Below are 70,548 nucleotides of genomic sequence, written 5' to 3'. Positions count from 1 at the left end.
TTGAGGGCTAGGGTTAGAGAGACGGTTAGGGTTACGATTGGACCTAGGGTTAGGGTTATGTTGAGGGCTAGGGTTAGAGAGACGGTTAGGGTCACGATTGGACCTAGGGTTAGGGTTATGTTGACGGGAGGGGTAGAGATCCGGTTAGGGTCACGATTGGACCTAGGGTTAGGGTTATGTTGAGGGCTAGGGTTAGAGATCCGGTTAGGGTTACGATTGGACCTAGGGTTAGGGTTATGTTGAGGGCTAGGGTTAGAGATCCGGGTAGGGTTACGATTGAACCTAGGGTTAGGGTTATGTTGAGGGCTAGGGTTAGAGATCCGGGTAGGGTTACGATTGAACCTAGGGTTAGGGTTATGTTGAGGGCTAGGGTTAGAGATCCGGTTACGGTTACAATTGGACCTAGGGTTAGGGTTATGTTGAGGGCTACGGTTAGAGATCCAGTTAGAGTCACGATTGGACCTAGGGTTAGGGTTATGTTGAGGGCTAGGGTTAGAGATCCGGTTAGGGTCACGATTGGACCTAGGGTTAGGGTTATGTTGAGGGGAGGGTTAGAGATCCGGTTAGGGTCACGATTGGACCTAGGGTTAGGGTTATGTTGAGGGCTAGGGTTAGAGATCCGGTAAGGGTCACGATTGGACCTAGGGTTAGGGTTATGTTGAGGGCTAGGGTTAGAGAGATGGTTAGGGTTCCGATTGGACCTAGGGTTAGGGTTATGTTGAGGGCTAGGCTTAGAGATCCGGGTAGGGTTACGATTGAACCTAGGGTTAGGGTTATGTTGAGGGCTAGGGTTAGAGATCCGGTTAGGGTTACGATTGGATCTAGGGTTAGGGTTATCTTGAGGGCTAGGGTTAGAGAGACGGTTAGGGTTCCGATTGGACCTAGGGTTAGGGTTATGTTGAGGGCTAGGGTTAGAGATCCGGGTAGGGTTACGATTGAACCTAGGGTTAGGGTTATGTTGAGGGCTAGGGTTAGAGATCCGGTTAGGGTCACGATTGGACCTAGGGTTAGGGTTATGTTGAGGGCTAGGGTTAGAGAGACGGTTAGGGTCACGATTGGACCTACGGTTAGGGTTATGTTGAGGGCTAGGGTTAGAGATCCGGTTAGGGTCACGATTGGACCTAGGGTTAGGGTTATGTTGAGGGCAGGGTTAGAGATCCGGTTAGGGTTAGGATTGGACCTAGGGTTAGGGTTATGTTGAGGGCTAGGGTTAGAGATCCGGTTAGGGTTACGATTGGACCTAGGGTTAGGGTTATGTTGAGGGCAGGGCAGGAGATCCGGTTGGGGTCACGATTGGACCTAGGGTTAGTGTTATGTTGAGGGCTAGGGTTAGAGATCCGGTTAGGGTTACGATTGGACCTAGGGTTAGGGTTATGTTGAGGGCTAGGGTTAGAGAGACGGTTAGCGTACCGATTGGACCTAGGGTTAGGGTTATGTTGAGGGCTAGGGTTAGAGATCCGGTTAGGGTTACGATTGGACCTAGGGTTAGGGTTATGTTGAGGGCTAGGGTTAGAGATCCGTTTAGCGTTCCGATTGGACCTAGGGTTAGTGTTATGTTGAGGGCTAGGGTTAGAGATCCGGTTACGATTACGATTGCACCTAGGGTTAGGGTTATGTTGAGGGCTAGGGTTAGAGATCCTGTTAGAGTTACGATTGGACCTAGGGTTAGGGTTATGTTGAGGGTAGGGTTAGAGATCCTGGTAGGGTTACGATTGGACCTAGGGTTAGGGTTATGTTGAGGGCTAGGGTTAGAGATCCGGTTACAGTTACGCCTGGACCTAGGGTTAGGGTTATGTTGAGGGCTAGGGTTAGACATCCAGTTAGGGTCACGATTGGACCTAGGGTTAGGGTTATGTTGAGGGCTAGGGTTAGAGATACGGTTAGGGTCACGATTGGACCTAGGGTTAGGGTTATGTTGAGGGCTAGGGTTAGAGATCCGGTTAAGGTCACGTTTGGACCTAGGGTTAGGGTTATGTTGACGGCTAGGGTTAGAGTTCCGGTTAGGGTTACGATTGGACCTAGGGTTAGGGTGTTGTTGAGGGCTAGGGTTAGAGATCCGGTTAGGGTTACGATTGCACCTAGGGTTAGGGTTATGTTGAGAACTAGGTTTAGAGATTCGGTTAGGGTTACGATTGGACCTAGGGTTAGCGTTATGTTTAGCGCTAGGGATAGAGATCCGGTTAGGGTCACGATTGGACCTAGGGTTAAGGTTATGTTGAGGGCTAGGGTTAGAGATACGGTTAGGGTCACGATTGGACCTAGGGTTAGGGTTATGTTGAGGGCTAGGGTTAGAGATCCGGTTAGGGTCAGGATTGTACCTTGGGTTAGGGTTATGTTGAGGGCTAGGGTTAGAGATCCGGTTAGGGTTACCATTGGACCTAGGGTTAGGGTTATGTTGAGGGCTAGGGTTAGAGATCCGGTTAGGGTTACGATTGGACCTAGGGTTAGGGTTTTGTTGAGGGCTAGGGTTAGAGATCCGGTTAGGGTTACGATTGGACCTAGGTTAGGGGTATGTTGAGGGCTAGGGTTAGAGATCCGGTTAGGGTTACGATTGGACCTAGGGTTAGGGTTATGTTGAGGGCTAGTGTTGAGAGACGGTTAGGGTTCAGATTGGACCTAGGGTTAGGGTTATGTTGAGGGCTAGGGTTAGAGAGACAGTTAGGGTCACGATTGGACGTACGGTTAGGGTTATGTTGAGGGCTAGGGTTAGAGATCCGGTTAGGGTTACGATTGGACCTAGCGTTAGGGTTATGTTGAGGGCTAGGGTTAGAGAGACAGTTAGGGTTACGATTGGACCTAGGGTTAGGGTTATGTTGAGGGCTAGGGTTAGAGAGACGGTTAGGGTTACGATTGGACCTAGGGTTAGGGTTATGATGACGGGAGGGTTAGAGATCCGGTTAGGGTCACGATTGGACCTAGGGTTAGGGTTATGTTGAGGGCTAGGGTTAGAGATCCGGTTAGGGTTAAGATTGGACCTAGGGTTAGGGTTATGTTGAGGGCTAGGGTTAGAGATCCGGTTAGGGTTAAGATTGGACCTAGGGTTAGGGTTTTGTTGAGGGCTAGGGTTAGAGATCCGGTTAGGGTTACGATTGGACCTAGGTTTAGGGGTATGTTGACGGCTAGGGTTAGAGATCCGGTTAGGGTTACGATTGGACCTAGGGTTAGGGTTATGTTGAGGGCTAGTGTTGAGAGACGGTTAGGGTTCAGATTGGACGTAGGGTTAGGGTTATGTTGAGGGCTAGGGTTAGAGAGACAGTTAGGGTCACGATTGGACCTACGGTTAGGGTTATGTTGAGGGCTAGGGTTAGAGATCCGGTTAGGGTTACGATTGGACCTAGCGTTAGGGTTATGTTGAGGGCTAGGGTTAGAGAGACAGTTAGGGTTACGATTGGACCTAGGGTTAGGGTTATGTTGAGGGCTAGGGTTAGAGAGACGGTTAGGGTTACGATTGGACCTAGGGTTAGGGTTATGTTGAGGGCTAGGGTTAGAGAGACGGTTAGGGTTACGATTGGACCTAGGGTTAGGGTTATGTTGACGGGAGGGGTAGAGATCCGGTTAGGGTTACGATTGGACCTAGGGTTAGGGTTATGTTGAGGGCTAGGGTTAGAGATCCGGTTAGGGTCACGATTGGACCTAGGGTTAGGGTTATGTTGAGGGGAGGGTTAGAGATCCGGTTAGGGTCACGATTGGACCTAGGGTTAGGGTTATGTTGAGGGCTAGGGTTAGAGATCCGGTAAGGGTCACGATTGGACCTAGGGTTAGGGTTATGTTGAGGGCTAGGGTTAGAGATCCGGTTAGGGTTACGATTGGACCTAGGGTTAGGGTTATGTTGAGGGCTAGGGTTAGAGAGACGGTTAGGGTTCCGATTGGACCTAGGGTTAGGGTTATGTTGAGGGCTAGGGTTAGAGATCCGGGTAGGGTTACGATTGAACCTAGGGTTAGGGTTATGTTGAGGGCTAGGGTTAGAGATCCGGTTAGGGTTACGATTGGATCTAGGGTTAGGGTTATCTTGAGGGCTAGGGTTAGAGAGACGGTTAGGGTTCCGATTGGACCTAGGGTTAGGGTTATGTTGAGGGCTAGGGTTAGAGATCCGGGTAGGGTTACGATTTCACCTAGGGTTAGGGTTATGTTGAGGGCTAGGGTTAGAGATCCGGTTACGGTTACAATTGGACCTAGGGTTAGTGTTATATTGAGGGCTAGGGTTAGAGATCCGGTTACGGTTACGATTTCACCTAGGGTTAGGGTTATGTTGAGGGCTAGGGTTAGAGATCCGGTTAGAGTTACGATTGGTCCTAGGGTTAGGGTTATGTTGAGGGCTAGGGTTAGAGATCCCGGTAGGGTTACGATTGGACCTAGGGTTAGGGTTATGTTGAGGGCTAGGCTTAGAGATCCGGTTCCAGTTACGATTGGACCTAGGGTTAGGGTTATGTTGAGGGCTACGGTTAGAGATCCAGTTAGGGTCACGATTGCACCTAGGGTTAGGGTTATGTTGAGGGCTAGGTTTAGAGATCCGGTTAGGGTTACGATTGGACCTAGGGTTAGGGTTATGTTGAGGGCTAGGGTTAGAGATCCGGTTAGGGTTCCGATTGAACCTAGGGTTAGGATTATGTTGAGGGCTAGGGTTAGAGATCCGGTTAGGGTTACGATTGGACCTAGGGTTAGGGTTATGATGACGGGAGGGTTAGAGATCCGGTTAGGGTCACGATTGGACCTAGGGTTAGGGTTATGTTGAGGGCTAGGGTTAGAGATCCGGTTAGGGTTACGATTGGACCTAGGGTTAGGGTTATGTTGAGGGCTAGGGTTAGAGATCCGGTTAGGGTTAAGATTGGACCTAGGGTTAGGGTTTTGTTGAGGGCTAGGGTTAGAGATCCGGTTAGGGTTACGATTGGACCTAGGGTTAGGGTTATGTTGAGGGCTAGTGTTGAGAGACGGTTAGGGTTCAGATTGGACGTAGGGTTAGGGTTATGTTGAGGGCTAGGGTTAGAGAGACAGTTAGGGTCACGATTGGACCTACGGTTAGGGTTATGTTGAGGGCTAGGGTTAGAGATCCTGTTAGGGTTACGATTGGACCTAGCGTTAGGGTTATGTTGAGGGCTAGGGTTAGAGAGACAGTTAGGGTTACGATTGGACCTAGGGTTAGGGTTATGTTGAGGGCTAGGGTTAGAGAGACGGTTAGGGTTACGATTGGACCTAGGGTTAGGGTTATGTTGAGGGCTAGGGTTCGAGAGACGGTTAGGGTCACGATTGGACCTAGGGTTAGGGTTATGTTGACGGGAGGGGTAGAGATCCGGTTAGGGTCACGATTGGACCTAGGGTTAGGGTTATGTTGAGGGCTAGGGTTAGAGATCCGGTTAGGGTTACGATTGGACCTAGGGTTAGGGTTATGTTGAGGGCTAGGGTTAGAGATCCGGGTAGGGTTACGATTGAACCTAGGGTTAGGGTTATGTTGAGGGCTAGGGTTAGAGATCCGGGTAGGGTTACGATTGAACCTAGGGTTAGGGTTATGTTGAGGGCTAGGGTTAGAGATCCGGTTACGGTTACAATTGGACCTAGGGTTAGGGTTATGTTGAGGGCTACGGTTAGAGATCCAGTTAGGGTCACGATTGGACCTAGGGTTAGGGTTATGTTGAGGGCTAGGGTTAGAGATCCGGTTAGGGTCACGATTGGACCTAGGGTTAGGGTTATGTTGAGGGGAGGGTTAGAGATCCGGTTAGGGTCACGATTGGACCTAGGGTTAGGGTTATGTTGAGGGCTAGGGTTAGAGATCCGGTAAGGGTCACGATTGGACCTAGGGTTAGGGTTATGTTGAGGGCTAGGGTTAGAGAGATGGTTAGGGTTCCGATTGGACCTAGGGTTAGGGTTATGTTGAGGGCTAGGGTTAGAGATCCGGGTAGGGTTACGATTGAACCTAGGGTTAGGGTTATGTTGAGGGCTAGGGTTAGAGATCCGGTTAGGGTTACGATTGGATCTAGGGTTAGGGTTATCTTGAGGGCTAGGGTTAGAGAGACGGTTAGGGTTCCGATTGGACCTAGGGTTAGGGTTATGTTGAGGGCTAGGGTTAGAGATCCGGGTAGGGTTACGATTGAACCTAGGGTTAGGGTTATGTTGAGGGCTAGGGTTAGAGATCCGGTTACGGTTACAAATGGACCTAGGGTTAGTGTTATATTGAGGGCTAGGGTTAGAGATCCGGATACGGTTACGATTTCACCTAGGGTTAGGGTTATGTTGAGGGCTAGGGTTAGAGATCCGGTTAGAGTTACGATTGGTCCTAGGGTTAGGGTTATGTTGAGGGCTAGGGTTAGAGATCCCGGTAGGGTTACGATTGGACCTAGGGTTAGGGTTATGTTGAGGGCTAGGCTTAGAGATCCGGTTACAGTTACGATTGGACCTAGGGTTAGTGTTATGTTGAGGGCTAGGTTTAGAGATCCGGTTAGGGTTCCGATTGGACCTAGGGTTAGGGTTATGTTGAGGGCTAGGGTTAGAGAGACGGTTAGGGTTCCGATTGCACCTAGGGTTAGGGTTATGTTGAGGGCTAGGGTTAGAGATCCGGGTAGGGTTACGATTGCACCTAGGGTTAGGGTTATGTTGAGGGCTAGGGTTAGAGATCCGGTTACGGTCACGATTGCACCTTGGGTTAGGGTTATGTTGAGGGCTAGGGTTAGAGATCCGGTTAGGGTCACGATTGGACCTAGGGTTAGGGTTATGTTGAGGGCTAGGGTTAGAGATCCGGTTAGGGTCACGATTGCACCTTGGGTTAGGGTTATGTTGAGGGCTAGGGTTAGAGATCCGGTTAGGGTTACGATTGCACCTAGGGTTATGGTTATGTTGAGGGCTAGGGTTAGAGATCCGGATAGGGTTTCGATTTGACCTAGGGTTAGGGTTATGTTGAGGGCAGGGTTAGAGATCCGGTTAGGGTCACGATTGGAGCTAGGGTTAGGGTTATATTGACGGCTAGGGTTAGAGATCCGGTTAGGGTTACGATTGGACATAGGGTTATGGTGATGTTGATGGCTAGGGTTAGAGATCCGGTTAGGGTTACGATTGGACCTAGGGTTAGGGTTATGTTGAGGGCTAGGGTTAGAGATCCGGTTAGGGTTACGATTGGACCTAGGGTTAGGGTTATGTTGAGAGCTAGGGTTAGAGATCCGGTTAGGGTTACGATTGGAACTAGGGTTAGGGTTATGTTGAGGGCTAGGGTTAGAGATCCGGTTAGGGTTACGATGGGACCTAGGGTTAGGGTTATGTTGAGGGCTAGGGTTCGAGAGACGGTTAGGGTTACGATTGGACCTAGGGTTAGGGTTATGTTGAGGGCAGGGTTAGAGATCCGGTTAGGGTCACGATTGGACCAAGGGTTAGGGTTATGTTGAGGGCTAGGGTTAGAGATCCGGTTAGGGTTACCATTGGACCTAGGGTTAGGGTTATGTTGAGGGCTAGGGTTAGAGAGAGGGTTAGGGTTCCGATTAGACCTAGGGTTAGGGTTATGTTGAGGGCTAGGGTTAGAGAGACAGTTAGGGTCACGATTGGACCTAGGTTTGGGTTATGTTGAGGGCTAGGGTTAGAAATCTCGTTAGGGTTACAATTGGACCTAGGGTTAGGGTTATGTTGGGGGCTAGGGTTATAGATCCGGTTACGGTTACGATTGGACTTAGGGTTAGGCTTATGTTGAGGGCTAGGGTTAGAGATCCGGTTAGGGTTAAGATTGGACCTAGGGTTAGGGTTATGTTGAGGGCTAGGGTTAGAGATCCGGGTAGGGTTACGATTGGACCTAGGGTTAGGGTTATGTTGAGGGCTAGGGTTAGAGATCCGGTTACGATTACGATTGGACCTAGGGTTAGTGTTATGTTGAGGGCTAGGGTTAGAGATCCGGTTAGGGTTACGATTGGACCTAGGGTTAGGGTTATGTTGAGGGCTAGGGTTAGAGATCTGGGTAGGGTTACGATTGGATCTAGGGTTAGGGTTATGTTGAGGGCTAGGGTTAGAGATCCGGTTACAGTTACGATTGGACCTAGGGTTAGGGTTATGTTGAGGGCTAGGGTTAGAGATCCGGTTACAGTTACGATTGGAACTAGGGTTAGGGTTATGTTGAGGGCTAGGGTTAGAGATCCAGTTAGGGTCACGATTGGACCTAGGGTTAGGGTTATGTTGAGGGCTAGGGTTAGAGATACGGTTAGGGTCACTATTGGACCTAGGGTTAGGGTTATGTTGAGGGCTAGGGTTAGAGATCCGGTTAGGGTTACGATTGGACCTAGGGTTAGGGTTATGTTGAGGGCTAGGGTTAGAGATCCGGGTAGGGTTACCATTGGACCTAGGGTTAGGGTTATGTTGAGGGCTAGGGTTAGAGATCCGGTTAGGGTTACGATTGGACCTAGGGTTAGGGTTATGTTGAGGGCTAGGGTTAGAGATCCGGTTAGGGTTACGATTGGACCTAGGGTTAGGGTTATGTTGAGGGCTAGGGTTAGAGAGACGGTTAGGGTTCCGATTGGACCTAGGGTTAGGGTTATATTGAGGGCTAGGGTTAGAGAGACGGTTAGGGTTCCGATTGCACCTAGGGTTAGGGTTATGTTGAGGGCTAGGGTTAGAGATCCGGGTAGGGTTCCGATTGCACCTAGGGTTAGGGTTATGTTGAGGGCTAGGGTTAGAGATCCGGTTACGGTCACGATTGCACCTTGGGTTAGGGTTATGTTGAGGGCTAGGGTTAGAGATCCGGTTAGGGTCACGATTGGACCTAGGGTTAGGGTTATGTTGAGGGCTAGGGTTAGAGATCCGGTTAGGGTCACGATTGCACCTTGGGTTAGGGTTATGTTGAGGGCTAGGGTTAGAGATCCGGTTAGGGTTACGATTGCACCTAGGGTTATGGTTATGTTGAGGGCTAGGGTTAGAGATCCGGATAGGGTTACGATTTGACCTAGGGTTAGGGTTATGTTGAGGGCAGGGTTAGAGATCCGGTTAGGGTCACGATTGGAGCTAGGGTTAGGGTTATGTTGAGGGCTAGGGTTAGAGATCCGGTTAGGGTTACGATGGGACCTAGGGTTAGGGTTATGTTGAGGGCTAGGGTTCGAGAGACGGTTAGGGTTACGATTGGACCTAGGGTTAGGGTTATGTTGAGGGCAGGGTTAGAGATCCGGTTAGGGTCACGATTGGACCTAGGGTTAGGGTTATGTTGAGGGCTAGGGTTAGAGATCCGGTTAGGGTTACCATTGGACCTAGGGTTAGGGTTATGTTGAGGGCTAGGGTTAGAGAGAGGGTTAGGGTTCCGATTAGACCTAGGGTTAGGGTTATGTTGAGGGCTAGGGTTAGAGAGACAGTTAGGGTTACGATTGGACCTAGGTTTGGGTTATGTTGAGGGCTAGGGTTAGAGATCTCGTTAGGGTTACGATTGGACCTAGGGTTAGGGTTATGTTGAGGGCTAGGGTTATAGATCCGGTTACGGTTACGATTGGACTTAGGGTTAGGCTTATGTTGAGGGCTAGGGTTAGAGATCCGGTTAGGGTTAAGATTGGACCTAGGGTTAGGGTTATGTTGAGGGCTAGGGTTAGAGATCCGGGTAGGGTTACGATTGGACCTAGGGTTAGGGTTATGTTGAGGGCTAGGGTTAGAGATCCGGTTACGATTACGATTGGACCTAGGGTTAGTGTTATGTTGAGGGCTAGGTTTAGAGTTCTGGTTAGGGTTACGATTGGACCTAGGGTTAGGGTTATGTTGAGGGCTAGGGTTAGAGATCCGGTTAGGGTTACGATTGGACCTAGGGTTAGGGTTATGTTGAGGGCTAGGGTTAGAGATCCGGTTAGGGTTATGATTGCACCTAGGGTTAGGGTTATGTTGAGGGCTAGGGTTAGAGATCCGGGTAGGGTTACCTTGGCACCTAGGGTTAGGGTTATGTTGACGGCTAGGGTTAGAGATCCGGTTAGGGTCACGATTGGACCTTGGGTTAGGGTTATCTTGAGGGCTAGGGTTAGAGATCCGGTTAGGGTCACGATTGGACCTAGGGTTAGGGTTATGTTGAGGGCTAGGGTTAGAGATCCGGTTAGGGTCACGATTGCACCTTGGGTTAGGGTTATGTTGAGGGCTAGGGTTAGAGATCCGGTTAGGGTTACGATTGCACCTAGTGTTATGGTTATGTTGAGGGCTAGGGTTCGAGATCCGGGTAGGGTTACGATTGCACCTAGGGTTAGGGTTATGTTGAGGGCTAGGGTTAGAGATCCGGTTAGGGACACGATTGGACCTAGGGTTAGGGTTATGTTGAGGGCTAGGGTTAGAGATCCGGTTAGGGTTACGATTGGACCTAGGGTTAGTGTTATGTTGAGGGCTAGGATTAGAGATCCGGTTAGGGTTACGTTTGGACCTAGGGTTAGGGTTATGTTGAGGGCTAGGGTTAGAGAGACGGTTATTGTTCCGATTGGACCTAGGGTTAGGGTTATGTTGAGGGCTAGGGTTAGAGATCCGGTTAGGGTTACGATTGGACCTAGGGTTAGGGTTATGTTGAGGGCTAGGGTTAGAGATCCGGGTAGGGTTTCGATTGGACCTAGGGTTAGGGTTATGTTGAGGGCTAGGGTTAGAGATCCGGTTACGGTTACGATTGCACCTAGGGTTAGGGTTATGTTGAGGGCTAGGGTTAGAGATCCGGTTACGGTTACGATTGGACCTAGGGTTAGGGTTATGTTGAGGGCTAGGGTTATAGATCCGGTTACGGTTACGATTGGACCTAGGGTTAGGCTTATGTTGAGGGCTAGGGTTAGAGATCCGGTTAGGGTTAAGATTGGACCTAGGGTTAGGGTTATGTTGAGGGCTAGGGTTAGAGATCCGGGTAGGGTTACGATTGCACCTAGGGTTATGGTTATGTTGAGGGCTAGGGTTAGAGATCCGGGTAGGGTTACGATTGCACCTAGGGTTAGGGTTATGTTGAGGGCTAGGGTTAGAGATCCGGTTAGGGACACGATTGGACCTAGGGTTAGGGTTATGTTGAGGGCAGGGTTAGAGATCAGGTTAGGGTCACGATTGGACCTAGGGTTAGGGTTATGTTGAGGGCTAGGTTTAGAGATCCGGTTAGGGTTACCATTGGACCTAGGGTTAGGGTTATGTTGAGGGCTAGGGTTAGAGATCCGGTTAGGGTTACGATTGGACCTAGGTTAGGGTTATGTTGAGGGCTAGGGTTAGAGAGAGGGTTAGGGTTCCGATTAGACCTAGGGTTAGGGTTATGTTGAGGGCTAGGGTTAGAGAGACAGTTAGGGTCACTATTGGACCTAGGTTTGGGTTATGTTGAGGGCTAGGGTTAGAGATCTCGTTAGGGTTACGATTGGACCTAGGGTTAGGGTTATGTTGAGGGCTAGGGTTATAGATCCGGTTACGGTTACGATTGGACCTAGGGTTAGGCTTATGTTGAGGGCTAGGGTTAGAGATCCGGTTAGGGTTAAGATTGGACCTAGGGTTAGGGTTATGTTGAGGGCCAGGGTTAGAGATCCGGGTAGGGTTACGATTGGACCTAGGGTTAGGGTTATGTTGAGGGCTAGGGTTAGAGATCCGGTTACGGTTACGATTGGACCTAGGGTTAGTGTTATGTTGAGGGCTAGGTTTAGAGTTCCTGTTAGGGTTACGATTGGACCTCGGGTTAGGGTTATGTTGAGGGCTAGGGTTAGAGATCCGGTTAGGGTTACGATTGGACCTAGGGTTAGGGTTATGTTGAGGGCTAGGGTTAGAGATCCGGTTAGGGTTACGATTGCACCTAGGGTTAGGGTTATGTTGAGGGCTAGGGTTAGAGATCCGGGTAGGGTTACGATTGCACCTAGGGTTAGGGTTATGTTGACGGCTAGGGTTAGAGATCCGGTTAGGGTCACGATTGGACCTTGGGTTAGGGTTATCTTGAGGGCTAGGGTTAGAGATCCGGTTAGTGTCACGATTGGACCTAGGGTTAGGGTTATGTTGAGGGCTAGGGTTAGAGATCCGGTTAGGGTCACGATTGCACCTTGGGTTAGGGTTATGTTGAGGGCTAGGGTTAGAGATCCGGTTAGGGTTACGATTGCACCTAGGGTTATGGTTATGTTGAGGGCTAGGGTTAGAGATCCGGGTAGGGTTACGATTGCACCTAGGGTTAGGGTTATGTTGAGGGCTAGGGTTAGAGATCCGGTTAGGGACACGATTGGACCTAGGGTTAGGGTTATGTTCAGGGCTAGGGTTAGAGATCCGGTTAGGGTTACGATTGGAACTAGGGTTACGGTTATGTTGAGTGCTAGGGTTAGAGATCCGGTTAGGGTCACGATTGGACCTAGGGTTAGGGTTAGGTTGAGGGCCAGGGTTAGAGAGAGGGTTAGGGTTACGATTGGAACTAGGGTTTGGGTTATGTTGAGGGCAGGGTTAGAGATCCGGTTAGGGTCACGATTGGACCTAATGTTAGGGTTATGTTGAGGGCTAGGGTTAGAGATCCGGTTAGGGTTACCATTGGACCTAGGGTTAGGGTTATGTTGAGGGCTAGGGTTAGAGATCCGGTTACGATTACGATTGGACCTAGGGTTAGTGTTATGTTGAGGGCTAGGGTTAGAGATCCGGTTAGGGTTACGATTGGACCTAGGGTTAGGGTTATGTTGAGGGCTAGGGTTAGAGATCTGGGTAGGGTTACGATTGGATCTAGGGTTAGGGTTATGTTGAGGGCTAGGGTTAGAGATCCGGTTACAGTTACGATTGGACCTAGGGTTAGGGTTATGTTGAGGGCTAGGGTTAGAGATCCGGTTACAGTTACGATTGGAACTAGGGTTAGGGTTATGTTGAGGGCTAGGGTTAGAGATCCAGTTAGGGTCACGATTGGACCTAGGGTTAGGGTTATGTTGAGGGCTAGGGTTAGAGATACGGTTAGGGTCACGATTGGACCTAGGGTTAGGGTTATGTTGAGGGCTAGGGTTAGAGATCCGGTTAGGGTTACGATTGGACCTAGGGTTAGGGTTATGTTGAGGGCTAGGGTTAGAGATCCGGGTAGGGTTACCATTGGACCTAGGGTTAGGGTTATGTTGAGGGCTAGGGTTAGAGATCCGGTTAGGGTTACGATTGGACCTAGGGTTAGGGTTATGTTGAGGGCTAGGGTTAGAGATCCGGTTAGGGTTACGATTGGACCTAGGGTTAGGGTTATGTTGAGGGCTAGGGTTAGAGACGGTTAGGGTTACGATTGGACCTAGGGTTAGGGTTATATTGAGGGCTAGGGTTAGAGAGACGGTTAGGGTTCCGATTGCACCTAGGGTTAGGGTTATGTTGAGGGCTAGGGTTAGAGATCCGGGTAGGGTTACGATTGCACCTAGGGTTAGGGTTATGTTGAGGGCTAGGGTTAGAGATCCGGTTACGGTCACGATTGCACCTTGGGTTAGGGTTATGTTGAGGGCTAGGGTTAGAGATCCGGTTAGGGTCACGATTGGACCTAGGGTTAGGGTTATGTTGAGGGCTAGGGTTAGAGATCCGGTTAGGGTCACGATTGCACCTTGGGTTAGGGTTATGTTGAGGGCTAGGGTTAGAGATCCGGTTAGGGTTACGATTGCACCTAGGGTTATGGTTATGTTGAGGGCTAGGGTTAGAGATCCGGATAGGGTTACGATTTGACCTAGGGTTAGGGTTATGTTGAGGGCAGGGTTAGAGATCCGGTTAGGGTCACGATTGGAGCTAGGGTTAGGGTTATGTTGAGGGCTAGGGTTAGAGATCCGGTTAGGGTTACGATGGGACCTAGGGTTAGGGTTATGTTGAGGGCTAGGGTTCGAGAGACGGTTAGGGTTACGATTGGACCTAGGGTTAGGGTTATGTTGAGGGCAGGGTTAGAGATCCGGTTAGGGTCACGATTGGACCTAGGGTTAGGGTTATGTTGAGGGCTAGGGTTAGAGATCCGGTTAGGGTTACCATTGGACCTAGGGTTAGGGTTATGTTGAGGGCTAGGGTTAGAGAGAGGGTTAGGGTTCCGATTAGACCTAGGGTTAGGGTTATGTTGAGGGCTAGGGTTAGAGAGACAGTTAGGGTTACGATTGGACCTAGGTTTCGGTTATGTTGAGGGCTAGGGTTAGAGATCTCGTTAGGGTTACGATTGGACCTAGGGTTAGGGTTATGTTGAGGGCTAGGGTTATAGATCCGGTTACGGTTACGATTGGACTTAGGGTTAGGCTTATGTTGAGGGCTAGGGTTAGAGATCCGGTTAGGGTTAAGATTGGACCTAGGGTTAGGGTTATGTTGAGGGCTAGGGTTAGAGATCCGGGTAGGGTTACGATTGGACCTAGGGTTAGGGTTATGTTGAGGGCTAGGGTTAGAGATCCGGTTACGATTACGATTGGACCTAGGGTTAGTGTTATGTTGAGGGCTAGGTTTAGAGTTCTGGTTAGGGTTACGATTGGACCTAGGGTTAGGGTTATGTTGAGGGCTAGGGTTAGAGATCCGGTTAGGGTTACGATTGGACCTAGGGTTAGGGTTATGTTGAGGGCTAGGGTTAGAGATCCGGTTAGGGTTATGATTGCACCTAGGGTTAGGGTTATGTTGAGGGCTAGGGTTAGAGATCCGGGTAGGGTTACGATGGCACCTAGGGTTAGGGTTATGTTGACGGCTAGGGTTAGAGATCCGGTTAGGGTCACGATTGGACCTTGGGTTAGGGTTATCTTGAGGGCTAGGGTTAGAGATCCGGTTAGGGTCACGATTGGACCTAGGGTTAGGGTTATGTTGAGGGCTAGGGTTAGAGATCCGGTTAGGGTCACGATTGCACCTTGGGTTAGGGTTATGTTGAGGGCTAGGGTTAGAGATCCGGTTAGGGTTACGATTGCACCTAGGGTTATGGTTATGTTGAGGGCTAGGGTTCGAGATCCGGGTAGGGTTACGATTGCACCTAGGGTTAGGGTTATGTTGAGGGCTAGGGTTAGAGATCCGGTTAGGGACACGATTGGACCTAGGGTTAGGGTTATGTTGAGGGCTAGGGTTAGAGATCCGGTTAGGGTTACGATTGGACCTAGGGTTAGTGTTATGTTGAGGGCTAGGATTAGAGATCCGGTTAGGGTTACGTTTGGACCTAGGGTTAGGGTTATGTTGAGGGCTAGGGTTAGAGAGACGGTTATTGTTCCGATTGGACCTAGGGTTAGGGTTATGTTGAGGGCTAGGGTTAGAGATCCGGTTAGGGTTACGATTGGACCTAGGGTTAGGGTTATGTTGAGGGCTAGGGTTAGAGATCCGGGTAGGGTTTCGATTGGACCTAGGGTTAGGGTTATGTTGAGGGCTAGGGTTAGAGATCCGGTTACGGTTACAATTGGACCTAGGGTTAGTGTTATGTTGAGGGCTAGGGTTAGAGATCCGGTTACGGTTACGATTGCACCTAGGGTTAGGGTTATGTTGAGGGCTAGGGTTAGAGATCCGGTTACGGTTACGATTGGACCTAGGGTTAGGGTTATGTTGAGGGCTAGGGTTATAGATCCGGTTACGGTTACGATTGGACCTAGGGTTAGGCTTATGTTGAGGGCTAGGGTTAGAGATCCGGTTAGGGTTAAGATTGGACCTAGGGTTAGGGTTATGTTGAGGGCTAGGTTTAGAGATCCGGGTAGGGTTACGATTGCACCTAGGGTTATGGTTATGTTGAGGGCTAGGGTTAGAGATCCGGGTAGGGTTACGATTGCACCTAGGGTTAGGGTTATGTTGAGGGCTAGAGTTAGAGATCCGGTTAGGGACACGATTGGACCTAGGGTTAGGGTTATGTTGAGGGCAGGGTTAGAGATCAGGTTAGGGTCACGATTGGACCTAGGGTTAGGGTTATGTTGAGGGCTAGGTTTAGAGATCCGGTTAGGGTTACCATTGGACCTAGGGTTAGGGTTATGTTGAGGGCTAGGGTTAGAGATCCGGTTAGGGTTACGATTGGACCTAGGTTAGGGTTATGTTGAGGGCTAGGGTTAGAGAGAGGGTTAGGGTTCCGATTAGACCTAGGGTTAGGGTTATGTTGAGGGCTAGGGTTAGAGAGACAGTTAGGGTCACTATTGGACCTAGGTTTGGGTTATGTTGAGGGCTAGGGTTAGAGATCTCGTTAGGGTTACGATTGGACCTAGGGTTAGGGTTATGTTGAGGGCTAGGGTTATAGATCCGGTTACGGTTACGATTGGACCTAGGGTTAGGCTTATGTTGAGGGCTAGGGTTAGAGATCCGGTTAGGGTTAAGATTGGACCTAGGGTTAGGGTTATGTTGAGGGCTAGGGTTAGAGATCCGGGTAGGGTTACGATTGGACCTAGGGTTAGGGTTATGTTGAGGGCTAGGGTTAGAGATCCGGTTACGGTTACGATTGGACCTAGGGTTAGTGTTATGTTGAGGGCTAGGGTTAGAGATCCGGTTAGGGTTACGATTGGACCTAGGGTTAGGGTTATGTTGAGGGCTAGGGTTAGAGATCCGGTTAGGGTTACGATTGGACCTAGGGTTAGGGTTATGTTGAGGGCTAGGGTTAGAGATCCGGTTAGGGTTACGATTGCACCTAGGGTTAGGGTTATGTTGAGGGCTAGGGTTAGAGATCCGGGTAGGGTTACGATTGCACCTAGCGTTAGGGTTATGTTGACGGCTAGGGTTAGAGATCCGGTTAGGGTCACGATTGGACCTTGGGTTAGGGTTATCTTGAGGGCTAGGGTTAGAGATCCGGTTAGTGTCACGATTGGACCTAGGGTTAGGGTTATGTTGAGGGCTAGGGTTAGAGATCCGGTTAGGGTCACGATTGCACCTTGGGTTAGGGTTATGTTGAGGGCTAGGGTTAGAGATCCGGTTAGGGTTACGATTGCACCTAGGGTTATGGTTATGTTGAGGGCTAGGGTTAGAGATCCGGGTAGGGTTACGATTGCACCTAGGGTTAGGGTTATGTTGAGGGCTAGGGTTAGAGATCCGGTTAGGGACACGATTGGTCCTAGGGTTAGGGTTATGTTCAGGGCTAGGGTTAGAGATCCGGTTAGGGTTACGATTGGACCTAGGGTTAAGGTTATGTTGAGGGCTAGGGTAAGAGATCCGGTTAGGGTTACGATTGGACCTAGGGTTAAGGTTATGTTGAGGGCTAGGGTTAGAGAGACGGTTAGGGTCATGATTGGACCTAGGGTTAGGGTTATGTTGAGGGCTAGGATTAGAGATCCGGTTAGGGTTACGATTGGACCTAGGGTTAGGTTTCTGTTGAGGGCTAGGGTTAGAGAGATGGTTATTGTTCCGATTGGACCTAGGGTTAGGGTTATGTTGAGGGCTAGGGTTAGAGATCCGGTTAGGGTTACGATTGGACCTAGGGTTAGGGTTATGTTGAGGGCTAGGGTTAGAGATCCGGGTAGGGTTTCGATTGGACCTAGGGTTAGGGTTATGTTGAGGGCTAGGGTTAGAGATCCGGTTACGGTTACAATTGGACCTAGGGTTAATGTTATGTTGAGGGCTAGGGTTAGAGAGACGGTTAGGGTCACGATTGGACCTAGGGTTAGGGTTATGTTGAGGGCAGGGTTAGAGAGGCGGTTAGGGTTCCGATTGCACCTAGGGTTAGGGTTATGTTGAGGGCTAGGGTTAGAGTTCCGGGTAGGGTTACGATTGCACCTAGGGTTAAGGTTATGTTGACGGCTAGGGTTAGAGATCAGGTTAGGGTCACGATTGGACCTAGGGTTAGGGTTATGTTGAGGGCTAGGGTTAGAGATCTGGTTAGGGTCACGATTGCACCTTGGGTTAGGGTTATGTTGAGGGCTAGGGTTAGAGATCCGGGTAGGGTTACGATTGCACCTAGGGTTATGGTTATGTTGAGGGCTAGGGTTAGAGATCTGGGTAGGGTTACGATTGCACCTAGGGTTAGGGTTATGTTGAGGGCTAGGGTTAGAGATCCGGTTAGGGTCACGATTGGACCTAGGGTTACGGTTATGTTGAGGGCTAGGGTTAGAGATCCGGTTAGGGTTACGATTGGACCTAGGGTTAGGGTTATGTTGAGGGCTAGGGTTAGAGATCCGGTTAGGGTTACGATTGGACCTAGGGTTAATGTTATGTTGAGGGCTAGGGTAAGAGATCCGGTTAGGGTTACGATTGGACCTAGGGTTAGGGTTATGTTGAGGGCTAGGGTTAGAGATCCAGTTAGGGTTACGATTGGACTTAGGGTTAGGGTTATGTTGAGGGCTAGGGTTAGAGAGGCGGTTAGGGTCACGATTGGACCTAGGGTTAGGGTTATGTTGAGGGCAGGGTTAGAGATCCGGTTAGGGTCACGATTGGACCTAGGGTTAGGGTTATGTTGAGGGCTAGGGTTAGAGAACCGGTTAGGGTTACGATTGGACCTAGGGTTAGGGTAATGTTGAGGGCTAGGGTTAGAGATCCGGTTAGGGTTACGATTGGACCTAGGGTTAGGGTTATGTTGAGGGCTAGGGTTAGAGAGACGGTTAGGGTCCCGATTGGACCTAGGGTTAGGGTTATGTTGAGGGCTAGGGTTAGAGAGACGGTTAGGGTCACGATTGGACCAAGGGTTAGGGTTATGTTGAGGGCTAGGGTTAGAGATCCGGTTAGCGTCACGATTGGACCTAGGTTAGGGTTATGTTGAGGGCCAGGGTTAGAGATCCCGTTAGGATTACGTTTGGACCTAGGGTTATGGTTATGTTGAGGGCTAGGGTTAGAGATCCGGTTACGGTTACGATTGGACCTAGGGTTAGGGTTATGTTGAGGTCTAGGGTTAGAGATCCGGTTAGGGTTACGATTGGACCTAAGGTTAGGGTTATGTTGAGGGCTAGGGTTAGAGATCCGGTTAGGGTTACGATTGGAACTAGGGTTACGGTTATGTTGAGGGCTAGGGTTAGAGATCCGGTTAGGGTTACGATTGCACCTAGGGTTATGGTTATGTTGAGGGCTAGGGTTAGAGATCCGGGTAGGGTTACGATTGCACCTAGGGTTAGGGTTATGTTGAGGGCTAGGGTTAGAGATCCGGTTAGGGTTACGATTGCACCTAGGGTTATGGTTATGTTGAGGGCTAGGGTTAGAGATCCGGTTAGGGTTACGATTGCACCTAGGGTTATGGTTATGTTGAGGGCTAGGGTTAGAGATCCGGTTAGGGTTACCATTGGACCTAGGGTTAGGGTTATGTTGAGGGCTAGGGTTAGAGATCCGGTTAGGGTCACGATTGCACCTTGGGTTAGGGTTATGTTGAGGGCTAGGGTTAGAGATCCGGTTAGGGTTACGATTGCACCTAGGGTTATGGTTATGTTGAGGGCTAGGGTTAGAGATCCGGGTAGGGTTACGATTGCACCTAGGGTTAGGGTTATGTTGAGGGCTAGGGTTAGAGATCCGGTTAGGGACACGATTGGACCTAGGGTTAGGGTTATGTTCAGGGCTAGGGTTAGAGATCCGGTTAGGGTTACGATTGGACCTAGGGTTAAGGTTATGTTGAGGGCTAGGGTAAGAGATCCGGTTAGGGTTACGATTGGACCTAGGGTTAAGGTTATGTTGAGGGCTAGGGTTAGAGAGACGGTTAGGGTCATGATTGGACCTAGGGTTAGGGTTATGTTGAGGGCTAGGATTAGAGATCCGGTTAGGGTTACGATTGGACCTAGGGTTAGGGTTCTGTTGAGGGCTAGGGTTAGAGAGACGGTTATTGTTCCGATTGGACCTAGGGTTAGGGTTATGTTGAGGGCTAGGGTTAGAGATCCGGTTAGGGTTACGATTGGACCTAGGGTTAGGGTTATGTTGAGGGCTAGGGTTAGAGATCCGGGTAGGGTTTCGATTGGACCTAGGGTTAGGGTTATGTTGAGGGCTAGGGTTAGAGATCCGGTTACGGTTACAATTGGACCTAGGGTTAATGTTATGTTGAGGGCTAGGGTTAGAGAGACGGTTAGGGTCACGATTGGACCTAGGGTTAGGGTTATGTTGAGGGCAGGGTTAGAGAGGCGGTTAGGGTTCCGATTGCACCTACGGTTAGGGTTATGTTGAGGGCTAGGGTTAGAGTTCCGGGTAGGGTTACGATTGCACCTAGGGTTAAGGTTATGTTGACGGCTAGGGTTAGAGATCAGGTTAGGGTCACGATTGGACCTAGGGTTAGGGTTATGTTGAGGGCTAGGGTTAGAGATCTGGTTAGGGTCACGATTGCACCTTGGGTTAGGGTTATGTTGAGGGCTAGGGTTAGAGATCCGGGTAGGGTTACGATTGCACCTAGGGTTATGGTTATGTTGAGGGCTAGGGTTAGAGATCTGGGTAGGGTTACGATTGCACCTAGGGTTAGGGTTATGTTGAGGGCTAGGGTTAGAGATCCGGTTAGGGTCACGATTGGACCTAGGGTTACGGTTATGTTGAGGGCTAGGGTTAGAGATCCGGTTAGGGTTACGATTGGACCTAGGGTTAGGGTTATGTTGAGGGCTAGGGTTAGAGATCCGGTTAGGGTTACGATTGGACCTAGGGTTAAGGTTATGTTGAGGGCTAGGGTAAGAGATCCGGTTAGGGTTACGATTGGACCTAGGGTTAGGGTTATGTTGAGGGCTAGGGTTAGAGATCCAGTTAGGGTTACGATTGGACTTAGGGTTAGGGTTATGTTGAGGGCTAGGGTTAGAGAGGCGGTTAGGGTCACGATTGGACCTAGGGTTAGGGTTATGTTGAGGGCAGGGTTAGAGATCCGGTTAGGGTCACGATTGGACCTAGGGTTAGGGTTATGTTGAGGGTTAGGGTTAGAGAACCGGTTAGGGTTACGATTGGACCTAGGGTTAGGGTAATGTTGAGGGCTAGGGTTAGAGATCCGGTTAGGGTTACGATTGGATCTAGGGTTAGGGTTATGTTGAGGGCTAGGGTTAGAGAGACGGTTAGGGTCCCGATTGGACCTAGGGTTAGGGTTATGTTGAGGGCTAGGGTTAGAGAGACGGTTAGGGTCACGATTGGACCAAGGGTTAGGGTTATGTTGAGGGCTAGGGTTAGAGATCCGGTTAGCGTCACGATTGGACCTAGGTTAGGGTTATGTTGAGGGCCAGGGTTAGAGATCCCGTTAGGATTACGTTTGGACCTAGGGTTATGGTTATGTTGAGGGCTAGGGTTAGAGATCCGGTTACGGTTACGATTGGACCTAGGGTTAGGGTTATGTTGAGGTCTAGGGTTAGAGATCCGGTTAGGGTTACGATTGGACCTAAGGTTAGGGTTATGTTGAGGGCTAGGGTTAGAGATCCGGTTAGGGTTACGATTGGAACTAGGGTTACGGTTATGTTGAGGGCTAGGGTTAGAGATCCGGTTAGGGTCACGATTGGACCTAGGGTTAGGGTTAGGTTGAGGGCCAGGGTTAGAGAGACGGTTAGGGTTACGATTGGAACTAGGGTTTGGGTTATGTTGAGGGCAGGGTTAGAGATCCGGTTAGGGTCACGATTGGACCTAGGGTTAGGGTTATGTTGAGGGCTAGGGTTAGAGATCCGGTTAGGGTTACCATTGGACCTAGGGTTAGGGTTATGTTGAGGGCTAGGGTTAGAGATCCGGTTAGGGTTACGATTGGACCTAGGGTTAGGGTTATGTTGAGGGCTAGGGTTAGAGAGACGGTTAGGGTTCCGATTGAACCTAGGGTTAGGGTTATGTTGAGGGCTAGGGTTAGAGAGACAGTTAGGGTCACGATTGGACCTAGGGTTAGGGTTATGTTGAGGGCTAGGGTTAGAGATCCTGTTAGGGTCACGATTGGACCTAGGTTAGGGTTATGTTGAGGGCTAGGGTTAGAGATCCCGTTAGGGTTACCATTGCACCTAGGGTTAGGGTTATGTTGAGGTCTAGGGTTAGAGATCCGTTTACGGTTACGATTGCACCTAGGGTTAGGGTTATGTTGAGGGCTAGGGTTAGAGATCCGGTTAGGGTTAAGATTGGACCTAGGGTTAGGGTTATGTTGAGGGCTAGGGTTCGAGATCCGGGTAGGGTTACGATTGGACCTAGGGTTAGGGTTATGTTGAGGGCTAGGGTTAGAGATCCGGTTACGGTTACGATTGGACCTAGGATTAGGGTTATGTTGAGGGCTAGGTTTAGAGATCCGGTTAGGGTTACGATTGGACCTAGGGTTAGGGTTATGTTGAGGGCTAGGGTTAGGGATACCGTTAGGGTTACGATTGGACCTAGGGTTAGGGTCATGTTGAGGTCTAGGGTTAGAGATCCGGTTAGGGTTACGATTGGACCTAGGGTTAGGGTTATGTTGAGGGCTAGGGTTAGAGATCCGGTTAGGGTTACGATTGGACCTAGGGTTAGGGTTATGTTGAGGGCTAGGGTTAGAGATCTCGGTAGGGTTACGATTGGATCTAGGGTTAGGGTTATGTTGAGGGCTAGGGTTAGAGATCCGGTTACAGTTACGATTGGACCTAGGGTTAGGGTTATGTTGAGGGCTAGGGTTAGAGATCCGGTTACAGTTACGATTGGAACTAGGGTTAGGGTTATGTTGAAGGCTAGGGTTAGAGATCCAGTTAGGGTCACGATTGGACCTAGGGTTAGGGTTATGTTGAGGGCTAGGGTTAGAGATATGGTTAGGGTCACGATTGGACCTAGGGTTAGGGTTATGTTGAGGGCTAGGGTTAGAGATCCGGTTAGGGTTACGATTGGACCTAGGGTTAGGGTTATGTTGAGGGCTAGGGTTAGAGATCCGGGTAGGGTTACGATTGGACCTAGGGTTAGGGTTATGTTGAGGGCTAGGGTTAGAGATCCGGTTAGGGTCACGATTGTACCTTGGGTTAGGGTTATGTTGAGGGCTAGGGTTAGAGATCCGGTTAGGGTCACGATTGGACCTAGGGTTAGGGTTATGTTGAGGGCTAGTGTTAGAGATCCGGTTAAGGTCACGTTTGGACCTAGGGTTAGGGTTATGTTGACGGCTAGGGTTAGAGATCCGGTTAGGGTTACGATTGGACCTAGGGTTAGGGTGATGTTGAGGGCTAGGGTTAGAGATCCGGTTAGGGTCACGATTGCACCTAGGGTTAGCGTTATGTTGAGGACTAGGTTTAGAGATTCGGTTAGGGTTACGATTGGACCTAGGGTTAGCGTTATGTTGAGCGCTAGGGATAGAGATCCGGTTAGGGTCACGATTGGACCTAGGGTTAGGGTTATGTTGAGGGCTAGGGTTAGAGAGACGGTTAGGGTCAAGATTGGACCTAGGGTTAGGGTTATGTTGAGGGCTAGGGTTAGAGATCCGGTTAGGGTTACGATTGCACCTAGGGTTAGCGTTATGTTGAGGACTAGGTTTAGAGATTCGGTTAGGGTTACGATTGGACCTAGGGTTAGCGTTATGTTGAGCGCTAGGGATAGAGATCCGGTTAGGGTCACGATTGGACCTAGGGTTAGGGTTATGTTGAGGGCTAGGGTTAGAGAGACGGTTAGGGTCACGATTGTACCTTGGGTTAGGGTTATGTTGAGGGCTAGGGTTAGAGATCCGGTTAGGGTTAACATTGGACCTAGGGTTAGGGTTATGTTGAGGGCTAGGGTTAGAGATCCGGTTAGGGTTACGATTGGACCTAGGGTTAGGGTTATGTTGAGGGCTAGGGTTAGAGAGACGGTTAGGGTTCCGATTGGACCTAGGGTTAGGGTTATGTTGGGGGCTAGGGTTAGAGAGACGGTTAGGGTCACGATTGGACCTAGGGTTAGGGTTATGTTGAGGGCTAGGGTTAGAGATCCGGTTAGGGTCACGATTGGACCTAGGTTAGGGTTATGTTGAGGGCTAGGGTTAGAGATCCCGTTAGGGTTACCATTGGACCTAGGGTTAGGGTTATGTTGAGGGCTAGGGTTAGAGATCCGGTTACGGTTACGATTGCACCTAGGGTTAGGGTTATGTTGAGGGCCAGGGTTAGAGATCCGGTTAGGGTTAAGATTGGACCTAGTGTTAGGGTTATGTTGAGGGTAAGGGTTCGAGATCCGGGTAGGGTTACGATTGGACCTAGGGTTAGGGTTATGTTGAGGGCTAGGGTTAGTGATCCGGTTACGGTTACGATTGGACCAAGGTTAGGGTTATGTTGAGGGCTAGGTTTTGAGATCCGGTTAGGGTTACGATTGGACCTAGGGTTAGGGTTATGTTGAGGGCTAGGGTTAGAGAGACGGTTAGGGTTCCGATTGCACCTAGGGTTAGGGTTATGTTGAGGGCTAGGGTTAGAGATCCGGGTAGGGTTACGATTGCACCTAGGGTTAGGGTTATGTTGAGGGCTAGGGTTAGAGATCCGGTTACGGTCACGATTGCACCTTGGGTTAGGGTTATGTTGAGGGCTAGGGTTAGAGATCCGGTTAGGGTCACGATTGGACCTAGGGTTAGGGTTATGTTGAGGGCTAGGGTTAGAGATACGGTTAGGGTCACGATTGCACCTTGGGTTAGGGTTATGTTGAGGGCTAGGGTTAGAGATCCGGTTAGGGTTACGATTGCACCTAGGGTTATGGTTATGTTGAGGGCTAGGGTTAGAGATCCGGATAGGGTTACGATTTGACCTAGGGTTAGGGTTATGTTGAGGGCAGGGTTAGAGATCCGGTTAGGGTCACGATTGGAGCTAGGGTTAGGGTTATATTGACGGCTAGGGTTAGAGATCAGGTTAGGGTTACGATTGGACATAGGGTTATGGTGATGTTGATGGCTAGGGTTAGAGATCCGGTTAGGGTTACGATTGGACCTAGGGTTAGGGTTATTTGAGGGCTAGGGTTAGAGATCCGGTTAGGGTTACGATTGGACCTAGGGTTATGGTTATGTTGAGTGCTAGGGTTAGAGATCCGGTTAGGGTTACGATTGGAACTAGGGTTAGGGTTATGTTGAGGGCTAGGGTTAGAGATCCGGTTAGGGTTATGATTGCACCTAGGGTTAGGGTTATGTTGAGGGCTAGGGTTAGAGATCCGGGTAGGGTTACGATGGCACCTAGGGTTAGGGTTATGTTGACGGCTAGGGTTAGAGATCCGGTTAGGGTCACGATTGGACCTTGGGTTAGGGTTATCTTGAGGGCTAGGGTTAGAGATCCGGTTAGGGTCACGATTGGACCTAGGGTTAGGGTTATGTTGAGGGCTAGGGTTAGAGATCCGGTTAGGGTCACGATTGCACCTTGGGTTAGGGTTATGTTGAGGGCTAGGGTTAGGGATCCGGTTAGGGTTACGATTGCACCTAGGGTTATGGTTATGTTGAGGGCTAGGGTTCGAGATACGGGTAGGGTTACGATTGCACCTAGGGTTAGGGTTATGTTGAGTGCTAGGGTTAGAGATCCGGTTAGGGACACGATTGGACCTAGGGTTAGGGTTATGTTGAGGGCTAGGGTTAGAGATCCGGTTAGGGTTACGATTGGACCTAGGGTTAGGGTTATGTTGAGGGCTAGGGTTAGAGATCCGGGTAGGGTTTCGATTGGACCTAGGGTTAGCGTTCTGTTGAGGGCTAGGGTTAGAGATCCGGTTACGGTTACAATTGGACCTAGGGTTAGTGTTATGTTGAGGGCTAGGGTTAGAGATCCGGTTAAGGTTACGATTGCACCTAGGGTTAGGGTTATGTTGAGGGCTAGGGTTAGAGATCCGGTTACGGTTACGATTGGACCTAGGGTTAGGGTTATGTTGAGGGCTAGGGTTATAGATCCGGTTACGGTTACGATTGGACCTAGGGTTAGGCTTATGTTGAAGGCTAGGGTTAGAGATCCGGTTAGGGTTAAGATTGGTCCTAGGGTTAGGGTTATGTTGAGGGCTAGGGTTAGAGATCCGGGTAGGGTTACGATTGCACCTAGGGTTATGGTTATGTTGAGGGCTAGGGTTAGAGATCCGGGTAGGGTTACGATTGCACCTAGGGTTAGGGTTATGTTGAGGGCTAGGGTTAGAGATCCGGTTAGGGACACGATTGGACCTAGGGTTAGGGTTATGTTGAGGGCTAGGGTTAGAGATCCGGTTAGGGTTACGATTGGACCTAGGGTTAGGGTTATGTTGAGGGCTAGGGTTAGAGATCCGGGTAGGGTTACGATTGGACCTAGGGTTAGGGTTATGTTGAGGGCTAGGGTTAGAGATCCGGTTAGGGTCACGATTGTACCTTGGGTTAGGGTTATGTTGAGGGCTAGGGTTAGAGATCCGGTTAGGGTCACGATTGGACCTAGGGTTAGGGTTATGTTGAGGGCTAGTGTTAGAGATCCGGTTAAGGTCACGTTTGGACCTAGGGTTAGGGTTATGTTGACGGCTAGGGTTAGAGATCCGGTTAGGGTTACGATTGGACCTAGGGTTAGGGTGATGTTGAGGGCTAGGGTTAGAGATCCGGTTAGGGTCACGATTGCACCTAGGGTTAGCGTTATGTTGAGGACTAGGTTTAGAGATTCGGTTAGGGTTACGATTGGACCTAGGGTTAGCGTTATGTTGAGCGCTAGGGATAGAGATCCGGTTAGGGTCACGATTGGACCTAGGGTTAGGGTTATGTTGAGGGCTAGGGTTAGAGAGACGGTTAGGGTCACGATTGGACCTAGGGTTAGAGTTATGTTGAGGGCTAGGGTTAGAGATCCGGTTAGGGTTACGATTGCACCTAGGGTTAGCGTTATGTTGAGGACTAGGTTTAGAGATTCGGTTAGGGTTACGATTGGACCTAGGGTTAGCGTTATGTTGAGCGCTAGGGATAGAGATCCGGTTAGGGTCACGATTGGACCTAGGGTTAGGGTTATGTTGAGGGCTAGGGTTAGAGAGACGGTTAGGGTCACGATTGGACCTAGGGTCAGGGTTATGTTGAGGGCTAGGGTTAGAGATCCGGTTAGGGTCACGATTGTACCTTGGGTTAGGGTTATGTTGAGGGCTAGGGTTAGGGATCCGGTTAGGGTTACCATTGGACCTAGGGTTAGGGTTATGTTGAGGGCTGGGTTAGAGATCCGGTTAGGGTTACGATTGGACCTAGGGTTAGGGTTATATTGAGGGCTAGGGTTAGAGAGACGGTTAGGGTTCCGATTGGACCTAGGGTTAGGGTTATGTTGAGGGCTAGGGTTAGAGAGACGGTTAGGGTCACGATTGGACCTAGGGTTAGGGTTATGTTGAGGGCTAGGGTTAGAGATCCGGTTAGGGTCACGATTGGACCTAGGGTTAGGGTTATGTTGAGGGCTAGGGTTAGAGATCCGGTTAGGGTCACGATTGCACCTTGGGTTAGGGTTATGTTGAGGGCTAGGGTTAGAGATCCGGTTAGGGTTACGATTGCACCTAGGGTTAGGGTTATGTTGAGGGCTAGGGTTAGAGATCCCGTTAGGGTTACCATTGGACCTAGGGTTAGGGTTATGTTGAGGGCTAGGGTTAGAGATCCGGTTACGGTTACGATTGCACCTAGGGTTAGGGTTATGTTGAGGGCCAGGGTTAGAGATCCGGTTAGGGTTAAGATTGGACCTAGTGTTAGGGTTATGTTGAGGGTAAGGGTTCGAGATCCGGGTAGGGTTACGATTGGACCTAGGGTTAGGGTTATGTTGAGGGCTAGGGTTAGTGATCCGGTTACGGTTACGATTGGACCTAGGGTTAGGGTTATGTTGAGGGCTAGGTTTAGAGATCCGGTTAGGGTTACGATTGGACCTAGGGTTAGGGTTATGTTGAGGGCTAGGGTTAGAGATCCGGTTAGGGTTCCGATTGGACCTAGGGTTAGGATTATCTTGAGGGCTAAGGTTAGAGATCCGGTTAGGGTTACGATTGGACCTAGGGTTAGGGTTATGTTGAGGGCTAGGGTTAGAGAGACGGTTAGGGTTCCGATTGCACCTAGTGTTAGGGTTATGTTGAGGGCTAGGGTTAGAGATCCGGGTAGGGTTACGATTGCACCTAGGGTTAGGGTTATGTTGAGGGCTAGGGTTAGAGATCCGGTTACGGTCACGATTGCACTTTGGGTTAGGGTTATGTTGAGGGCTAGGGTTAGAGATCCGGTTAGGGTCACGATTGGACCTAGGGTTAGGGTTATGTTGAGGGCTAGGGTTAGAGATCCGGTTAGGGTCACGATTGCACCTTGGGTTAGGGTTATGTTGAGGGCTAGGGTTAGAGATCCGGTTAGGGTTACGATTGCACCTAGGGTTATGGTTATGTTGAGGGCTAGGGTTAGAGATCCGGATAGGGTTACGATTTGACCTAGGGTTAGGGTTATGTTGAGGGCAGGGTTAGAGATCCGGTTAGGGTCACGATTGGAGCTAGGGTTAGGGTTATATTGACGGCTAGGGTTAGAGATCCGGTTAGGGTTACGATTGGACATAGGGTTATGGTGATGTTGATGGCTAGGGTTAGAGATCCGGTTAGGGTTACGATTGGACCTAGGGTTAGGGTTATGTTGAGGGCTAGGGTTAGAGATCCGGTTAGGGTTACGATTGGACCTAGGGTTATGGTTATGTTGAGTGCTAGGGTTAGAGATCCGGTTAGGGTTACGATTGGACCTAGGGTTAGGGTTATGTTGAGGGCAGGGTTAGAGATCCGGTTAGGGTCACGATTGGACCTAGGGTTAGGGTTATGTTGAGGGCAGGGTTAGAGATCCGGTTAGGGTCACGATTGGACCTAGGGTTAGGGTTATGTTGAGGGCTAGGGTTAGAGATCCGGTTAGGGTTACCATTGGACCTAGGGTTAGGGTTATGTTGAGGGCTAGGGTTAGAGAGACAGTTAGGGTCACGATTGGACCTAGGTTTGGGTTATGTTGAGGGCTAGGGTTAGAGATCTCGTTAGGGTTACGATTGGACCTAGGGTTAGGGTTATGTTGAGGGCTAGGGTTATAGATCCGGTTACGGTTACGATTGGACTTAGGGTTAGGCTTATGTTGAGGGCTAGGGTTAGAGATCCGGTTAGGGTTACGATTGGACCTAGGGTTAGGGTTATGTTGAGGGCTAGGGTTAGAGATCCGGGTAGGGTTTCGATTGGACCTAGGGTTAGGGTTATGTTGAGGGCTAGGGTTAGAGATCCGGTTACGGTTACAATTGGACCTAGGGTTAGTGTTATGTTGAGGGCTAGGGTTAGAGATCCGGTTAAGGTTACGATAGCACCTAGGGTTAGGGTTATGTTGAGGGCTAGGGTTAGAGATCCGGTTACGGTTACGATTGGACCTAGGGTTAGGGTTATGTTGAGGGCTAGGGTTATAGATCCGGTTACGGTTACGATTGGACTTAGGGTTAGGCTTATGTTGAAGGCTAGGGTTAGAGATCCGGTTAGGGTTAAGTTTGGTCCTAGGGTTAGGGTTATGTTGAGGGCTAGGGTTAGAGATCCGGTTACGGTTACGATTGGACCTAGGGTTAGGGTTATGTTGAGGGCTAGGGTTATAGATCCGGTTACGGTTACGATTGGACCTAGGGTTAGGCTTATGTTGAAGGCTAGGGTTAGAGATCCGGTTAGGGTTAAGTTTGGTCCTAGGGTTAGGGTTATGTTGAGGGCTAGGGTTAGAGATCCGGGTAGGGTTACGATTGCACCTAGGGTTATGGTTATGTTGAGGGCTAGGGTTAGAGATCCGGGTAGGGTTACGATTGCACCTAGGGTTAGGGTTATGTTGAGGGCTAGGGTTAGAGATCCGGTTAGGGACACGATTGGACCTAGGGTTAGGGTTATGTTGAGGGCAGGGTTAGAGATCAGGTTAGGGTCACGATTGGACCTAGGGTTAGGGTTATGTTGAGGGCTAGGTTTAGAGATCCGGTTAGGGTTACCATTGGACCTAGGGTTAGGGTTATGTTGAGGGCTAGGGTTAGAGATCCGGTTAGGGTTACGATTGGACCTAGGTTAGGGTTATGTTGAGGGCTAGGGTTAGAGAGAGGGTTAGGGTTCCGATTAAACCTAGGGTTAGGGTTATGTTGAGGGCTAGGGTTAGAGAGACAGTTAGGGTCACGATTGGACCTAGGTTTGGGTTATGTTGAGGGCTAGGGTTAGAGATCTCGTTAGGGTTACGATTGGACCTAGGGTTAGGGTTATGTTGAGGGCTAAGGTTATAGATCCGGTTACGGTTACGATTGGACCTAGGGTTAGGCTTATGTTGAGGGCTAGGGTTAGAGATCCGGTAAGGGTTAAGATTGGACCTAGGGTTAGGGTTATGTTGAGGGCTAGGGTTAGAGATCCGGGTAGGGTTACGATTGGACCTAGGGTTAGGGTTATGTTGAGGGCTAGAGATCCGGTTAGGGTCACGATTGGACCTAGGGTTAGGGTTATGTTGAGGGCTAGGGTTAGAGATCCGGTTAGGGTCACGATTGGACCTAGGGTTAGGGTTATGTTGAGGGGAGGGTTAGAGATCCGGTTAGGGTCACGATTGGACCTAGGGTTAGGGTTATGTTGAGGGCTAGGGTTAGAGATCCGGTAAGGGTCACGATTGGACCTAGGGTTAGGGTTATGTTGAGGGCTAGGGTTAGAGATCCGGTTACGGTTACAATTGGACCTAGGGTTAGTGTTATATTGAGGGCTAGGGTTAGAGATCCGGTTACGGTTACGATTGCACCTAGGGTTAGGGTTATGTTGAGGGCTAGGGTTAGAGATCCGGTTAGAGTTACGATTGGTCCTAGGGTTAGGGTTATGTTGAGGGCTAGGGTTAGAGATCCGGTTAGGGTTACGATTGGACCTAGCGTTAGGGTTATGTTGAGGGCTATGGTTAGAGAGACAGTTAGGGTTACGATTGGACCTAGGGTTAGGGTTATGTTGAGGGCTAGGGTTAGAGAAACGGTTAGGGTTACGATTGGACCTAGGGTTAGGGTTATGTTGAGGGCTAGGGTTAGAGAGACGGTTAGGGTTACGATTGGACCTAGGGTTAGGGTTATGTTGACGGGAGGGTTAGAGATCCGGTTAGGGTCACGATTGGACCTAGGGTTAGGGTTATGTTGAGGGCTAGGGTTAGAGATCCGGTTAGGGTTACGATTGGACCTAGGGTTAGGGTTATGTTGAGGGCTAGGGTTAGAGATCCGGTTAGGGTTCCGATTGGACCTAGGGTTAGGGTTATGTTGAGGGCTAGGGTTAGAGATCCGGTTAGGGTTACGATTGGACCTAGGGTTAGGGTTATGTTGAGGGCTAGGGTTAGAGATCCGTTTAGCGTTCCGATTGGACCTAGGGTTAGTGTTATGTTGAGGGCTAGGGTTAGAGATCCGGTTACGATTACGATTGCACCTAGGGTTAGGGTTATGTTGAGGGCTAGGGTTAGAGATCCTGTTAGAGTTACGATTGGACCTAGGGTTAGGGTTATGTTGAGGGTAGGGTTAGAGATCCGGGTAGGGTTACGATTGGACCTAGGGTTAGGGTTATGTTGAGGGCTAGGGTTAGAGATCTGGTTACAGTTACGCCTGGACCTAGGGTTAGGGTTATGTTGAGGGCTAGGGTTAGAGATCCAGTTAGGGTCACGATTGGACCTAGGGTTAGGGTTATGTTGAGGGCTAGGGTTAGAGATACGGTTAGGGTCACGATTGGACCTAGGGTTAGGGTTATGTTGAGGGCTAGGGTTAGAGATACGGTTAGGGTCACGATTGGACCTAGGGTTAGGGTTATGTTGAGGGCTAGGGTTAGAGATCCGGTTAGGGTCACGATTGTACCTTCGGTTAGGGTTATGTTGAGGTCTAGGGTTAGAGATCCGGTTAGGGTCACGATTGGACCTAGGGTTAGGGTTATGTTGAGGGCTAGGGTTAGAGATCCGGTTAAGGTCACGTTTGGACCTAGGGTTAGGGTTATGTTGACGGCTAGGGTTAGAGTTCCGGTTAGGGTTACGATTGGACCTAGGGTTAGGGTGTTGTTGAGGGCTAGGGTTAGAGATCCGGTTAGGGTTACGATTGCACCTAGGGTTAGGGTTATGTTGAGAACTAGGTTTAGAGATTCGGTTAGGGAAACGATTGGACCTAGGGTTAGCGTTATGTTTAGCGCTGGGGATAGAGATCCGGTTAGGGTCACGATTGGACCTAGGGTTAGGGTTATGTTGAGGGCTAGTGTTGAGAGACGGTTAGGGTTCAGATTGGACCTAGGGTTAGGGTTATGTTGAGGGCTAGGGTTAGAGAGACAGTTAGGGTCACGATTGGACCTACGGTTAGGGTTATGTTGAGGGCTAGGTTTAGAGATCCGGTTAGGGTTACGATTGGACCTAGCGTTAGGGTTATGTTGAGGGCTAGGGTTAGAGAGACAGTTAGGGTTACGATTGGACCTAGGGTTAGGGTTATGTTGAGGGCTAGGGTTAGAGAGACGGTTAGGGTTACGATTGGACCTAGGGTTAGGGTTATGTTGAGGGCTAGGGTTAGAGAGACGGTTAGGGTTACGATTGGACCTAGGGTTAGGGTTATGTTGACGGGAGGGTTAGAGATCCGGTTAGGGTCACGATTGGACCTAGGGTTAGGGTTATGTTGAGGGCTAGGGTTAGAGATCCGGTTAGGGTTACGATTGGACCCAGGGTTAGGGTTATGTTGAGGGCTAGGGTTAGAGATCCGGTTAGGGTTACGATTGGACCTAGGGTTAGGGTTTTGTTGAGGGCTAGAGTTAGAGATCCGGTTAGGGTTACGATTGGACCTAGGTTTAGGGGTATGTTGAGGGCTAGGGTTAGAGATCCGGTTAGGGTTACGATTGGACCTAGGGTTAGGGTTATGTTGAGGACTAGTGTTGAGAGACGGTTAGGGTTCAGATTGGACCTAGGGTTAGGGTTATGTTGAGGGCTAGGGTTAGAGATCCTGTTAGAGTTACGATTGGACCTAGGGTTAGGGTTATGTTGAGGGTAGGGTTAGAGATCCGGGTAGGGTTACGATTGGACCTAGGGTTAGGGTTATGTTGAGGGCTAAGGTTAGAGATCTGGTTACAGTTACGCCTGGACCTAGGGTTAGGGTTATGTTGAGGGCTAGGGTTAGAGATCCAGTTAGGGTCACGATTGGACCTAGGGTTAGGGTTATGTTGAGGGCTAGGGTTAGAGATACGGTTAGGGTCACGATTGGACCTAGGGTTAGGGTTATGTTGAGGGCTAGGGTTAGAGATACGGTTAGGGTCACGATTGGACCTAGGGTTAGGGTTATGTTGAGGGCTAGGGTTAGAGATCCGGTTAGGGTCACGATTGTACCTTCGCTTAGGGTTATGTTGAGGGCTAGGGTTAGAGATCCGGTTAGGGTCACGATTGGACCTAGGGTTAGGGTTATGTTGAGGGCTAGGGTTAGAGATCCGGTTAAGGTCACGTTTGGACCTAGGGTTAGGGTTATGTTGACGGCTAGGGTTAGAGTTCCGGTTAGGGTTTCGATTGGACCTAGGGTTAGGGTGTTGTTGAGGGCTAGGTTTAGAGATCCGGTTAGGGTTACGATTGCACCTATGGTTAGGGTTATGTTGAGAACTAGTTTTAGAGATTCGGTTAGGATTACGATTGGACCTAGGGTTAGCGTTATGTTTAGCGCTTGGGATAGAGATCCGGTTAGGGTCACGATTGGACCTAGGGTTAGGGTTATGTTGAGGGCTAGTGTTGAGAGACGGTTAGGGTTCAGATTGGACCTAGGGTTAGGGTTATGTTGAGGGCTAGGGTTAGAGAGACAGTTAGGGTCACGATTGGACCTACGGTTAGGGTTATGTTGAGGGCTAGGGTTAGAGATCCGGTTAGGGTTACGATTGGACCTAGCGTTAGGGTTATGTTGAGGGCTAGGGTTAGAGAGACAGTTAGGGTTACGATTGGACCTAGGGTTAGGGTTATGTTGAGGGCTAGGGTTAGAGAGACGGTTAGGGTTACGATTGGACCTAGGGTTAGGGTTATGTTGAGGGCTAGGGTTAGAGAGACGGGTAGGGTTACGATTGGACCTAGGGTTAGGGTTATGTTGACGGGAGGGTTAGAGATCCGGTTAGGGTCACGATTGGACCTAGGGTTAGGGTTATGTTGAGGGCTAGGGTTAGAAATCCGGTTAGGGTTACGATTGGACCTAGGGTTAGGGTTATGTTGAGGGCTAGGGTTAGAGATCCGGTTAGGGTTACGATTGGACCTAGGGTTAGGGTTTTGTTGAGGGCTAGGGTTAGAGATCCGGTTAGGGTTACGATTGGACCTAGGTTTAGGGGTATGTTGAGGGCTAGGGTTAGAGATCCGGTTAGGGTTACGATTGGACCTAGGGTTAGGGTTATGTTGAGGGCTAGTGTTGAGAGACGGTTAGGGTTCAGATTGGACCTAGGGTTAGGGTTATGTTGAGGGCTAGGGTTAGAGAGACAGTTAGGGTCACGATTGGACCTACGGTTAGGGTTATGTTGAGGGCTAGGGTTAGAGATCCGGTTAGGGTTACGATTGGACCTAGCGTTAGGGTTATGTTGAGGGCTAGGGTTAGAGAGACAGTTAGGGTTACGATTGGACCTAGGGTTAGGGTTATGTTGAGGGCTAGGGTTAGAGAGACGGTTAGGGTTACGATTGGACCTAGGGTTAGGGTTATGTTGAGGGCTAGGGTTAGAGAGACGGTTAGGGTTACGATTGGACTAGGGTTAGGGTTATGTTGACGGGAGGGTTAGAGATCCGGTTAGGGTCACGATTGGACCTAGGGTTAGGGTTATGTTGAGGGCTAGGGTTAGAGATCCGGTTAGGGTTACGATTGGACCTAGGGTTAGGGTTATGTTGAGGGCTAGGGTTAGAGAGACGGTTAGGGTTCCGATTGGACCTAGGGTTAGGGTTATGTTGAGGGCTAGGGTTAGAGATCCGGGTAGGGTTACGATTGAACCTAGGGTTAGGGTTATGTTGAGGGCTAGGGTTAGAGATCCGGTTATGGTTACAATTGGACCTAGGGTTAGTGTTATATTGAGGGCTAGGGTTAGAGATCCGGTTACGGTTACGATTGCACCTAGGGTTAGGGTTATGTTGAGGGCTAGGGTTAGAGATCCGGTTAGAGTTACGATTGGTCCTAGGGTTAGGGTTATGTTGAGGGCTAGGGTTAGAGATCCGGGTGGGGTTACGATTGGACCTAGGGTTAGGGTTATGTTGAGGGCTAGGCTTAGAGATCCGGTTACAGTTACGATTGGACCTAGGGTTAGGGTTATGTTGAGGGCTACGGTTAGAGATCCGGTTAGGGACACGATTGGACCTAGGGTTAGGGTTATGTTGAGGGCAGGGTTAGAGATCAGGTTAGGGTCACGATTGGACCTAGGGTTAGGGTTATGTTGAGGGCTAGGTTTAGAGATCCGGTTAGGGTTACCATTGGACCTAGGGTTAGGGTTATGTTGAGGGCTAGGGTTAGAGATCCGGTTAGGGTTACGATTGGACCTAGGTTAGGGTTATGTTGAGGGCTAGGGTTGGAGAGAGGGTTAGGGTTCCGATTAGACCTAGGGTTAGGGTTATGTTGAGGGCTAGGGTTAGAGAGACAGTTAGGGTCACGATTGGACCTAGGTTTGGGTTATGTTGAGGGCTAGGGTTAGAGATCTCGTTAGGGTTACGATTGGACCTAGGGTTAGGGTTATGTTGAGGGCTAAGGTTATAGATCCGGTTACGGTTACGATTGGACCTAGGGTTAGGCTTATGTTGAGGGCTAGGGTTAGAGATCCGGTTAGGGTTAAGATTGGACCTAGGGTTAGGGTTATGTTGAGGGCTAGGGTTAGAGATCCGTGTAGGGTTACGATTGGACCTAGGGTTAGGGTTATGTTGAGGGCTAGAGATCCGGTTAGGGTCACGATTGGACCTAGGGTTAGGGATATGTTGAGGGCTAGGGTTAGAGATCCGGTTAGGGTCACGATTGGACCTAGGGTTAGGGTTATGTTGAGGGGAGGGTTAGAGATCCGGTTAAGGTCACGATTGGACCTAGGGTTAGGGTTATGTTGAGGGCTAGGGTTAGAGATCCGGTAAGGGTCACGATTGGACCTAGGGTTAGGGTTATGTTGAGGGCTAGGGTTAGAGATCCGGTTAGGGTTACGATTGGACCTAGGGTTAGGGTTATGTTGAGGGCTAGGGTTAGAGATCCGGTTAGGGTTCCGATTGGACCTAGGGTTAGGGTTATGTTGAGGGCTAGGGTTAGAGATCCGGTTAGGGTTACGATTGGACCTAGGGTTAGGGTTATGTTGAGGGCTAGGGTTAGAGATCCGTTTAGCGTTCCGATTGGACCTAGGGTTAGTGTTATGTTGAGGGCTAGGGTTAGAGATCCGGTTACGATTACGATTGCACCTAGGGTTAGGGTTATGTTTAGGGCTAGGGTTAGAGATCCTGTTAGAGTTACGATTGGACCTAGGGTTAGGGTTATGTTGAGGGTAGGGTTAGAGATCCGGGTAGGGTTACGATTGGACCTAGGGTTAGGGTTATGTTGAGGGCTAGGGTTAGAGATCCAGTTAGGGTCACGATTGGACCTAGGGTTAGGGTTATGTTGAGGGCTAGGGTTAGAGATACGGTTAGGGTCACGATTGGACCTAGGGTTAGGGTTATGTTGAGGGCTAGGGTTAGAGATACGGTTAGGGTCACGATTGGACCTAGGGTTAGGGTTATGTTGAGGGCTAGGGTTAGAGATCCGGTTAGGGTCACGATTGGACCTTCGGTTAGGGTTATGTTGAGGGCTAGGGTTAGAGATCCGGTTAGGGTCAGGATTGGACCTAGGGTTAGGGTTATGTTGAGGGCTAGGGTTAGAGATCCGGTTAAGGTCACGTTTGGACCTAGGGTTAGGGTTATGTTGACGGCTAGGGTTAGAGTTCCGGTTAGGGTTACATTTGGACCTAGGGTTAGGGTGTTGTTGAGGGCTAGGGTTAGAGATCCGGTTAGGGTTACGATTGCACCTAGGGTTAGGGTTATGTTGAGAACTAGGTTTAGAGATTCGGTTAGAGTTACGATTGGACCTAGAGTTAGCGTTATGTTTAGCGCTGGGGATAGAGATCCGGTTAGGGTCACGATTGGACCTAGGGTTAGGGTTATGTTGAGGGCTAGTGTTGAGAGACGGTTAGGGTTCAGATTGGACCTAGGGTTAGGGTTATGTTGAGGGCTAGGGTTAGAGAGACAGATAGGGTCATGATTGGACCTACGGTTAGGGTTATGTTGAGGGCTAGGGTTAGAGATCCGGTTAGGGTTACGATTGGACCTAGCGTTAGGGTTATGTTGAGGGCTAGGGTTAGAGAGACAGTTAGGGTTACGATTGGACCTAGGGTTAGGGTTATGTTGAGGGCTAGGGTTAGAGAGACGGTTAGGGTTACGATTGGACCTAGCGTTAGGGTTATGTTGAGGGCTAGGGTTAGAGAGACGGTTAGGGTTACGATTGGACCTAGGGTTAGGGTTATGTTGACGGGAGGGTTAGAGATCCGGTTAGGGTCACGATTGGACCTAGGGTTAGGGTTATGTTGAGGGCTAGGGTTAGAGATCCGGTTAGGGTTACGATTGGACCTAGGGTTAGGGTTATGTTGAGGGCTAGGGTTAGAGATCCGGTTAGGGTTACGATTGGACCTAGGGTTAGGGTTTTGTTGAGGGCTAGAGTTAGAGATCCGGTTAGGGTTACGATTGAACCTAGGTTTAGGGGTATGTTGAGGGCTAGGGTTAGAGATCCGGTTAGGGTTACGATTGGACCTAGGGTTAGGGTTATGTGAGGGCTAGTGTTGAGAGACGGTTAGGGTTCAGATTGGACCTAGGGTTAGGGTTATGTTGAGGGCTAGGGTTAGAGATCCTGTTAGAGTTACGATTGGACCTAGGGTTAGGGTTATGTTGAGGGTAGGGTTAGAGATCCGGGTAGGGTTACGATTGGACCTAGGGTTAGGGTTATGTTGAGGGCTAAGGTTAGAGATCTGGTTACAGTTACGCCTGGACCTAGGGTTAGGGTTATGTTGAGGGCTAGGGTTAGAGATCCAGTTAGGGTCACGATTGGACCTAGGGTTAGGGTTATGTTGAGGGCTAGGGTTAGAGATACGGTTAGGGTCACGATTGGACCTAGGGTTAGGGTTATGTTGAGGGCTAGGGTTAGAGATACGGTTAGGGTCACGATTGGACCTAGGGTTAGGGTTATGTTGAGGGCTAGGGTTAGAGATCCGGTTAGGGTCACGATTGTACCTTCGGTTAGGGTTATGTTGAGGGCTAGGGTTAGAGATCTGGTTAGGGTCACGATTGGACCTAGGGTTAGGGTTATGTTGAGGGCTAGGGTTAGAGATCCGGTTAAGGTCACGTTTGGACCTAGGGTTAGGGTTATGTTGACGGCTAGGGTTAGAGTTCCGGTTAGGGTTACGATTGGACCTAGGGTTAGGGTGTTGTTGAGGGCTAGGGTTAGAGATCCGGTTAGGGTTACGATTGCACCTAGGGTTAGGGTTTTGTTGAGAACTAGGTTTAGAGATTCGGTTAGGGTTACGATCGGACCTAGGGTTAGCGTTATGTTTAGCGCTGGGGATAGAGATCCGGTTAGGGTCACGATTGGACCTAGGGTTAGGGTTATGTTCAGGGCTAGTGTTGAGAGACGGTTAGGGTTCAGATTGGACCTAGGGTTAGGGTTATGTTGAGGGCTAGGGTTAGAGAGACAGTTAGGGTCACGATTGGACCTACGGTTAGGGTTATGTTGAGGGCTAGGGTTAGAGATCCGGTTAGGGTTACGATTTGACCTAGCTTTAGGGTTATGTTGAGGGCTAGGGTTAGAGAGACAGTTAGGGTTACGATTGGACCTAGGGTTAGGGTTATGTTGAGGGCTAGGGTTAGAGAGACGGTTAGGGTTACGATTGGACCTAGGGTTAGGGTTATGTTGAGGGCTAGGGTTAGAGAGACGGTTAGGGTTACGATTGGACCTAGGGTTAGGGTTATGTTGACGGGAGGGTTAGAGATCCGGTTAGGGTCATGATTGGACCTAGGGTTAGGGTTATGTTGAGGGCTAGGGTTAGAGATCCGGTTAGGGTTACGATTGGACCTAGGGTTAGGGTTATGTTGAGGGCTAGGGTTAGAGATCCGGTTAGGATTACGATTGGACCTAGGGTTAGGGTTTTGTTGAGGGCTAGGGTTAGAGATCCGGTTAGGGTTACGATTGGACCTAGGTTTAGGGGTATTTTGAGGGCTAGGGTTAGAGATCCGGTTAGGGTTACGATTGGACCTAGGGTTAGGGTTATGTTGAGGGCTAGTGTTGAGAGACGGTTAGGGCTCAGATTGGACCTAGGGTTAGGGTTATGTTGAGGGCTAGGGTTAGAGAGACAGTTAGGGTCACGATTGGACCTACGGTTAGGGTTATGTTGAGGGCTAGGGTTAGAGATCCGGTTAGGGTTACGATTGGACCTAGCGTTAGGGTTATGTTGAGGGCTAGGGTTAGAGAGACAGTTAGGGTTACGATTGGACCTAGGGTTAGGGTTATGTTGAGGGCTAGGGTTAGAGAGACGGTTAGGGTTACGATTGGACCTAGGGTTAGGGTTATGTTGAGGGCTAGGGTTAGAGAGACGGTTAGGGTTACGATTGGACTAGGGTTAGGGTTATGTTGACGGGAGGGTTAGAGATCCGGTTAGGGTCACGATTGGACCTAGGGTTAGGGTTATGTTGAGGGCTAGGGTTAGAGATCCGGTTAGGGTTACGATTGGACCTAGGGTTAGGGTTATGTTGAGGGCTAGGGTTAGAGAGACGGTTAGGGTTCCGATTGGACCTAGGGTTAGGGTTATGTTGAGGGCTAGGGTTAGAGATCCGCGTAGGGTTACGATTGAACCTAGGGTTAGGGTTATGTTGAGGGCTAGGGTTAGAGATCCGGTTATGGTTACAATTGGACCTAGGGTTAGTATTATATTGAGGGCTAGGGTTAGAGATCCGGTTACGGTTACGATTGCACCTAGGGTTAGGGTTATGTTGAGGGCTAGGGTTAGAGATCCGGTTAGAGTTACGATTGGTCCTAGGGTTAGGGTTATGTTGAGGGCTAGGGTTAGAGATCCGGGTAGGGTTACGATTGGACCTAGGGTTAGGGTTATGTTGAGGGCTAGGCTTAGAGATCCGGTTACAGTTACGATTGGACCTAGGGTTAGGGTTATGTTGAGGGCTACGGTTAGAGATCCAGTTAGGGTCACGATTGGACCTAGGGTTAGGGTTATGTTGAGGGCTAGGTTTAGAGATCCGGTTAGGGTCACGATTGGACCTAGGGTTAGGGTTATGTTGAGGGGAGGGTTAGAGATCCGGTTAGGGTCACGATTGGACCTAGGGTTAGGGTTATGTTGAGGGCTAGGGTTAGAGATCCGGTAAGGGTCACGATTGGACCTAGGGTTAGGGTTATGTTGAGGGCTAGGGTTAGAGATCCGGTTAGGGTTACGATTGGACCTAAGGTTAGGGTTATGTTGAGGGCTAGGGTTAGAGAGACGGTTAGGGTTCCGATTGGACCTAGGGTTAGGGTTATGTTGAGGGCTAGGGTTAGAGATCCGGGTAGGGTTACGATTGAACCTAGGGTTAGGGTTATGTTGAGGGCTAGGGTTAGAGATCCGGTTAGGGTTACGATTGGATCTAGGGTTAGGGTTATCTTGAGGGCTAGGGTTAGAGAGACGGTTAGGGTTCCGATTGGACCTAGGGTTAGGGTTATGTTGAGGGCTAGGGTTAGAGATCCGGGTAGGGTTACGATTGAACCTAGGGTTAGGGTTATGTTGAGGGCTAGGGTTAGAGATCAGGTTACGGTTACAATTGGACCTAGGGTTAGTGTTATATTGAGGGCTACGGTTAGAGATCCGGTTACGGTTACGATTGCACCTAGGGTTAGGGTTATGTTGAGGGCTAGGGTTAGAGATCCGGTTAGAGTTACGATTGGTCCTAGGGTTAGGGTTATGTTGAGGGCTAGGGTTAGAGATCCGGGTAGGGTTACGATTGGACCTAGGGTTAGGGTTATGTTGAGGGCTAGGCTTAGAGATCCGGTTACAGTTACGATTGGACCTAGGGTTAGGGTTATGTTGAGGGCTACGGTTAGAGATCCAGTAAGGGTCACGATTGGACCTAGGGTTAGGGTTATGTTGAGGGCTAGGGTTAGAGATACGGTTAGGGTCACGATTGGACCTAGGGTTAGGGTTATGTTGAGGGCTAGGGTTAGAGATACGGTTAGGGTCACGATTGGACCTAGGGTTAGGGTTATGTTGAGGGTTAGGGTTAGAGATCCGGTTAGGGTCACGATTGGACCTAGGGTTATTGTTATGTTGAGGACTAGGGTTAGAGATCCGGTTTAGGTCACGTTTGGACCTAGGGTTAGGGTTATGTTGACGGCTAGGTTTAGAGATCCGGTTAGAGTTACGATTGGTCCTAGGGTTAGGGTTATGTTGAGGGCTAGGCTTAGAGATCCGGTTACAGTTACGATTGGACCTAGGGTTAGGGTTATGTTGAGGGCTAGGGTTAGAGATACGGTTAGGGTCACGATTGGACCTAGGGTTAGGGTTATGTTGAGGGGAGGGTTAGAGATCCGGTTAGGGTCACGATTGGACCTAGGGTTAGGGTTATGTTGAGGGCTAGGGTTAGAGATCCGGTTAGGGTCACGATTGGACCTAGGGTTAGGGTTATGTTGAGGGCTAGGGTTAGAGATCCGGTTAGGGTTACGATTGGACCTAGGGTTAGGGTTATGTTGAGTGCTAGGCTTAGAGATCTGGTTAGGGTTACGATTGGACCTAGGGTTAGGGTTATGTTGAGGGCTAGGGTTAGAGATCCGGTTAGGGTTACGATTGGACCTAGGGTTAGGGTTATTTTGAGGGCTAGGGTTCCAGAGACGGTTAGGGTTACGATTGGACCTAGGGTTAGGGTTATGTTGAGGGCAGGGTTAGAGATCCGGTTAGGGTCACGATTGGACCTAGGGTTAGGGTTATGTTGAGGGCTAGGGTTAGAGATCCGGTTAGGGTTACGATTGGACCTAGGTTAGGGTTATGTTGAGGGCTAGGGTTAGAGATCCGGTTAGGGTTACGATTGGACCTAGGGTTAGGGTTATGTTGAGGGCTAGGGTTAGAGATCCGGTTAGGGTTACGATTGGACCTAGGGTTAGGGTTATTTTGAGGGCTAGGGTTCCAGAGACGGTTAGGGTTACGATTGGACCTAGGGTTAGGGTTATGTTGAGGGCAGGGTTAGAGATCCGGTTAGGGTCACGATTGGACCTAGGGTTAGGGTTATGTTGAGGGCTAGGGTTAGATATCCGGGTAGGGTTACGATTGGACCTAGGGTTAGGGTATGTTGAGGGCTAGGGTTAGAGATCCGGTTAGGGTTCCGATTGGACCTAGGGTTAGGGTGATGTTGAGGGCTAGGGTTAGAGATCCGGTTAGGGTTACGATTGGAACTAGGGTTAGGGTTATGTTGAGGGCTAGGGTTAGAGAGACGGTTAGGGTTCCGATTGCACCTAGGGTTAGGGTTATGTTGAGGGCTACGGTTAGAGATCCGGGTAGGGTTACGATTGCCCCTAGGGTTAAGGTTATGTTGACGGCTAGGGTTAGAGATCCGGTTAGGGTCACGATTGGACCTAGGTTTAGGGTTATGTTGAGGGCTAGGGTTAGAGATCCGGTTAGGGTCACGAATGCACCTTGGGTTAGGGTTATGTTGAGGGCTAGGGTTAGAGATCCGGTTAGGGTTACGATTGCACCTAGGGTTATGGTTATGTTGAGGGCTAGGGTTAGAGATTTGGGTAGGGTTACGATTGCACCTAGGGTTAGGGTTATGTTGAGGGCTAGGGTTAGAGATCCGGTTAGGGTCACGATTGGACCTAGGGTTAGGGTTATGTTGAGGGCTAGGTTTAGAGATCCGGTTAGGGTCACGATTGGACCTTGGGTTAGGGTTATGTTGAGGGCTAGGGTTAGAGATCCAGTTAGGGTCACGATTGGACCTAGGGTTAGGGTTATGTTGAGTGCTAGGGTTAGAGATCAGGTTAGGGTCACGTTTGGACCTAGGGTTAGGGTTATGTTGAGGGCTAGGGTTAGAGATCTGGTTAGGGTCAAGTTTGGACCTAGGGTTAGGGTTATGTTGACGGCTAGGGTTAGAGATCCGGTTAGGGTTACGATTGGACCTAGAGTTATGGTGATGTTGATGGCTAGGGTTAGAGATCCGGTTAGGGTTACGATTGGACCTAGGGTTAGGGTTATGTTGAGGGCTATGGTTAGAGATCCGGTTAGGGTTACGATTGGACCAAGGGTTAAGGTTATGTTGAGGGCTAGGGTTAGAGATCCGGTTCGGGTTACGATTGGACCTAGGGTTAGGGTTATGTTGAGGGCTAGGGTTAGAGATCCAGTTAGGGTTACGATTGGACCTAAGGTTAGGGTTATGTTGAGGGCTAGGGTTAGAGAGACGGTTAAGGTTACGATTGGACCTAGGGTTAGGGTTATGTTGAGGGCAGGGTTAGAGATCCGGTTAGGGTCACGATTGGACCTAGGGTTAGGGTTATGTTGAGGGCTAGGGTTAGAGAACCGGTTAGGGTTACGATTGGACCTAGGGTTAGGGTGATGTTGAGGGCTGGGGTTAGAGATCCGGTTAGGGTTACGATTGGACCTAGGGTTAGGGTTATGTTGAGGGCTAGCTTTAGAGAGACGGTTAGGGTCCCGATTGGACCTAGGGTTAGGCTTATGTTGAGGGCTAGGGTTAGAGAGACGGTAAGGGTCACGATTGGACCTAGGGTTAGGGTTATGTTGAGGGCTAGGGTTAGAGATCCGGTTAGGGTCACGATTGGACCTAGGTTAGGGTTATGTTGAGGGCCAGGGTTAGAGATCCCGTTAGGGTTACGATTGGACCTAGGGTTATGGTTATGTTGAGGGCTAGGGTTAGAGATCCTGTTACGGTTACGATTGGACCTAGGGTTAGGGTTATGTTGAGGGCTAGGGTTAGAGATCCGGTTAGGGTTACGATTGGACCTAGGGTTAGGGTTATGTTGAGGGCTAGGGTTAGAGATCCGGTTAGGGTTACGTTTGGACCTAGGGTTAGGGTTATGTTGAGGGCTAGGGTTAGAGATCCGGTTAGGGTCACGATTGGACCTAGGCTTAGGGTTATGTTGAGGGCTAGGGTTAGAGAGACGTTTAGGGTTACGATTGGACCTAGGGTTAGGGTTATGTTGAGGGCTAGGTTTAGAGATCCGGTTAGGGTTACGATTGGACCTAGGGTTAGGGTTATGTTGAGGGCTAGGGTTAGAGATACGGTTAGGGTTACGATTGGACCAAGCGTTAGGGTTATGTTGAGGGCTAGGGTTAGAGAGACGGTTAGGGTTACGATTGGACCTAGGGTTAGGGTTATGTTTAGGGCTAGTGTTAGAGAGACGGTTAGGGTTACGATTGGACCTAGGGTTAGGGTTATGTTGAGGGGAGGGTTAGAGATCCGGTTAGGGTCACGATTGGACCTAGGGTTAGGTTTATGTTGAGGGCTAGGGTTAGATATCCGGTTAGGGTTACGATTGGACCTAGGGTTAGGGTTATGTTGAGGGCTAGGGTTAGAGATCCGGTTAGGGTTACGATTGGACCTAGGGTTAGGGTTATGTTGAGGGCTAGGGATAGAGAGACGGTTAGGGTTCCGATTGGACCTAGGGTTAGGGTTATGTTGAGGGCTAGGGATAGAGAGACGGTTAGGGTTCCGATTGGACCTAGGGTTAGGGTTATGTTGAGGGCTAGGTTTAGAGATCCGGTTAGGGTTCCGATTGGACCTAGGGTTAGGGTTATGTTGAGGGCTAGGGTTAGAGAGACGGTTAGGGTTCCGATTGCACCTAGGGTTAGGGTTATGTTGAGGGCTAGGGTTAGAGATCCGGGTAGGGTTACGATTGCACCTAGGGTTAAGGTTATGTTGACGGCTAGGGTTAGAGATCCGGTTAGGGTCACGATTGGACCTAGGGTTAGGGTTATGTTGAGGTTTAGGCTTAGAGATCCGGTTAGGGTTACGATTGGACCTAGGGTTAGGGTTATGTTGAGGGCTAGGGTTAGAGATCCGGTTAGGGTTACGATTGGTCCTAGGGTTAGGGTTATGTTGAGGGCTAGGGTTAGAGAGACGGTTAGGTTTACGATTGGACCTAGGGTTAGGGTTATGTTGAGAGCAGGGTTAGAGATCCGGTTACGGTCACAATTGGACCTAGGGTTAGGATTATGTTGAGGGCTAGGGTTAGAGATCCGGTTAGGGTTACCATTGGACCTAGGGTTAGGGTTATGTTGAGGGCTAGGGTTAGAGATCCGGTTAGGGTTACGATTGGACCTAGGGTTAGGGTTATGTTGAGGGCTAGGGTTAGAGATCCGGTTAGGGTTACGATTGGACCTAGGGTTAGGGTTATGTTGAGGGCTAGGGTTAGAGAGACGGTTAGGGTTCCGATTGGACCTAGGGTTAGGGTTATGTTGAGGGCTAGGGTTAGAGAGACGGTTAGGGTCACGATTGGACCTAGGGTTAGGGTTATGTTGAGGGCTAGGGTTAGAGATCCGGTTAGGGTCACGATTGGACCTAGGTTAGGGTTATGTTGAGGGTTTGGTTAGAGATCCCGTTAGGGTTACAATTGGACCTAGGGTTAGGGTTATGTTGAGGGCTAAGGTTAGAGATCCGGTTACGGTTACGATTGCACCTAGGGTTATGGTTATGTTGAGGGCTAGGGTTAGAGATCCGGTTAGGGTTAAGATTGGACCTAGGGTTAGGGTTATGTTGAGGGCTAGGGTTAGAGATTCGGGTAGGGTTACGATTGGACCTAGGGTTAGGATTATGTTGAGGGCTTGGGTTAGAGATCTGGGTAGGGTTACGATTGGACCTAGGGTTAGGGTTATGTTGAGTGCTAGGGTTAGAGATCCCGTTAGGGTTACGAATGGACCTAGGGTTAGGGTTATGTTGAGGGCTAGGGTTAGAGATCCGGTTAGGGTTACGATGGGACCTAGTGTTAGGGTTATGTTGAGGGCGAGGGTTAGAGATCCGGTTAGGGTCACGATTAGACCTAGGGTTAGGGTTATGTTGAGGGCTAGGGTTAGAGAGACGGTTAGGGATACGATTGGACCTAGGGTTAGGGTTTTGTTGAGGGCTAGGGTTAGAGATCCGGTTAGGGTTACGATTGGACCTAGGTTTAGGGGTATGTTGAGGGCTAGGGTTAGAGATCCGGTTAGAGTTACGATTGGTCCTAGGGTTAGGGTTATGTTGTGGGCTAGGGTTAGAGATCCGGGTAGGGTTACGATTGGACCTAGGGTTAGGGTTATGTTGAGGGGTAGGCTTAGAGATCCGGTTACAGTTACGATTGGACCTAGGGTTAGTGTTATATTGAGGGCTAGGGTGAGAGATCCGGTTACGGTTACGATTGCACCTAGGGTTAGGGTTATGTTGAGGGCTAGGGTTAGAGATCCGGTTAGGGTCACGATTGGACCTAGGCTTAGGGTTATGTTGAGGGCTAGGGTTAGAGAGACGTTTAGGGTTACGATTGACCTAGGGTTACGGTTATGTTGAGGGCTAGGGTTAGAGATACGGTTAGGGTTACGATTGGACCTAGGGTTAGGGTTATGTTGAGGGCTAGGGTTAGAGAGACGGTTAGGGTTCCGATTGGACCTAGGTTTAGGGTTATGTTGAGGGCTAGGGTTAGAGATCCGGGTAGGGTTACGATTGAACCTAGGGTTAGGGTTATGTTGAGGGCTAGGGTTAGAGATCCGGTTACGGTTACAATTGCACCTAGGGTTAGTGTTATATTGAGGGCTAGGGTGAGAGATCCGGTTACGGTTACGATTGCACCTAGGGTTAGGGTTATGTTGAGGGCTAGGGTTAGAGATCCGGTTAGAGTTACGATTGGTCCTAGGGTTAGGGTTATGTTGTGGGCTAGGGTTAGAGATCCGGGTAGGGTTACGATTGGACCTAGGGTTAGGGTTATGTTGAGGGCTAGGCTTAGAGATCCGGTTACAGTTACGATTGGACCTAGGGTTAGGGTTATGTTGAGGGCTACGGTTAGAGATCCAGTTAGGGTCACGATTGGACCTAGGGTTAGGGTTATGTTGAGGGCTAGGGTTAGAGATACGGTTAGGGTCAGGATTGGACCTAGGGTTAGGGTTATGTTGAGTTCTAGGATTAGAGATCCGGTTAGGGTCACGAGTGGACCTAGGGTTAGGGTTATGTTGAGGGCTAGGGTTAGAGATCCGGTTAGGGTTACGATTGGACCTAGGGTTAGGGTTATGTTGAGGGCTAGGGTTAGAGAGAGGGTTAGGGTTCCGATTGGACCTAAGGTTAAGGTTATGTTGAGGGCTAGGGTTAGAGAGACAGTTAGGGTCACGATTGGACCTTGGGTTAGGGTTATGTTGAGGGCTAAGGTTAGAGATCCGGTTACGGTTACGATTGCACCTAGGGTTATGGTTATGTTGAGGGCTAGGGTTAGAGATCCGGTTAGGGTTAAGATTGGACCTAGGGTTAGGGTTATGTTGAGGGCTAGGGTTAGAGATCCGGGTAGGGTTACGATTGGACCTAGGGTTAGGGTTATGTTGAGGGCTAGGGTTAGAGATCCGGGTAGTGTTACGATTGGACCTAGGGTTAGGGTTATGTTGAGGGCTAGGGTTAGAGATCCCGTTAGGGTTACGAATGGACCTAGGGTTAGGGTTATGTAGAGGGCTAGGGTTAGAGATCCGGTTAGGGTTACGATTGGACCTAGGGTTAGTGTTATGTTGAGGGCGAGGGTTAGAGATCCGGTTAGGGTCACGATTGGACCTAGGGTTAGGGTTATGTTGAGGGCTAGGTTTAGAGAGACGGTTAGGGATACGATTGGACCTAGGGTTAGGGTTTTGTTGAGGGTTAGGGTTAGAGATCCGGTTAGGGTTACGATTGGACCTAGGTTTAGGGGTATGTTGAGGGCTAGGGTTAGAGATCCGATTAGGGTTACGATTGGACCTAGGGTTAGGGTTATGTTGAGGGCTAGTGTTGAGAGACGGTTAGAGTTCAGATTGGACCTAGGGTTAGGGTTATGTTGAGGGCTAGGGTTAGAGAGACGGTTAGGGTCACGATTGGACCTACGGTTAGGGTTATGTTGAGGGCTAGGGTTAGAGATCCGGTTAGGGTCACGATTGGACCTAGGGTTAGGGTTATGTTGAGGGCTAGGGTTAGAGAGACGTTTAGGGTTACGATTGGACCTAGGGTTAGGGTTATGTTGAGGGCTAGGTTTAGAGATCCGGTTAGGGTTACGATTGGACCTAGGGTTAGGGTTATGTTGAAGGCTAGGGTTAGAGATCCGGTTAGGGTTACGATTGGACCTAGCGTTAGGGTTATGTTGAGGGCAGGGTTAGAGATCCGGTTAGGGTTAGGATTGGACCTAGGGTTAGGGTTATGTTGAGGGCTAGGGTTAGAGATCCGGTTAGGGTTACGATTGGACCTAGGGTTAGGGTTATGTTGAGGGCAGGAAAGGAGATCCGGTTAGGGTCACGATTGGACCTAGGGTTAGTGTTATGTTGAGGGCTAGGGTTAGAGATCCGGTTAGGGTTACGATTGGACCTAGGGTTAGGGTTATGTTGAGGGTTAGGGTTAGAGAGACGGTTAGCGTTCCGATTGGACCTAGGGTTAGGGTTATGTTGAGGGCTAGGGTTAGAGATCCGGTTAGGGTTACGATTGGACCTAGGGTTAGGGTTATGTTGAGGGCTAGGGTTAGAGATCCGTTTAGCGTTCCGATTGGACCTAGGGTTAGTGTTATGTTGAGGGCTAGGGTTAGAGATCCGGTTACGATTACGATTGCACCTACGGTTAGGGTTATGTTGAGGGCTAGGGTTAGAGATCCTGTTAGAGTTACGATTGGACCTAGGGTTAGGGTTATGTTGAGGGCTAGGGTTAGAGAGACGGTTAGGGTTCCGATTGGACCTAGGGTTCGGGTTATGTTGAGGGCTAGGGTTAGAGATCCGGGTAGGGTTACGATTGAACCTAGGGTTAGGGTTATGTTGAGGGCTAGGGTTAGAGATCCGGTTACGGTTACAATTGGCCCTAGGGTTAGTGTTATATTGAGGGCTAGGGTGAGAGATCCGGTTACAGTTACGATTGGTCCTAGGGTTAGGGTTATGTTGTGGGCTAGTGTTAGAGATCCGGGTAGGGTTACGATTGGACCTAGGGTTAGGGTTATGTTGAGGGCTAGGCTTAGAGATCCGGTTACAGTTACGATTGGACCTAGGGTTAGGGTTATGTTGAGGGCTACGGTTAGAGATCCAGTTAGGGTCACGATTGGACCTAGGGTTAGGGTTATGTTGAGGGCTAGGGTTAGAGATACGGTTAGGGTCACGATTGGACCTAGGGTTAGGGTTATGTTGAGGGCTAGGGTTAGAGATCCGGTTAGGGTCACGATTGGACCTAGGGTTAGGGTGATGTTGAGGGCTAGGGTTAGAGATCCGTTTAGGGTCACGATTGCACCTTGGGTTAGGGTTATGTTGAGGGCTAGGGTTAGAGATCCGGTTAGGGTTACGATTGCACCTAGGGTTAGGGTTATGTTGAGAACTAGGTTTAGAGATTCGGTTAGGGTTATGATTGGACCTAGGGTTAGGGTTATGTTGAGGGCTAGGGTTAGAGATCCGGTTAGGGTTACGATTGGACCAAGCGTTAGGGTTATGTTGAGGGCTAGGGTTAGAGAGACGGTTAGGGTTACGATTGGACCTAGGGTTAGGGTTATGTTTAGGGCTAGGGTTAGAGAGACGGTTAGGGTTACGATTGGACCTAGGGTTAGGGTTATGTTGAGGGGAGGGTTAGAGATCCGGTTAGGGTCACGATTGGACCTAGGGTTAGGTTTATGTTGAGGGCTAGGGTTAGAGATCCGGTTAGGGTTACGATTGGACCTAGGGTTAGGGTTATGTTGAGGGCTAGGGTTAGAGATCCGGTTACGGTTACGATTGGACCTAGGGTTAGGGTTATGTTGAGGGCTAGGGATAGAGAGACGGTTAGGGTTCCGATTGGACCTAGGGTTAGGGTTATGTTGAGGGCTAGGGATAGAGAGACGGTTAGGGTTCCGATTGGACCTAGGGTTAGGGTTATGTTGAGGGCTAGGTTTAGAGATCCGGTTAGGGTTCCGATTGGACCTAGGGTTAGGGTTATGTTGAGGGCTAGGGTTAGAGAGACGGTTAGGGTTCCGATTGCACCTAGGGTTAGGGTTATGTTGAGGGCTAGGGTTAGAGATCCGGGTAGGGTTACGATTGCACCTAGGGTTAAGGTTATGTTGACGGCTAGGGTTAGAGATCCGGTTAGGGTCACGATTGGACTTAGGGTTAGGGTTATGTTGAGGGTTAGGCTTAGAGATCCGGTTAGGGTTACGATTGGACCTAGGGTTAGGGTTATGTTGAGGGCTAGGGTTAGAGATCCGGTTAGGGTTACGATTGGTCCTAGGGTTAGGGTTATGTTGAGGGCTAGGGTTAGAGAGACGGTTAGGTTTACGATTGGACCTAGGGTTAGGGTTATGTTGAGAGCAGGGTTAGAGATCCGGTTACGGTCACAATTTTACCTAGGGTTAGGATTATGTTGAGGGCTAGGGTTAGAGATCCGGTTAGGGTTACCATTGGACCTAGGGTTAGGGTTATGTTGAGGGCTAGGGTTAGAGATCCGGTTAGGGTTACGATTGCACCTAGGGTTAGGGTTATGTTGAGAACTAGGTTTAGAGATTCGGTTAGGGTTATGATTGGACCTAGGGTTAGGGTTATGTTGAGGGCTAGGGTTAGAGATCCGGTTAGGGTTACGATTGGACCAAGCGTTAGGGTTATGTTGAGGGCTAGGGTTAGAGAGACGGTTAGGGTTACGATTGGACCTAGGGTTAGGGTTATGTTTAGGGCTAGGGTTAGAGAGACGGTTAGGGTTACGATTGGACCTAGGGTTAGGGTTATGTTGAGGGGAGGGTTAGAGATCCGGTTAGGGTCACGATTGGACCTAGGGTTAGGTTTATGTTGAGGGCTAGGGTTAGAGATCCGGTTAGGGTTACGATTGGACCTAGGGTTAGGGTTATGTTGAGGGCTAGGGTTAGAGATCCGGTTACGGTTACGATTGGACCTAGGGTTAGGGTTATGTTGAGGGCTAGGGATAGAGAGACGGTTAGGGTTCCGATTGGACCTAGTGTTAGGGTTATGTTGAGGGCTAGGGATAGAGAGACGGTTAGGGTTCCGATTGGACCTAGGGTTAGGGTTATGATGAGGGCTAGGTTTAGAGATCCGGTTAGGGTTCCGATTGGACCTAGGGTTAGGGTTATGTTGAGGGCTAGGGTTAGAGAGACGGTTAGGGTTCCGATTGCACCTAGGGTTAGGGTTATGTTGAGGGCTAGGGTTAGAGATCCGGGTAGGGTTACGATTGCACCTAGGGTTAAGGTTATGTTGACGGCTAGGGTTAGAGATCCGGTTAGGGTCACGATTGGACTTAGGGTTAGGGTTATGTTGAGGGTTAGGCTTAGAGATCCGGTTAGGGTTACGATTGGACCTAGGGTTAGGGTTATGTTGAGGGCTAGGGTTAGAGATCCGGTTAGGGTTACGATTGGTCCTAGGGTTAGGGTTATGTTGAGGGCTAGGGTTAGAGAGACGGTTAGGTTTACGATTGGACCTAGGGTTAGGGTTATGTTGAGAGCAGGGTTAGAGATCCGGTTACGGTCACAATTGGACCTAGGGTTAGGATTATGTTGAGGGCTAGGGTTAGAGATCCGGTTAGGGTTACCATTGGACCTAGGGTTAGGGTTATGTTGAGGGCTAGGGTTAGAGATCCGGTTAGGGTTACGATTGGACCTAGGGTTAGGGTTATGTTGAGGGCTAGGGTTAGAGATCCGGTTAGGGTTACGATTGGACCTAGGGTTAGGGTTATGTTGAGGGCTAGGGTTAGAGAGACGGTTAGGGTTCCGATTGGACCTAGGGTTAGGGTTATGTTGAGGGCTAGGGTTAGAGAGACGGTTAGGGTCACGATTGGACCTAGGGTTAGGGTTATGTTGAGGGCTAGGGTTAGAGATCCGGTTAGGGTCACGATTGGACCTAGGTTAGGGTTATGTTGAGGGTTGGGTTAGAGATCCCGTTAGGGTTACAATTGGACCTAGGGTTAGGGTTATGTTGAGGGCTAAGGTTAGAGATCCGGTTACGGTTACGATTGCACCTAGGGTTATGGTTATGTTGAGCGCTAGGGTTAGAGATCCGGTTAGGGTTAAGATTGGACCTAGGGTTAGGGTTATGTTGAGGGCTAGGGTTAGAGATTCGGGTAGGGTTACGATTGGACCTAGGGTTAGGGTTATGTTGAGGGCTTGGGTTAGAGATCCGGGTAGGGTTACGATTGGACCTAGGGTTAGGGTTATGTTGAGGGCTAGGGTTAGAGATCCCGTTAGGGTTACGAATGGACCTAGGGTTAGGGTTATGTTGAGGGCTAGGGTTAGAGATCCGGTTAGGGTTACGATGGGACCTAGTGTTAGGGTTATGTTGAGGGCGAGGGTTAGAGATCCGGTTAGGGTCACGATTAGACCTAGGGTTAGGGTTATGTTGAGGGCTAGGGTTAGAGAGACGGTTAGGGATACGATTGGACCTAGGGTTAGGGTTTTGTTGAGGGCTAGGGTTAGAGATCCGGTTAGGGTTACGATTGGACCTAGGTTTAGGGGTATGTTGAGGGCTAGGGTTAGAGATCCGGTTAGAGTTACGATTGGTCCTAGGGTTAGGGTTATGTTGTGGGCTAGGGTTAGAGATCCGGGTAGGGTTACGATTGGACCTAGGGTTAGGGTTATGTTGAGGGGTAGGCTTAGAGATCCGGTTACAGTTACGATTGGACCTAGGGTTAGGGTTATGTTGAGGGCTACGGTTAGAGATCCAGTTAGGGTCACGATTGGACCTAGGGTTAGGGTTATGTTGTGGGCTAGGGTTAGAGATACGGTTAGGGTCACGATGGACCTAGGGTTAGGGTTATGTTGAGTTCTAGGGTTAGAGATCCGGTTAGGGTCACGATTGCACCTTGGGTTAGGGTTATGTTGAGGGCTAGGGTTAGAGATCCGGTTAGGGTTACGATTGCACCTAGGGTTAGGGTTATGTTGAGAACTAGGTTTAGAGATTCGGTTAGGGTTACGATTGGACCTAGGGTTAGGGTTATGTTGAGGGCTAGGGTTAGAGATCCGGTTAGGGTTACGATTGGACCTAGGGTTAGGGTTATGTTGAGGGCTAGGGTTAGAGAGACGGTTACGGTTCCGATTGGACCTAAGGTTAAGGTTATGTTGAGGGCTAGGGTTAGAGAGACGGTTAGGGTCACGATTGGACCTTGGGTTAGGGTTATGTTGAGGGCTAAGGTTAGAGATCCGGTTACGGTTACGATTGGACCTAGGGTTAGGGTTTTGTTGAGGGCTAGGGTTAGAGATCCCTTTAGGGTTACGATTGGACCTAGGTTTAGGGGTATGTTGAGGGCTAGGGTTAGAGATCCGGTTAGGGTTACGATTGGACCTAGGGTTAGGGTTATGTTGAGGGCTAGTGTTGAGAGACGGTTAGGGTTCAGATTGGACCTAGGGTTAGGGTTATTTTGAGGGCTAGGGTTAGAGAGACGGTTAGGGTCACGATTGGACCTGCGGTTAGGGTTATGTTGAGGGCTAGGGTTAGAGATCCGGTTAGGGTCACGATTGGACCTAGGCTTAGGGTTATGTTGAGGGCTAGGGTTAGAGAGACGTTTAGGGTTACGATTGACCTAGGGTTAGGGTTATGTTGAGGGCTAGGTTTAGAGATCCGGTTAGGGTTACGATTGGACCTAGGGTTACGGTTATGTTGAGGGCTAGGGTTAGAGATACGGTTAGGGTTACGATTGGACCTAGGGTTAGGGTTATGTTGAGGGCTAGGGTTAGAGAGACGGTTAGGGTTCCGATTGGACCTAGGTTTAGGGTTATGTTGAGGGCTAGGGTTAGAGATCCGGGTAGGGTTACGATTGAACCTAGGGTTAGGGTTATGTTGAGGGCTAGGGTTAGAGATCCGGTTACGGTTACAATTGCACCTAGGGTTAGTGTTATATTGAGGGCTAGGGTGAGAGATCCGGTTACGGTTACGATTGCACCTAGGGTTAGGGTTATGTTGAGGGCTAGGGTTAGAGATCCGGTTAGAGTTACGATTGGTCCTAGGGTTAGGGTTATGTTGTGGGCTAGGGTTAGAGATCCGGGTAGGGTTACGATTGGACCTAGGGTTAGGGTTATGTTGAGGGCTAGGCTTAGAGATCCGGTTACAGTTACGATTGGACCTAGGGTTAGGGTTATGTTGAGGGCTACGGTTAGAGATCCAGTTAGGGTCACGATTGGACCTAGGGTTAGGGTTATGTTGAGGGCTAGGGTTAGAGATACGGTTAGGGTCACGATTGGACCTAAGGTTAGGGTTATGTTGAGTTCTAGGATTAGAGATCCGGTTAGGGTCACGAGTGGACCTAGGGTTAGGGTTATGTTGAGGGCTAGGGTTAGAGATCCGGTTAGGGTTACGATTGGACCTAGGGTTAGGGTTATGTTGAGGGCTAGGGTTAGAGAGAGGGTTAGGGTTCCGATTGGACCTAAGGTTAAGGTTATGTTGAGGGCTAGGGTTAGAGAGACGGTTAGGGTCACGATTGGACCTTGGGTTAGGGTTATGTTGAGGGCTAAGGTTAGAGATCCGGTTACGGTTACGATTGCACCTAGGGTTATGGTTATGTTGAGGGCTAGGGTTAGAGATCCGGTTAGGGTTAAGATTGGACCTAGGGTTAGGGTTATGTTGAGGGCTAGGGTTAGAGATCCGGGTAGGGTTACGATTGCACCTAGGGTTAGGGTTATGTTGAGGGCTAGGGTTAGAGATCCGGTTAGGGTCACGATTGGACCTAGGTTAGGGTTATGTTGAGGGTTGGGTTAGAGATCCCGTTAGGGTTACAATTGGACCTAGGGTTAGGGTTATGTTGAGGGCTAAGGTTAGAGATCCGGTTACGGTTACGATTGCACCTAGGGTTATGGTTATGTTGAGGGCTAGGGTTAGAGATCCGGTTAGGGTTAAGATTGGACCTAGGGTTAGGGTTATGTTGAGGGCTAGGGTTAGAGATTCGGGTAGGGTTACGATTGGACCTAGGGTTAGGGTTATGTTGAGGGCTTGGGTTAGAGATCCGGGTAGGGTTACGATTGGACCTAGGGTTAGGGTTATGTTGAGGGCTAGGGTTAGAGATCCCGTTAGGGTTACGAATGGACCTAGGGTTAGGGTTATGTTGAGGGCTAGGGTTAGAGATCCGGTTAGGGTTACGATGGGACCTAGTGTTAGGGTTATGTTGAGGGCGAGGGTTAGAGATCCGGTTAGGGTCACGATTAGACCTAGGGTTAGGGTTATGTTGAGGGCTAGGGTTAGAGAGACGGTTAGGGATACGATTGGACCTAGGGTTAGGGTTTTGTTGAGGGCTAGGGTTAGAGATGCGGTTAGGGTTACGATTGGACCTAGGTTTAGGGGTATGTTGAGGGCTAGGGTTAGAGATCCGGTTAGAGTTACGATTGGTCCTAGGGTTAGGGTTATGTTGTGGGCTAGGGTTAGAGATCCGGGTAGGGTTACGATTGGACCTAGGGTTAGGGTTATGTTGAGGGGTAGGCTTAGAGATCCGGTTACAGTTACGATTGGACCTAGGGTTAGGGTTATGTTGAGGGCTACGGTTAGAGATCCAGTTAGGGTCACGATTGGACCTAGGGTTAGGGTTATGTTGAGGGCTAGGGTTAGAGATACGGTTAGGGTCACGATGGACCTAGGGTTAGGGTTATGTTGAGTTCTAGGGTTAGAGATCCGGTTAGGGTCACGATTGCACCTTGGGTTAGGGTTATGTTGAGGGCTAGGGTTAGAGATCCGGTTAGGGTTACGATTGCACCTAGGGTTAGGGTTATGTTGAGAACTAGGTTTAGAGATTCGGTTAGGGTTACGATTGGACCTAGGGTTAGGGTTATGTTGAGGGCTAGGGTTAGAGATCCGGTTAGGGTTACGATTGGACCTAGGGTTAGGGTTATGTTGAGGGCTAGGGTTAGAGAGACGGTTACGGTTCCGATTGGACCTAAGGTTAAGGTTATGTTGAGGGCTAGGGTTAGAGAGACGGTTAGGGTCACGATTGGACCTTGGGTTAGGGTTATGTTGAGGGCTAAGGTTAGAGATCCGGTTACGGTTACGATTGCACCTAGGGTTATGGTTATGTTGAGGGCTAGGGTTAGAGATCCGGTTAGGGTTAAGATTGGACCTAGGGTTAGGGTTATGTTGAGGGCAGGGTTAGAGATCAGGTTAGGGTCACGATTGGACCTAGGGTTAGGGTTATGTTGAGGGCTAGGTTTAGAGATCCGGTTAGGGTTACCATTGGACCTAGGGTTAGGGTTATGTTGAGGGCTAGGGTTAGAGATCCGGTTAGGGTTACGATTGGACCTAGGTTAGGGTTATGTTGAGGGCTAGGGTTAGAGAGAGGGTTAGGGTTCCGATTAGACCTAGGGTTAGGGTTATGTTGAGGGCTAGGGTTAGAGAGACAGTTAGGGTCACGATTGGACCTAGGTTTGGGTTATGTTGAGGGCTAGGGTTAGAGATCTCGTTAGGGTTACGATTGGACCTAGGGTTAGGGTTATGTTGAGGGCTAAGGTTATAGATCCGGTTACGGTTACGATTGGACCTAGGGTTAGGCTTATGTTGAGGGCTAGGGTTAGAGATCCGGTTAGGGTTAAGATTGGACCTAGGGTTAGGGTTATGTTGAGGGCTAGGGTTAGAGATCCGTGTAGGGTTACGATTGGACCTAGGGTTAGGGTTATGTTGAGGGCTAGAGATCCGGTTAGGGTCACGATTGGACCTAGGGTTAGGGATATGTTGAGGGCTAGGGTTAGAGATCCGGTTAGGGTCACGATTGGACCTAGGGTTAGGGTTATGTTGAGGGGAGGGTTAGAGATCCGGTTAGGGTCACGATTGGACCTAGGGTTAGGGTTATGTTGAGGGCTAGGGTTAGAGATCCGGTAAGGGTCACGATTGGACCTAGGGTTAGGGTTATGTTGAGGGCTAGGGTTAGAGATCCGGTTAGGGTTACGATTGGACCTAGGGTTAGGGTTATGTTGAGGGCTAGGGTTAGAGATCCGGTTAGGGTTCCGATTGGACCTAGGGTTAGGGTTATGTTGAGGGCTAGGGTTAGAGATCCGGTTAGGGTTACGATTGGACCTAGGGTTAGGGTTATGTTGAGGGCTAGGGTTAGAGATCCGTTTAGCGTTCCGATTGGACCTAGGGTTAGTGTTATGTTGAGGGCTAGGGTTAGAGATCCGGTTACGATTACGATTGCACCTAGGGTTAGGGTTATGTTTAGGGCTAGGGTTAGAGATCCTGTTAGAGTTACGATTGGACCTAGGGTTAGGGTTATGTTGAGGGTAGGGTTAGAGATCCGGGTAGGGTTACGATTGGACCTAGGGTTAGGGTTATGTTGAGGGCTAGGGTTAGAGATCCAGTTAGGGTCACGATTGGACCTAGGGTTAGGGTTATGTTGAGGGCTAGGGTTAGAGATACGGTTAGGGTCACGATTGGACCTAGGGTTAGGGTTATGTTGAGGGCTAGGGTTAGAGATACGGTTAGGGTCACGATTGGACCTAGGGTTAGGGTTATGTTGAGGGCTAGGGTTAGAGATCCGGTTAGGGTCACGATTGGACCTTCGGTTAGGGTTATGTTGAGGGCTAGGGTTAGAGATCCGGTTAGGGTCAGGATTGGACCTAGGGTTAGGGTTATGTTGAGGGCTAGGGTTAGAGATCCGGTTAAGGTCACGTTTGGACCTAGGGTTAGGGTTATGTTGACGGCTAGGGTTAGAGTTCCGGTTAGGGTTACATTTGGACCTAGGGTTAGGGTGTTGTTGAGGGCTAGGGTTAGAGATCCGGTTAGGGTTACGATTGCACCTAGGGTTAGGGTTATGTTGAGAACTAGGTTTAGAGATTCGGTTAGAGTTACGATTGGACCTAGAGTTAGCGTTATGTTTAGCGCTGGGGATAGAGATCCGGTTAGGGTCACGATTGGACCTAGGGTTAGGGTTATGTTGAGGGCTAGTGTTGAGAGACGGTTAGGGTTCAGATTGGACCTAGGGTTAGGGTTATGTTGAGGGCTAGGGTTAGAGAGACAGATAGGGTCATGATTGGACCTACGGTTAGGGTTATGTTGAGGGCTAGGGTTAGAGATCCGGTTAGGGTTACGATTGGACCTAGCGTTAGGGTTATGTTGAGGGCTAGGGTTAGAGAGACAGTTAGGGTTACGATTGGACCTAGGGTTAGGGTTATGTTGAGGGCTAGGGTTAGAGAGACGGTTAGGGTTACGATTGGACCTAGCGTTAGGGTTATGTTGAGGGCTAGGGTTAGAGAGACGGTTAGGGTTACGATTGGACCTAGGGTTAGGGTTATGTTGACGGGAGGGTTAGAGATCCGGTTAGGGTCACGATTGGACCTAGGGTTAGGGTTATGTTGAGGGCTAGGGTTAGAGATCCGGTTAGGGTTACGATTGGACCTAGGGTTAGGGTTATGTTGAGGGCTAGGGTTAGAGATCCGGTTAGGGTTACGATTGGACCTAGGGTTAGGGTTTTGTTGAGGGCTAGAGTTAGAGATCCGGTTAGGGTTACGATTGAACCTAGGTTTAGGGGTATGTTGAGGGCTAGGGTTAGAGATCCGGTTAGGGTTACGATTGGACCTAGGGTTAGGGTTATGTGAGGGCTAGTGTTGAGAGACGGTTAGGGTTCAGATTGGACCTAGGGTTAGGGTTATGTTGAGGGCTAGGGTTAGAGATCCTGTTAGAGTTACGATTGGACCTAGGGTTAGGGTTATGTTGAGGGTAGGGTTAGAGATCCGGGTAGGGTTACGATTGGACCTAGGGTTAGGGTTATGTTGAGGGCTAAGGTTAGAGATCTGGTTACAGTTACGCCTGGACCTAGGGTTAGGGTTATGTTGAGGGCTAGGGTTAGAGATCCAGTTAGGGTCACGATTGGACCTAGGGTTAGGGTTATGTTGAGGGCTAGGGTTAGAGATACGGTTAGGGTCACGATTGGACCTAGGGTTAGGGTTATGTTGAGGGCTAGGGTTAGAGATACGGTTAGGGTCACGATTGGACCTAGGGTTAGGGTTATGTTGAGGGCTAGGGTTAGAGATCCGGTTAGGGTCACGATTGTACCTTCGGTTAGGGTTATGTTGAGGGCTAGGGTTAGAGATCTGGTTAGGGTCACGATTGGACCTAGGGTTAGGGTTATGTTGAGGGCTAGGGTTAGAGATCCGGTTAAGGTCACGTTTGGACCTAGGGTTAGGGTTATGTTGACGGCTAGGGTTAGAGTTCCGGTTAGGGTTACGATTGGACCTAGGGTTAGGGTGTTGTTGAGGGCTAGGGTTAGAGATCCGGTTAGGGTTACGATTGCACCTAGGGTTAGGGTTTTGTTGAGAACTAGGTTTAGAGATTCGGTTAGGGTTACGATCGGACCTAGGGTTAGCGTTATGTTTAGCGCTGGGGATAGAGATCCGGTTAGGGTCACGATTGGACCTAGGGTTAGGGTTATGTTCAGGGCTAGTGTTGAGAGACGGTTAGGGTTCAGATTGGACCTAGGGTTAGGGTTATGTTGAGGGCTAGGGTTAGAGAGACAGTTAGGGTCACGATTGGACCTACGGTTAGGGTTATGTTGAGGGCTAGGGTTAGAGATCCGGTTAGGGTTACGATTGGACCTAGCTTTAGGGTTATGTTGAGGGCTAGGGTTAGAGAGACAGTTAGGGTTACGATTGGACCTAGGGTTAGGGTTATGTTGAGGGCTAGGGTTAGAGAGACGGTTAGGGTTACGATTGGACCTAGGGTTAGGGTTATGTTGAGGGCTAGGGTTAGAGAGACGGTTAGGGTTACGATTGGACCTAGGGTTAGGGTTATGTTGACGGGAGGGTTAGAGATCCGGTTAGGGTCACGATTGGACCTAGGGTTAGGGTTATGTTGAGGGCTAGGGTTAGAGATCCGGTTAGGGTTACGATTGGACCTAGGGTTAGGGTTATGTTGAGGGCTAGGGTTAGAGATCCGGTTAGGATTACGATTGGACCTAGGGTTAGGGTTTTGTTGAGGGCTAGGGTTAGAGATCCGGTTAGGGTTACGATTGGACCTAGGTTTAGGGGTATTTTGAGGGCTAGGGTTAGAGATCCGGTTAGGGTTACGATTGGACCTAGGGTTAGGGTTATGTTGAGGGCTAGTGTTGAGAGACGGTTAGGGCTCAGATTGGACCTAGGGTTAGGGTTATGTTGAGGGCTAGGGTTAGAGAGACAGTTAGGGTCACGATTGGACCTACGGTTAGGGTTATGTTGAGGGCTAGGGTTAGAGATCCGGTTAGGGTTACGATTGGACCTAGCGTTAGGGTTATGAGGAGGGCTAGGGTTAGAGAGACAGTTAGGGTTACGATTGGACCTAGGGTTAGGGTTATGTTGAGGGCTAGGGTTAGAGAGACGGTTAGGGTTACGATTGGACCTAGGGTTAGGGTTATGTTGAGGGCTAGGGTTAGAGAGACGGTTAGGGTTACGATTGGACTAGGGTTAGGGTTATGTTGACGGGAGGGTTAGAGATCCGGTTAGGGTCACGATTGGACCTAGGGTTAGGGTTATGTTGAGGGCTAGGGTTAGAGATCCGGTTAGGGTTACGATTGGACCTAGGGTTAGGGTTATGTTGAGGGCTAGGGTTAGAGAGACGGTTAGGGTTCCGATTGGACCTAGGGTTAGGGTTATGTTGAGGGCTAGGGTTAGAGATCCGGGTAGGGTTACGATTGAACCTAGGGTTAGGGTTATGTTGAGGGCTAGGGTTAGAGATCCGGTTATGGTTACAATTGGACCTAGGGTTAGTATTATATTGAGGGCTAGGGTTAGAGATCCGGTTACGGTTACGATTGCACCTAGGGTTAGGGTTATGTTGAGGGCTAGGGTTAGAGATCCGGTTAGAGTTACGATTGGTCCTAGGGTTAGGGTTATGTTGAGGGCTAGGGTTAGAGATCCGGGTAGGGTTACGATTGGACCTAGGGTTAGGGTTATGTTGAGGGCTAGGCTTAGAGATCCGGTTACAGTTACGATTGGACCTAGGGTTAGGGTTATGTTGAGGGCTACGGTTAGAGATCCAGTTAGGGTCACGATTGGACCTAGGGTTAGGGTTATGTTGAGGGCTAGGGTTAGAGATCCGGTTAGGGTCACGATTGGACCTAGGGTTAGGGTTATGTTGAGGGGAGGGTTAGAGATCCGGTTAGGGTCACGATTGGACCTAGGGTTAGGGTTATGTTGAGGGCTAGGGTTAGAGATCCGGTAAGGGTCACGATTGGACCTAGGGTTAGGGTTATGTTGAGGGCTAGGGTTAGAGATCCGGTTAGGGTTACGATTGGACCTAGGGTTAGGGTTATGTTGAGGGCTAGGGTTAGAGAGACGGTTAGGGTTCCGATTGGACCTAGGGTTAGGGTTATGTTGAGGGCTAGGGTTAGAGATCCGGGTAGGGTTACGATTGAACCTAGGGTTAGGGTTATGTTGAGGGCTAGGGTTAGAGATCCGGTTAGGGTTACGATTGGATCTAGGGTTAGGGTTATCTTGAGGGCTAGGGTTAGAGAGACGGTTAGGGTTCCGATTGGACCTAGGGTTAGGGTTATGTTGAGGGCTAGGGTTAGAGATCCGGGTAGGGTTACGATTGAACCTAGGGTTAGGGTTATGTTGAGGGCTAGGGTTAGAGATCAGGTTACGGTTACAATTGGACCTAGGGTTAGTGTTATATTGAGGGCTACGGTTAGAGATCCGGTTACGGTTACGATTGCACCTAGGGTTAGGGTTATGTTGAGGGCTAGGGTTAGAGATCCGGTTAGAGTTACGATTCGTCCTAGGGTTAGGGTTATGTTGAGGGCTAGGGTTAGAGATCCGGGTAGGGTTACGATTGGACCTAGGGTTAGGGTTATGTTGAGGGCTAGGCTTAGAGATCCGGTTACAGTTACGATTGGACCTAGGGTTAGGGTTATGTTGAGGGCTACGGTTAGAGATCCAGTAAGGGTCACGATTGGACCTAGGGTTAGGGTTATGTTGAGGGCTAGGGTTAGAGATACGGTTAGGGTCACGATTGGACCTAGGGTTAGGGTTATGTTGAGGGCTAGGGTTAGAGATACGGTTAGGGTCACGATTGGACCTAGGGTTAGGGTTATGTTGAGGGTTAGGGTTAGAGATCCGGTTAGGGTCACGATTGGACCTAGGGTTATTGTTATGTTGAGGACTAGGGTTAGAGATCCGGTTTAGGTCACGTTTGGACCTAGGGTTAGGGTTATGTTGACGGCTAGGTTTAGAGATCCGGTTAGAGTTACGATTGGTCCTAGGGTTAGGGTTATGTTGAGGGCTAGGCTTAGAGATCCGGTTACAGTTACGATTGGACCTAGGGTTAGGGTTATGTTGAGGGCTAGGGTTAGAGATACGGTTAGGGTCACGATTGGACCTAGGGTTAGGGTTATGTTGAGGGGAGGGTTAGAGATCCGGTTAGGGTCACGATTGGACCTAGGGTTAGGGTTATGTTGAGGGCTAGGGTTAGAGATCCGGTTAGGGTCACGATTGGACCTAGGGTTAGGGTTATGTTGAGGGCTAGGGTTAGAGATCCGGTTAGGGTTACGATTGGACCTAGGGTTAGGGTTATGTTGAGTGCTAGGCTTAGAGATCTGGTTAGGGTTACGATTGGACCTAGGGTTAGGGTTATGTTGAGGGCTAGGGTTAGAGATCCGGTTAGGGTTACGATTGGACCTAGGGTTAGGGTTATTTTGAGGGCTAGGGTTCCAGAGACGGTTAGGGTTACGATTGGACCTAGGGTTAGGGTTATGTTGAGGGCAGGGTTAGAGATCCGGTTAGGGTCACGATTGGACCTAGGGTTAGGGTTATGTTGAGGGCTAGGGTTAGAGATCCGGTTAGGGTTACGATTGGACCTAGGTTAGGGTTATGTTGAGGGCTAGGGTTAGAGATCCGGTTAGGGTTACGATTGGACCTAGGGTTAGGGTTATGTTGAGGGCTAGGGTTAGAGATCCGGTTAGGGTTACGATTGGACCTAGGGTTAGGGTTATTTTGAGGGCTAGGGTTCCAGAGACGGTTAGGGTTACGATTGGACCTAGGGTTAGGGTTATGTTGAGGGCAGGGTTAGAGATCCGGTTAGGGTCACGATTGGACCTAGGGTTAGGGTTATGTTGAGGGCTAGGGTTAGAGATCCGGGTAGGGTTACGATTGGACCTAGGGTTAGGGTATGTTGAGGGCTAGGGTTAGAGATCCGGTTAGGGTTCCGATTGGACCTAGGGTTAGGGTGATGTTGAGGGCTAGGGTTAGAGATCCGGTTAGGGTTACGATTGGAACTAGGGTTAGGGTTATGTTGAGGGCTAGGGTTAGAGAGACGGTTAGGGTTCCGATTGCACCTAGGGTTAGGGTTATGTTGAGGGCTACGGTTAGAGATCCGGGTAGGGTTACGATTGCCCCTAGGGTTAAGGTTATGTTGACGGCTAGGGTTAGAGATCCGGTTAGGGTCACGATTGGACCTAGGTTTAGGGTTATGTTGAGGGCTAGGGTTAGAGATCCGGTTAGGGTCACGAATGCACCTTGGGTTAGGGTTATGTTGAGGGCTAGGGTTAGAGATCCGGTTAGGGTTACGATTGCACCTAGGGTTATGGTTATGTTGAGGGCTAGGGTTAGAGATTTGGGTAGGGTTACGATTGCACCTAGGGTTAGGGTTATGTTGAGGGCTAGGGTTAGAGATCCGGTTAGGGTCACGATTGGACCTAGGGTTAGGGTTATGTTGAGGGCTAGGGTTAGAGATCCGGTTAGGGTCACGATTGGACCTTGGGTTAGGGTTATGTTGAGGGCTAGGGTTAGAGATCCAGTTAGGGTCACGATTGGACCTAAGGTTAGGGTTATGTTGAGTGCTAGGGTTAGAGATCAGGTTAGGGTCACGTTTGGACCTAGGGTTAGGGTTATGTTGAGGGCTAGGGTTAGAGATCTGGTTAGGGTCACGTTTGGACCTAGGGTTAGGGTTATGTTGACGGCTAGGGTTAGAGATCCGGTTAGGGTTACGATTGGACCTAGAGTTATGGTGATGTTGATGGCTAGGGTTAGAGATCCGGTTAGGGTTACGATTGGACCTAGGGTTAGGGTTATGTTGAGGGCTATGGTTAGAGATCCGGTTAGGGTTACGATTGGACCAAGGGTTAAGGTTATGTTGAGGGCTAGGGTTAGAGATCCGGTTCGGGTTACGATTGGACCTAGGGTTAGGGTTATGTTGAGGGCTAGGGTTAGAGATCCAGTTAGGGTTACGATTGGACCTAAGGTTAGGGTTATGTTGAGGGCTAGGGTTAGAGAGACGGTTAAGGTTACGATTGGACCTAGGGTTAGGGTTATGTTGAGGGCAGGGTTAGAGATCCGGTTAGGGTCACGATTGGACCTAGGGTTAGGGTTATGTTGAGGGCTAGGGTTAGAGAACCGGTTAGGGTTACGATTGGACCTAGGGTTAGGGTGATGTTGAGGGCTGGGGTTAGAGATCCGGTTAGGGTTACGATTGGACCTAGGGTTAGGGTTATGTTGAGGGCTAGCTTTAGAGAGACGGTTAGGGTCCCGATTGGACCTAGGGTTAGGCTTATGTTGAGGGCTAGGGTTAGAGAGACGGTAAGGGTCACGATTGGACCTAGGGTTAGGGTTATGTTGAGGGCTAGGGTTAGAGATCCGGTTAGGGTCACGATTGGACCTAGGTTAGGGTTATGTTGAGGGCCAGGGTTAGAGATCCCGTTAGGGTTACGATTGGACCTAGGGTTATGGTTATGTTGAGGGCTAGGGTTAGAGATCCTGTTACGGTTACGATTGGACCTAGGGTTAGGGTTATGTTGAGGGCTAGGGTTAGAGATCCGGTTAGGGTTACGATTGGACCTAGGGTTAGGGTTATGTTGAGGGCTAGGGTTAGAGATCCGGTTAGGGTTACGTTTGGACCTAGGGTTAGGGTTATGTTGAGGGCTAGGGTTAGAGATCCGGTTAGGGTCACGATTGGACCTAGGCTTAGGGTTATGTTGAGGGCTAGGGTTAGAGAGACGTTTAGGGTTACGATTGGACCTAGGGTTAGGGTTATGTTGAGGGCTAGGTTTAGAGATCCGGTTAGGGTTACGATTGGACCTAGGGTTAGGGTTATGTTGAGGGCTAGGGTTAGAGATACGGTTAGGGTTACGATTGGACCAAGCGTTAGGGTTATGTTGAGGGCTAGGGTTAGAGAGACGGTTAGGGTTACGATTGGACCTAGGGTTAGGGTTATGTTTAGGGCTAGTGTTAGAGAGACGGTTAGGGTTACGATTGGACCTAGGGTTAGGGTTATGTTGAGGGGAGGGTTAGAGATCCGGTTAGGGTCACGATTGGACCTAGGGTTAGGTTTATGTTGAGGGCTAGGGTTAGATATCCGGTTAGGGTTACGATTGGACCTAGGGTTAGGGTTATGTTGAGGGCTAGGGTTAGAGATCCGGTTAGGGTTACGATTGGACCTAGGGTTAGGGTTATGTTGAGGGCTAGGGATAGAGAGACGGTTAGGGTTCCGATTGGACCTAGGGTTAGGGTTATGTTGAGGGCTAGGGATAGAGAGACGGTTAGGGTTCCGATTGGACCTAGGGTTAGGGTTATGTTGAGGGCTAGGTTTAGAGATCCGGTTAGGGTTCCGATTGGACCTAGGGTTAGGGTTATGTTGAGGGCTAGGGTTAGAGAGACGGTTAGGGTTCCGATTGCACCTAGGGTTAGGGTTATGTTGAGGGCTAGGGTTAGAGATCCGGGTAGGGTTACGATTGCACCTAGGGTTAAGGTTATGTTGACGGCTAGGGTTAGAGATCCGGTTAGGGTCACGATTGGACCTAGGGTTAGGGTTATGTTGAGGTTTAGGCTTAGAGATCCGGTTAGGGTTACGATTGGACCTAGGGTTAGGGTTATGTTGAGGGCTAGGGTTAGAGATCCGGTTAGGGTTACGATTGGTCCTAGGGTTAGGGTTATGTTGAGGGCTAGGGTTAGAGAGACGGTTAGGTTTACGATTGGACCTAGGGTTAGGGTTATGTTGAGAGCAGGGTTAGAGATCCGGTTACGGTCACAATTGGACCTAGGGTTAGGATTATGTTGAGGGCTAGGGTTAGAGATCCGGTTAGGGTTACCATTGGACCTAGGGTTAGGGTTATGTTGAGGGCTAGGGTTAGAGATCCGGTTAGGGTTACGATTGGACCTAGGGTTAGGGTTATGTTGAGGGCTAGGGTTAGAGATCCGGTTAGGGTTACGATTGGACCTAGGGTTAGGGTTATGTTGAGGGCTAGGGTTAGAGAGACGGTTAGGGTTCCGATTGGACCTAGGGTTAGGGTTATGTTGAGGGCTAGGGTTAGAGAGACGGTTAGGGTCACGATTGGACCTAGGGTTAGGGTTATGTTGAGGGCTAGGGTTAGAGATCCGGTTAGGGTCACGATTGGACCTAGGTTAGGGTTATGTTGAGGGTTTGGTTAGAGATCCCGTTAGGGTTACAATTGGACCTAGGGTTAGGGTTATGTTGAGGGCTAAGGTTAGAGATCCGGTTACGGTTACGATTGCACCTAGGGTTATGGTTATGTTGAGGGCTAGGGTTAGAGATCCGGTTAGGGTTAAGATTGGACCTAGGGTTAGGGTTATGTTGAGGGCTAGGGTTAGAGATTCGGGTAGGGTTACGATTGGACCTAGGGTTAGGATTATGTTGAGGGCTTGGGTTAGAGATCTGGGTAGGGTTACGATTGGACCTAGGGTTAGGGTTATGTTGAGTGCTAGGGTTAGAGATCCCGTTAGGGTTACGAATGGACCTAGGGTTAGGGTTATGTTGAGGGCTAGGGTTAGAGATCCGGTTAGGGTTACGATGGGACCTAGTGTTAGGGTTATGTTGAGGGCGAGGGTTAGAGATCCGGTTAGGGTCACGATTAGACCTAGGGTTAGGGTTATGTTGAGGGCTAGGGTTAGAGAGACGGTTAGGGATACGATTGGACCTAGGGTTAGGGTTTTGTTGAGGGCTAGGGTTAGAGATCCGGTTAGGGTTACGATTGGACCTAGGTTTAGGGGTATGTTGAGGGCTAGGGTTAGAGATCCGGTTAGAGTTACGATTGGTCCTAGGGTTAGGGTTATGTTGTGGGCTAGGGTTAGAGATCCGGGTAGGGTTACGATTGGACCTAGGGTTAGGGTTATGTTGAGGGGTAGGCTTAGAGATCCGGTTACAGTTACGATTGGACCTAGGGTTAGGGTTATGTTGAGGGCTACGGTTAGAGATCCAGTTAGGGTCACGATTGGACCTAGGGTTAGGGTTATGTTGAGGGCTAGGGTTAGAGATACGGTTAGGGTCACGATGGACCTAGGGTTAGGGTTATGTTGAGTTCTAGGGTTAGAGATCCGGTTAGGGTCACGATTGCACCTTGGGTTAGGGTTATGTTGAGGGCTAGGGTTAGAGTTCCGGTTAGGGTTACGATTGCACCTAGGGTTAGGGTTATGTTGAGAACTAGGTTTAGAGATTCGGTTAGGGTTACGATTGGACCTAGGGTTAGGGTTATGTTGAGGGCTAGGGTTAGAGATCCGGTTAGGGTTACGATTGGACCTAGGGTTAGGGTTATGTTGAGGGCTAGGGTTAGAGAGACGGTTACGGTTCCGATTGGACCTAAGGTTTAGGTTATGTTGAGGGCTAGGGTTAGAGAGACGGTTAGGGTCACGATTGGACCTTGGGTTAGGGTTATGTTGAGGGCTAAGGTTAGAGATCCGGTTACGGTTACGATTGGACCTAGGGTTATGGTTTTGTTGAGGGCTAGGGTTAGAGATCCGTTTAGGGTTACGATTGGACCTAGGTTTAGGGGTATGTTGAGGGCTAGGGTTAGAGATCCGGTTAGGGTTACGATTGGACCTAGGGTTAGGGTTATGTTGAGGGCTAGTGTTGAGAGACGGTTAGGGTTCAGATTGGACCTAGGGTTAGGGTTATTTTGAGGGCTAGGGTTAGAGAGACGGTTAGGGTCACGATTGGACCTGCGGTTAGGGTTATGTTGAGGGCTAGGGTTAGAGATCCGGTTAGGGTCACGATTGGACCTAGGCTTAGGGTTATGTTGAGGGCTAGGGTTAGAGAGACGTTTAGGGTTACGATTGACCTAGGGTTACGGTTATGTTGAGGGCTAGGGTTAGAGATACGGTTAGGGTTACGATTGGACCTAGGGTTAGGGTTATGTTGAGGGCTAGGGTTAGAGAGACGGTTAGGGTTCCGATTGGACCTAGGTTTAGGGTTATGTTGAGGGCTAGGGTTAGAGATCCGGGTAGGGTTACGATTGAACCTAGGGTTAGGGTTATGTTGAGGGCTAGGGTTAGAGATCCGGTTACGGTTACAATTGCACCTAGGGTTAGTGTTATATTGAGGGCTAGGGTGAGAGATCCGGTTACGGTTACGATTGCACCTAGGGTTAGGGTTATGTTGAGGGCTAGGGTTAGAGATCCGGTTAGAGTTACGATTGGTCCTAGGGTTAGGGTTATGTTGTGGGCTAGGGTTAGAGATCCGGGTAGGGTTACGATTGGACCTAGGGTTAGGGTTATGTTGAGGGCTAGGCTTAGAGATCCGGTTACAGTTACGATTGGACCTAGGGTTAGGGTTATGTTGAGGGCTACGGTTAGAGATCCAGTTAGGGTCACGATTGGACCTAGGGTTAGGGTTATGTTGAGGGCTAGGGTTAGAGATACGGTTAGGGTCACGATTGGACCTAGGGTTAGGGTTATGTTGAGTTCTAGGATTAGAGATCCGGTTAGGGTCACGAGTGGACCTAGGGTTAGGGTTATGTTGAGGGCTAGGGTTAGAGATCCGGTTAGGGTTACGATTGGACCTAGGGTTAGGGTTATGTTGAGGGCTAGGGTTAGAGAGAGGGTTAGGGTTCCGATTGGACCTAAGGTTAAGGTTATGTTGAGGGCTAGGGTTAGAGAGACAGTTAGGGTCACGATTGGACCTTGGGTTAGGGTTATGTTGAGGGCTAAGGTTAGAGATCCGGTTACGGTTACGATTGCACCTAGGGTTATGGTTATGTTGAGGGCTAGGGTTAGAGATCCGGTTAGGGTTAAGATTGGACCTAGGGTTAGGGTTATGTTGAGGGCTAGGGTTAGAGATCCGGGTAGGGTTACGATTGGACCTAGGGTTAGGGTTATGTTGAGGGCTAGGGTTAGAGATCCGGGTAGTGTTACGATTGGACCTAGGGTTAGGGTTATGTTGAGGGCTAGGGTTAGAGATCCCGTTAGGGTTACGAATGGACCTAGGGTTAGGGTTATGTAGAGGGCTAGGGTTAGAGATCCGGTTAGGGTTACGATTGGACCTAGGGTTAGTGTTATGTTGAGGGCGAGGGTTAGAGATCCGGTTAGGGTCACGATTGGACCTAGGGTTAGGGTTATGTTGAGGGCTAGGTTTAGAGAGACGGTTAGGGATACGATTGGACCTAGGGTTAGGGTTTTGTTGAGGGTTAGAGTTAGAGATCCGGTTAGGGTTACGATTGGACCTAGGTTTAGGGGTATGTTGAGGGCTAGGGTTAGAGATCCGATTAGGGTTACGATTGGACCTAGGGTTAGGGTTATGTTGAGGGCTAGTGTTGAGAGACGGTTAGAGTTCAGATTGGACCTAGGGTTAGGGTTATGTTGAGGGCTAGGGTTAGAGAGACGGTTAGGGTCACGATTGGACCTACGGTTAGGGTTATGTTGAGGGCTAGGGTTAGAGATCCGGTTAGGGTCACGATTGGACCTAGGGTTAGGGTTATGTTGAGGGCTAGGGTTAGAGAGACGTTTAGGGTTACGATTGGACCTAGGGTTAGGGTTATGTTGAGGGCTAGGTTTAGAGATCCGGTTAGGGTTACGATTGGACCTAGGGTTAGGGTTATGTTGAAGGCTAGGGTTAGAGATCCGGTTAGGGTTACGATTGGACCTAGCGTTAGGGTTATGTTGAGGGCAGGGTTAGAGATCCGGTTAGGGTTAGGATTGGACCTAGGGTTAGGGTTATGTTGAGGGCTAGGGTTAGAGATCCGGTTAGGGTTACGATTGGACCTAGGGTTAGGGTTATGTTGAGGGCAGGAAAGGAGATCCGGTTAGGGTCACGATTGGACCTAGGGTTAGTGTTATGTTGAGGGCTAGGGTTAGAGATCCGGTTAGGGTTACGATTGGACCTAGGGTTAGGGTTATGTTGAGGGTTAGGGTTAGAGAGACGGTTAGCGTTCCGATTGGACCTAGGGTTAGGGTTATGTTGAGGGCTAGGGTTAGAGATCCGGTTAGGGTTACGATTGGACCTAGGGTTAGGGTTATGTTGAGGGCTAGGGTTAGAGATCCGTTTAGCGTTCCGATTGGACCTAGGGTTAGTGTTATGTTGAGGGCTAGGGTTAGAGATCCGGTTACGATTACGATTGCACCTACGGTTAGGGTTATGTTGAGGGCTAGGGTTAGAGATCCTGTTAGAGTTACGATTGGACCTAGGGTTAGGGTTATGTTGAGGGCTAGGGTTAGAGAGACGGTTAGGGTTCCGATTGGACCTAGGGTTCGGGTTATGTTGAGGGCTAGGGTTAGAGATCCGGGTAGTGTTACGATTGAACCTAGGGTTAGGGTTATGTTGAGGGCTAGGGTTAGAGATCCGGTTACGGTTACAATTGGCCCTAGGGTTAGTGTTATATTGAGGGCTAGGGTGAGAGATCCGGTTACAGTTACGATTGGTCCTAGGGTTAGGGTTATGTTGTGGGCTAGGGTTAGAGATCCGGGTAGGGTTACGATTGGACCTAGGGTTAGGGTTATGTTGAGGGCTAGGCTTAGAGATCCGGTTACAGTTACGATTGGACCTAGGGTTAGGGTTATGTTGAGGGCTACGGTTAGAGATCCAGTTAGGGTCACGATTGGACCTAGGGTTAGGGTTATGTTGAGGGCTAGGGTTAGAGATACGGTTAGGGTCACGATTGGACCTAGGGTTAGGGTTATGTTGAGGGCTAGGGTTAGAGATCCGGTTAGAGTTACGATTGGTCCTAGGGTTAGGGTTATGTTGTGGGCTAGGGTTAGAGATCCGGGT

The sequence above is a fragment of the Miniopterus schreibersii genome, assembly GCF_964146895.1.
Source record: "Miniopterus schreibersii genome assembly, chromosome: 4".
Classification (NCBI taxonomy): Eukaryota; Metazoa; Chordata; class Mammalia; order Chiroptera; family Miniopteridae; genus Miniopterus; species Miniopterus schreibersii.
The sequence above is the reverse complement of the archived record's forward strand: the minus strand, read 5'-3'. Positions refer to the sequence as shown.